Here is a 67582-nt window from a genome sequence, read left to right on the forward strand (position 1 = left end):
AATATGGGGAATAAGCAACTTTCTAAAATTAGCTGACGATGACCATCAGCTTAAGCAGAGAATATATAGTATCTCTTGTAGAAACAAAGTATTTTCTAATTTCTATTCCAGTGTTTTCATTTACAAGGCTGTTCCTGAGCAAGTGACCAAGGCATAATACTCAAAATATAGGGAGAAGCATCAGTCATATAGAACAAAAGATTTTCTTTAAAACAGTATAGACAACTTCAGAGTTTAAAAAAAACCCTGCAACATACTTTGCTTGAGTAACAAAGGTAGGTTTTGAATCTTGTTATTATTTTTGATGGTGTAAAAGTCATATTTGCATATTTGAATAACCAGATTTTGACATCTCCTCTAAAGCCTTTTCCTGACATAACTTGAAAGTAGAGAGTCTTTTCTCTTTTTTAACATAGGCACATACTAGTAAAAAGATGCTACCTGTGCATCAAGCATAAAGAATAATGTTGTCTTGTTCTAATGTGTCAAAATATTCTTTAATGAGGAAAGGTATGTAAAATGTACAAAGCAGGATAAACCAGCTACTAATACCTTCATTACTGTCTGTCAACAAATGACAGTCCTATCAGTAAATGAATGAGCTAGCAGGAATAAATGGACAGGTTATAGAAATAGCTTTCACAGTGATCTCTAAACACAGAAAATGCAGTTGAAAGCTTTCAAATTTTAATGCAGTCATTTTGGCAATAGGAACATACGAATGTGTCAGGTGTCAAAAAATGTTTTACTCTTTATATTCCATAATTAAGCTTTGTATATTTTTTCAATTTTAAATACCCCTTGTGAAATATCACTATCATTATTATGCACTGTAGAGTTCAGCCTACTAATTATACTTCTAAAAGGTTGATGGGGTTTTGGCCTTCCAGAATTAATGGACCTCTTTGTCTTACTTGAGGCATATCAGAGCTTAAAACTATGAACAAAATGCTGATCTGACCTTTGGTTCCAGGAGATAATGCTGGGACACAATATTTTTGAGGCTCATTCCAATAATAAAATTACAGTTTTAATGATGGCTCTGCAAACATATGGCAAATGGAAAACACTTCTAAAACAACATTGAACCTCTGGAATGACTAAATCCAGTAAATTGTTAAACACCAAAGTGTTTGTTTGTTGTACTTTGTTTAGTTATTTTAACACCTGCCTCCTTCCTCCTTTAAGGTATAATCAGCATTAGAAATACTATTGCTAATCAGGTTGTGAAATCTTAAAGCACAGCTACACTTCTTGCTGCTTTAAAACTGTTCTGCTGCTGCTTCTTTAAAGCTGCACCTGATGTTTACCTGAGAAGCAGTGAAAGGAGACTGTATTTCTCATAAATTAATTTATGAATATTTATACACCAGATGGTTTTTCAAGGGCTGGCCAAAACTGATGGTATTTAAACCAGAGTGACTGAGAAAGATTGAATAAACTCATGGAAATATCCATGATGGGGATATTTGTGTCGTACATTTGTGACTTCTAACAGCCAAATTATTTATGCATTTGGAAGTACATTCTTGAGCTTCACATTCCTGCTTGTGCATTTGATCCAGTGGTTAGCCTGTGCTTTAAAGAGCATTCTTACTGCTGTGTACAACACAAGATTAGCAAAGGCTGAAGGTGTAATGATGCCATTAATATGAATATCTGTCCATAGTGTCCCTCAGACCCTGACTATGCATGCTTTGAAAGACAAAGTCTTTGAGATGTAGGCAAAGAGGGAGCAGGGAGAAGCGATGATGTACTGTAAAAGGTGCATTCCATCTTCCCCTTAGTTGTGTCTATTTGATGCAGTTTAAGTTAGCTGCAGTACGTTTATTTTGATGTATTTGCCGAAGCACTTTGTCAATTCCCAAGTAGCATTTGCTAACAGACTGAATTTTGGTGCCATCATCTGTTGGCCATGTACAATTGCAGCATGGGCAGATGGGGATCCTGGGGAAATACTTCTTGTACTGCTTGTTTCGCATCCAGCTTCATTTCTTGTGCTCACACCTTATGTATTGTGCTTTAAAAAAAACAATCACGTACAGAAGTCTGTACAGTGGAGCAGCCATTGTCTGTTGGGCTGGATGTCATAGGTGAATATTGGCACAGACAAGCCAGGCTTTTTACAGGGAAATAAACTAGACAGTGTGAACTCTAGAACTACATCTATAAAGCTGGTTTTACATAGTCACTTTTTGTCAAAAACTATAGATGGTCCTGATATTTGGCAGCAACAGTATGTATTGAAGTTATTTTTGTGTTTGGAAACTTCTGCTTTGTTTCAGTAAAGAGTTTGACTTGCATGAGCAAAACTGCTTGAAAGTAGTTAATAGTGACTAGAAAGTAAAGCTCAAACTCCAGGTTTTTGGGGGTAAAGTATCTTGCCAGTAATGTGTGTTCTCTTCAAGACTAGCTTCTGCAGAAAGATGATTGGTTTCTTTGCTTTACCCAAGTGGTGTCTTTATATCCAGCAGATCATCTAGAGACAAGATTTAACATGATTCTTACTTGCTGGTAGTAGATATATACACTCCAATGGGGCTTTTCTAGCTGGGAGGTTGTTTAGTAGTAAGAGTCCTGTCCATATTTGAGGCTTATCGCTAGGTGAATAGCTCCTCTCCATTTGTAGCTTCAGCTTCCATTTATGAATTTCTATCCAAGTCCATCAAAAGAAATAAGTTTGAAGATGCTGGAGAGATGTCTGGCCTAAGAGTCACAGTTGTCACAATGAACAATGAGCCTTGGCTACACCTCAGGGCTACGTGCCTGATGTTTGTAGATGCAAATTATTGTCCAAAGATGTCTGTGTCTGAGTTGATCTTTTTCCATTAAGAGGCAGTGCAGAGAGCTGCTGACATGATCTCACCCTGAGGTAGATGTTTCTAACTGGCAGGCACACCTGCCTTCTATCCATGGGAGATGCTATGGTCTGAGTTTTGCTAAGATGGATCCCATACAATACAGCCATACTGTCACTGCATTTCTGTCACAGAGAAACAAACTCCATCATGAATATTTACAAAAGATTGTCAACTGAAAATTAATTACTTGGAAAATCCCTGAATAACTTACTGGAAACTGGCCCAGCTCTGAGCAAAGGGTCAGACCAGACAACTGCCAGAGTCCAGCCCACCCTCAGCTTGTATTTCTGGGTTTAAAGCAGGTACCCTTTCTCAAGGGTGAGAACCAAGGGGAGAGCTTTCTCTTGTAATGTGTGTGGGATTGCTGTGTTTGATCCTAGCAACCAAGCAGATACATAACATTTATAACTGTGACAGATCTGTGCTGCACAGTAAGCTGCCCAGGTGGACTCAAAACTTGTCACTGATTTTTGCACTCTCTTAATCTTCCTGTTTATTCTGTGCTTCATTAAAGTCAATCTCTGCTGGACAGACTGTCACTCAGGCTAGGCTAGCTCTGCTGTCTGCACTCTCTGGGGATCACCCTTCATCCTGATAAATGGTCTATTAGGAGAGCACGTGTCAGAGAGAAACCCTTCGTGAAGCTAAATAGATTAGAGGCTCTTCCTCTGCAGGGTCTCAGTGGAACGGGGTGGGCGTGATCATTAAAGCGGATTTCAAATGAGAAGATGCTCTTCCTTGGGAGAGAAATTACTCTGGGTTTACAAAGGTATGGATTAGTTCTAGGAAATATATAGGGTGGAAACCCCCAATGTTAGCATTTGCCACCAGAACCAATGCAGTGTGATGGTCTGGAAGTTGCTGAACTTTCTCATGGTGCCCCCTTGGGAGTTGAATAGATCCTGCCTTTCTTTGTGCCTTGTAATACCTTTTTATACCTACTGCAACTGCCAGCATGAAGGAGCTGTACAAATTCAATATTCTTACAGGGCAGCTTAGCAGCTGCAGGTACATTAGGACTGGTAAAATGACCAGTGAAGGGACAGGATTTCTGGTTCTTACAGACATCCTATCCCCCAGCTGTGGCATTGGGAGTCATTGCTGCTCTGTCCTTGACCCTCTAAAAACATCATGGTAACAGCAAGGCCAAAAAATTCTTTTGCAAAAGCAAAACCTGCCTTTAAAATCATGTTCACAAGCATGACTTAGTACATGGTATCACACACCCAAATGCCTCTGGTCCATCTTCCTGTGCTGCCTTTACCTGGTGCAGGTTTCCTCAGGTGGGACGTGGGGAGGGGAGAAAGAGGTTGCTCCTGTTTGTTTCTCTGTGGAGTTTGGGTAGTGGTAGGGATGGGAAGATGAGCTCAGTTGTTGCTCTGAGGTTAGCAGATATTTAGCAGAGGTTGCCTCTGTTTTACAGACCCTCAGAGGCAGCTTCAAACTCTCAAAGCTGTTTTTGTGCAATTACTTTTTTCATTATTTTTTTTCTCCTTCACTTTCATCTTCCCTTTCTCTGCATTACTGGGTGACAGTGAAGGGAAAATGGATGCCAAGCTTTTGCAGACAGCTCTGTGTCCCGAGCAGCCTTTTCCAAGTCTCCATGCCTCTGGTCTTGAGCTTGTTCACTGCTCTGTGGATGTTTGGTGTTGCAGGGATGCCTGTGTGAAAGGAAAATCCTGTGTAAAGAGTAGGCAGGTGAGGATGCTTCTTTTTTGTTGCTTGAAGGAATATGCAGAAGCTCTGATTTTCACTTTTGTTGGAGCCAGTCCAACAGAAGCATCTCTGTTCTCTTGGCACCAAAGAGAGTGGCAGGTCCTCATTGGTGGCATTTGCACCTAAACCGGGGAGGGAATGCTGCCAGAAAACTCTTGTGAGAAGAGTGGCTATCACCTAGGGAGAGGATAGAAAAGATTATGCTGAGGAAGTTAATTTTAAATGAATTAAAGGAAAATAAGTTCAGAATTTCCAGTAGAGCATCTTCCAGAAAAATCAAATAAAATAATAAAAAAGTTAGAAATGGCAAATTCACCATTAGTTTCAATGAAGGATTAAGCAAATATGTAGACTTTTTAATAATAGCAATAAAAACCTACAAGTATCATAACAATGTGCATGTTGTAAACTCATGTAATCGCTTGCAGTTATTGTTCCTAAACTACATCTTGCTTTTTGCAACAGTAATATATTCTCTGTCTGCATGGGAAGATTTGGTAGACAATGACTGCAATGATGGTACAAAAGTTGAAAGAGGTAATGTGGGGGAGTTCTGGAAGACTCTTTTCAGCTCTCTCTTTTGTTGTCGTTTATTTAAATGCAAATCTTTCAGGGGAAAAAAAAAGGAGTCCAAAATCTGATAAATATTCAATAGCCTTGGTGCATTCATGAATGTGAGGCTGAGGTTATGGAAATGGTGAGTCATACAGAAACTTGTCCAGGGAAACAAGGCACTTGTGTGAGAGGAAGAGCAGGGCACAGCAAACTCTTAAAATTTAGCCAAGGCCTAGAGCATATATTTTAGTGTCTTTTATTAGTGAATTTTAAAGATAAACAGTCACTTTGGTCCATTTCAGGCAGACCTAGGCAGCACTGCATTCAGCCGGCTGTAATCCAAGAAGGGCGCGTGCCTGTGATGTTACTGTGAGAAAAGTAGGTGACTGTCAAGCCTGAGACCAGGTCACAACACACACCTGGAGTCTGAATTGAGGATGCAGAGAGTGGTGTCCAGGAATGTGGTGCTGCTGTGCTATTTCAGGTTCTGGTTTGTGCTAGTAGAAAAGCTCTCCCCAGTCCAGGATCCTCTCCCAGGGCTGGACACAGTCTGATGTAAGCAGGTGCCAAAGCTCATTTTCCCTTTCTGTTCCTTGGTAAACCAGTGTTTGTACACTGTGACTTTGGCTCCCTGCCATGCCCCAAAGTGTGGCCTGGGGAGACCCTGCTTTTCCTCTGTCAGTCCTGAAGTGGGGTATGAGAGTCAGCTCTTCCATCTGAACAACAATATTGAATGCTATAAATATGTTCATTCTCTAATTTATTAAGGTTAAAACTTACTTGACCTATTTGAAAAATGTTTCTGTTTCCAGGGTATCAACAATTAAAAAGGTACCTGAAAGAGACCCACAGAATAGCTTGGGTGTATGTCATGAATGTCATGTTATTTCATGGCTTTACATTTAAGCATCTTAATTACCGCATCTCCTTACACTTAGAAGATTACCAACTAGAACGAGTTCAAAACTTGTGTAAAGGAAATCTGCAGAGCATAAAAAGAATTCACAGTAAACATTTTTGTTTGTAGGTAGAGATGCCACAAAAATGTGAGGTTTGGTATTTGTTGTGTACTGGTATTGTTATTGTTGTCTATTTGTTATGTTTCTGCCATACTTCATTTTGAGTTCATTACAGAGCCTTGCCTTACAGTATGACATGACTAAGCTTATGTTTAGCATTATTATTATATAATTTGCTTGTAAGCTTTGCCTATTTTATTGCTAAATTATACATTTTTAGCAATATTATATAGAAAATAAATGTCAGTCAATGTCTAGTTTTTTCAGGTTTTACTCAGATCAATTCATTAGATAAAATAAAATACAGCTTAGTAGAGCCTTAATATTTATCACTGACAAGGACTAGCCAGAAAATTACTGTTTAGGGAGGGTTTCCATACATTTTGGGATGAAAACAGTCTCTTTTTTTTCATGGCTTCTGGAGGAACAAGGGACAAATTCTCAGTCTGATGCAGTTGAGAGCATGGAAGGTGGATCTTATATCCAAAACTACTGGCTATTTGTATTATCTATTATTTAAAATATATCTCACTTTATAATCTACACTTTCACATGCCACTTTGAAGGCACATTTTGATTATTATTGGTTGGTTGTTTTCTTGCTTTCAGTTGAGAACAAACTGCTACAGGGACTCAGGTTTCTGTCCTCAAGCTCTGGGTGTCCAGAGAAGGATTTGCACAAGGGGACTCCCTTCTACACCTTAGGTCAGGCCTGGCTGGACACCTTTCCCATCCTAGGCTGTGTGCAGAGTAGCAGGATGCTTTGCTGAGCCAGGCAAGGTGGATATTTGCTGCCTGGAAGGCAAAGACTGCATAGCAAAATATTGAAATTCGGGAGAAGAAAGCCCCCCCCCGCCCCAAGAAATTAAATAAAAATGTATAGTCCTTCAGGAAACTATCATGCATTGCATAACAAGCAGATAAAAATGAATTGTTCCTTTCATTCAAGTCAGTTTTAAAAAGAGGAAAATATTTAGAAAGTGAATCTTGCAGTCTAGATAAGAGCAATTTAGTTTTATGCAGCTGCCTGTGAAGAGTCCTGCTGCAGCGGTAACTTAAAAGTCAATAAACGTAAATTATTTATATTAATTATTTAGAAGACCCAGGATAAAAATGAGTATTAAACCAGAATTAATCCAGTGTATAAGCACTAAGGAATGTGTCTATGTTCCTGGCAAATTGATAGTGACATCCATTTGGAATCGCAGTTTACATACATGAAGAAGGTGTAAGTGAATGTTTCATCATCTAATTGTAAATACATTTTAATTAAAATGCATGAACTAACTGTTAAGGATCAAGTAACTTAAATTAGGATATCTACAGTATATAAAAACCAGACATGTCTGGCCAGATGGTATGAGAATAAGAAATGACTGGATTTCAAATAAATAACAAGCAACTAGAAATCATGTACCATGGGATTCACCTGACCACCACACATTAAAACAACCTGTAAAGAAGAGATGAGGCAGTTCAAGAGAAAAGTTTCTACATTGGAGGGGCAATGAAAAATCTCATTTAACAGAGATACTGTGTTAGTCAAACTTTTCGCTTCTTCTGTCTGCAGAAATCAAGTCTGAACAGAGCTCTTGGATCCTGGAGAAATCTGATGAGAGATGTAATTCCAAACCCACTGACAGAGAAAGGAGTAATAGTACTCACATGTAAATGAAGTGAGGCAAGCCCTGGAAAATGCTTCACAACAAAAGGAAAAATTGAGGAATTAGGAGTACCCAAAAGACTGCTTTGTAGTACAGACACCTGTGGGATGGGAAGAATATATTAAACAGGTAATGAAGATCAGAGAGGATAGAGATAATTCCTCTGAAAATACTACAGTGAGTTTCTTGAACTCCAATTGTATCTCTAGTAAACCTCTGAATAAATATGGAGGAAATGGTTATTTATAAGCTAAAGCAAAAAGTCCATGGGTATTGCTTTCAAACATACATACTATCTAAAGGGCAAGCCTACGTAAAATGTTTTCCAAATGAACTTGGTTAAAATTTCAAAAGTATGGGTGGTTGGGAATGAGAATTTCCAGCATATCTGACAGTAGAGGAAAAGTAGAAACTGCTCATCTTAACATATCTTTTAAAATTCTATAGGTCACCCAGTTTCAGGTTGTGTGCCCTTATTAAAGCACCAAGCATGTTTCTGGACTAATTACAGTAAAAGCACAGTTGTTCAACAGTACTGTTTATCTGTTAGTTCAGCATAGTGATCACAGATTCTTGCATGAGTGACAGAAAGGTTAAGTTAGAGTTCTGAAGGAGGACTCTGATAGCCACAGGGGGCAAAAGGAGGGGAAAAAAGGACTGACAAAGGTTCTATACAAAGCAACCTTTAATGAAGATTTGCCATAAGGCAAGATAATACTTCTTGAGTATTATGAACTGCAGAAACTGCATGAACACATTATATTTTAAACACTTAATCTGTTTTACAAACTATGTACATTCTTCTGCTAAATAAGATGAATTGGGATTCAAGAAGCAGCACATCCTGACAAATCTTCTCCTGAAGGCATCCATTAATATAAATCAACAGTAGCAATTTTGTTTGATCATTTATTTGCAAGAATCATTAAGGTTTATTAGCATAATTATTCCCTGTGGGACTTCATGTCACATAAATGAAAAATGGCATTATCAATATTTAAAAGATAAGTATGTAATGTTCAGAGTACTTAAACAGTACTCTGCAGGTGGTGTCCAGCTGTAGCAAATTAGATTAGGTTTGATTTCTAAATTCTAGAGATATAACTAGAGACAAAACTAGGTTCCCTATTGTGTAAGGCATAAGCATGCAGCCACACTGTAGTTCTTCATTACTGTACGTGTGTGTAACACTTTCTGATTTGAAGAAATCAACCTGTCTTAAGATACCAAGGGGGAAGCAAATGCTGCTCACTGGTAGAAATCCTTCTATAATCTTGTCTTTCCTAGTTTTAACAGTTCTATATGATGACCTCCAATTTTCTCAATGAAACAACATAACTTTCTCCCTCTTCTCAGTGGAGACATGGAAAAAGGCTCTGCTTTCCTGCAGGAGCTCTGAAACCAAAATCAGCTCGTGCCTCTGTACCAACTGTGATCACCTTGGTACTACCAATGAGCTTGTCTTACAGGAGCACTTTTTGAATGAGACATGAGGATTGATGCACAGCAAGGCCTGTGGGTAATGCTGTGGTGGGAACATTCCACAGACACAAACCCGTGGGCTTTTTCTGGCCCACAGCAATGCAGAGCCGATTCACCGCTTCACTGAAGGATTTTTGTTGAAGCACAAAATTGCTGTTTTAGCAGCAGCAAAATCAGTAACCACTGTGTTCTCTTCTCCTCTCTAAAAGCTCTTGAATAAAACATCAGTGATTTTACTAAACATGCCCCAGGACTCCTCCAGACACATCCCTGTGTGGGGCAGGGAAGCAGAGCCTCCACTAGCCTGGGGCTCATCACGACGCTCTGCCAAGGCTGCTGGGCAGGAGGAAATGCCAGCATAAGAGATGGATGCAGGCAGCAGAATGACTTTCACCTTGCTCTCAGCCTTTCTGGGACTGATGTTTGTTTTCTGTTATTGCCCTTCAGTTGCCCTTTCTGTTGGTTGGCTTGAGGTTATGGCTGCAGATTAATTTGTTTAATACTCTGTTGTTGGCAGCACACATCTTTTTTCTTCGTATTCTGCTCTTTGCTAAGCTCTCCTTTGGAGCTCCTCAGCTTTTTAACTATTCACAAAAGCTGAACTGAACTCTTTAAGATTAATTGTGTTTGGTAGCATGTTGCAGGAATGAAGGGGGTTCTGCTTACTTCTAAGTACATTTCCTGGTGCTTTCAAGTCTGCACTAAGTTAGAACACATGCCAACACCTGGCCTTGGTGCTTCCCAGGAGTGGGCAGTCCCCAGGAAGCATATGCTGTCTCACCCTTTTGCTCAGTGAATACTTTTTTATGGGTGCTGCTATGGGAAGAGTAGTAAAGCTTTGCACTTAATAGCTTATTTCTCAATATGTCATTCAGCCTTGGAAATCACAAATCTTCCTTCCAGAGGTGCACGTTCTGATGGCATTGCATGCAAAATACTGAAAAGGAAACCATGTTCAGAGCTTAATTTCAGCCCAAATCAGCTGGGGCGATGATCACTGGGTGGAGGCCATTACTGGTTTTAGTTTTCCCTCTGCCCATTCAGTTGGGCACTTTGGCAGACGAGCTTACAGGCTGATGTTTCAAATGCCTCCTCTACACCCCTCACAAAAAAGACAAGGATAGGCTAGAATATTAAAAAATCTAATCTTTCAAATGAAAAGCTACAAATGAAGCTTGTTATCTTGAAGGGCACTTTTTGACAAATACTTGTATAAGAGGTCCCATGTCAAAATCTCAGTAAATACATACTTTAAAAAAAAAGTTTACAAACAGAACTTTCATACTCATAAACCTTTAGATTCTGTTCTAAAAATCATTTCCAATCAGTTTCCTAAGTAAGGACTCAGTCCTTTTGCTTGAACTTAGGATACCTGGTCTCTTTCACTGGTTATGATAGGTAAGTGGATAAAGGTTTTGCTGCAAAAAACACAAGTGTCATTATAGCAGTGTTTTACAACATTCTTTGCAGAAGAACTGTATTTGCTGTCCCCAGACCAGGTATTTAAAAAAAAATTCTTCGAGGTGAAGCAGAAAGCCTGGTATTCTCAGCACTTGTGTGCTCCTCTCAGAAAACTGAGTCCTACAACTAAATATTTATTTGTCTCATCAGAAACAGATGTATTTTTGTTTGAACACATTTGAAGCACTGAGTATTTTTGTTCCTTGTAATATTTTAGTTTAGAGTCCATAATGTCATGAGTAAAAGATTGCTTCTGCCTACTGCTGCTATGGGGCATGTTTTCCCTACTACTGCAGGATAATTAAAAAAAGTGCTAAGGCTTTGTTGACAGTGATAGCCCCTTAGCTGCTAAATCTGCTGTCCCATCCATCACTAATCTCAAGCAAAGCAAGCATTAGTTTCTCTGTGACTTATCTAGGTCCTTAGTAGATCAATAACACAGCTCAGATGTTTCAGTCTCTTCCCTGTTAATTCACATTTATCTTTTCATCCAAAGAAGGTAAATTACCTCACAGAGAAGCTGTGTTATCCCCAATAGTGGTTTATAATGTTGCAAAGTCAGCATGACCCACATATCTTATCTCAGCTGGAATGCATTTGTCATTGTCTCATGTTATGATCATCTGGTAAAATGCCCTAGAAAAGAGGAAAACCTGCAAAATGGCTTCACCATTTTCATTTAATGACCTTTCTTGCTATGTGTTCCTGTATCACCTTCAACTGAAACTGCTACATAAAGGGAACTTACCTTTTCCCTTTAATGCTCTATTTCATCATTTTTACCATTAGCATTTCTCAGCAATCTTCACTTTGCTGTCAGGAGTTCATCAGCGGGTGCTGGTACTGAGTTTGAGAACTGACTCATTTATAAAGATGCTGTGTTAACCCTGAGAAAGGACTGCTGAGTTTAACTCTACATTTGTACAGTTGGCTGCTGATTACCTAAAAGCTTTTCAGGCTCTAGAAGGGTTTAATGCTCTTAGGAAAAAGAAATGAGAATCAGGTCACTGACCTGTAGCTGTAAGCAGGCTGCTGCAAGAAGAAAGGCTCTATGCAATAAGAGTTTGATAGCAGTTATGCAGCTGGGATTCATTCCTTTCCATACTACAGGAAGGTAGATATTTCATTATCTGTTACTCTAAAAATGCCATAATGGAAAGAAAACTTAAATATAAACACACTGGATTTCTAAGAAGTCTGACATAGCTGGTTGCTAAAACAGTGCATTTTTATTCTCCTCCTTTAGAAGAGCAGAGCAACTCTGCCTGGACTGAACTCTGCTCTGCAAGTGTGCAATTTTTAGGTCTTTAACTGAGAAATTAATCAGTGTCATCAAGGAGCTCTGCTTTTTGACATGAGGAGGAGGTAGGTCTGTTTTCAGCACAGGGCTCGATTCCTTCCCAAATAAGAAGGGAGGGAGGCCCCTCCAGGGAGCAGTGACCTGCTGTGACTGCACAGCCGGGAGGAGCAGCAGCAAAGCCAGGTGCTTCCCTCTCAGGGGGAGGAGGAGCACCCGGCTGAGGTGACCTTGAGCGGGAGGAGAACAGGATGTGCCAAGGGGGCCTGGCACAGAAATGCTTGGCCAGGTGCAGGTGAACAGAGAAGCAACAGGGAGGTGCAGTCAGAGCCGTGGTTACAGACTGAGAAAGGGGAGCTTCTGGCTGGGTGCAAAGGGAGGGAACGAAATAATTGAGATGCTCCAGCTTTAGGATAGCAGCCTGCAGTTCCTGGGGGTGCTCTCAAGAGATGAAACCAGCAGTTGTGTCTAAGCTGAGGGAAACGATTGTATTCCATCTCTTAGGTATTCCGTTCAATGGAAGAACAAGGCAAGGGCAATATTAGGTGTTTCTGTGGAATTTCTGGGTTATTTTCCCCTCCTTGTTCTCTGTGTGGATTGTCTATGTGCTGGAAGGTTACTTACCTTCCTTTGGAAATCAGCAGGCAGAGTTTACTGAGCTGTCCCTGTGCTTAATTGATGTTGGGGAAAAAAAATCAGGACATTAAAGGTAAAAGATTCTGAGCACAAACTGCTATAGGGTAATGAGGACAAAAGAATTCTCTGGTTGCATTTTTTTCCTTCTTTGTATTTTAAGCACACTTCAGCAAATGTGAAATGTATGGGAAATAAAAGAACAGTAAAGGCTCCAAGGACTGGAAACTTCAAAATATTTTTTCCATTGGGAATCTTTCAGGGTATTAGTCCTGTGTTCTGTCTCTTCTGTGAAAGATACACTGCTAACAAATACTTTACATGCAGATGGAAGCCATCACTAGGTAACAATCATTAGGTAGCAATCACACTTGTTACCTAATTCTCAGAAGTGTTCTCTTAAGCTTTATTTAAATGTATTTTATAAAGCAGGTGACACTAATGAATTTGAAATACTGCTTTAAATAAGCCTAAATGTCTTTAATTTTACTCAACTATGTGGAAAAGAACGTTTAAGGTGATGATAGTGGGTGGGGAGAGTTTGGGGAATTGGGTGCCACAAGATTTATTTCCTTCCTCGAGCAGTCAGTCCGGGAAAACTGCAGGGAGCAGCTGTGCTCTGTGTAAGGTCTCTCTGGAATATTGAGGGCTGCGTTTTCCTAAATAAAGCGTACAGTGTACCAAGAAGCCTTACCAGAATCATTGTTTTGGTGATCATGGTTCATCTTCTGGCTGTTGTGTTCTGCCCTGTGCCTCTATCTCCCATAGCCGCTGAATAACCCTCGTCATAGCTGTGAAGGAGATAATTCTTAATTAAACGCTGCCACCTGGGGTTTGTGTTTAGAGGTGAACCAAGTGCATTAATTGGGAGTCACGGTTCAAGAAATGCCTTTAAATATCAACTTTCAAAGTCCCCCTCGCGGTGACGTCATGCTCCCTGGCCCCGCCCAGTTAGCGGCGACGCGTCAGGGTCGGGTCGCCATCTTGGCCAATCAGCGAGGGCGATTCCCCGGAAGTGAAACCGCGTCCTGGAGGCCGGCGGCGCCGCGCGTTGCCACGGCAACGGCCAGCAGGATGGTAAAAGGGGGGGGCAGTGAGGGAAGCGAGCTTGGGGGCGGCATGGGGAGTGGGATATTGAGGGGAATGACATTGGGGGTGGCCTGGGGAGTGGGACCGTGAGGGGAGCGAGTTTGGGGGCGGCAGGGCGAGTGGGAGCGTGAGGGGAGCGAGTTTGGGGCGGCATGGGGAGTGGGCCCGTGAGGGGAGCGACATTGGGGGCGGCATGTGGAGTGGGACCGTGAGGGGAGCGAGGCTGAGGGGGGGACTGGGACCGTGAGGGGAGCGGTATTGGGCGCGGCATGGAGAGCGGGACCGTGACAGGAGAGAGACCGGGGGAGAAGCGGGGCCGAGGGCAGCATGGGGAACGGGACCATGAGGGGGCTGGCATGGGGAGCGGGTCCCCGCGGCTGTCCTGCGCCACCGCCTCTCCCTTGTCACCCGCAGGCGTCCGAGGAGCGGGAGTGGGGCAGGCGGGCGGCCCGGCTGCGGGCCGAGCTGGAGCGGGAGCAGCGGCTGGATGAGGCGCTGCGGGCGGTAAGAGCTGCGGGGGTGGCCGCCCTCAGGGGGGCCTGAGGAAAAGAGTTCGCCTGGCTTTACCTTTGCCTGTCAAAAGCTTTCCCCATTAACAATCATTTACTGACTCGTAAAGTCTTGCTGGACTGCGCAGTCTCCTTGCCTTCTCCCAAATGTGCCTGTGCGAGAGCTGGTACGGAAATTGTTTGTTCTCATCAGGCAGAAGAGAACAGAAAACAGAGAGCGCTGCAGCTAGAGCGAGAGCAAAAACTGGCGGCTGAGCTGGCGAGGCGGGACCTCGAGAAAATGAGAGATGAGAAAATCAGGCAACAAGTCAGAGCAAACAGGTAATTCAGAGATTTCCCAGCTGTACCAAGTTGGCCGCTCCTGTTATCAGGTAGCAGGAGTAGCAGGAGTGCAGACGACTCAGACCTGGAAGGAAAAGTTACTTTGAGATCAAAGTATAATAATAAGTTAATTTTAAGCAAATTTTGTCAATAAAAACGTTGATCCACAAGATTTTCATTTTGAATATATGTATATGTACACTTGGGCATATCTGTGAGCATATATGTGTGTATGTACATGTATCTGTGCTTATGTAGTTAGAAGTGAAGTATGCAAATGTTGATAGCACATGTAGAGATATAGGTAACTCTTGTTTTTAAATGGATTTTTTTTCTTTTTCTGCCCTTTAACTAGAGCAATATTTTTCATCAGGGTTGCCCCAATGAAAAATACTGTGTTTAAATAGTGATGGAAATGTAATTTCTTCCGCTAGATACCTACCCCCTTGTAATAGCATAATTTGTTTTTTTCCCCTCCAGTCTTGAACTTCGAGAGTTAGAAAGAAAGCTGAAATCTGCTTATATGAATAAAGAACGAGCTGCACAGATTGCTGAAAAAAAAGCTATATACAATGAGAAAATGGTAATTAGTGTATTCCAGCACCTGAGTCACATAACTCTTTGTATGGATTGTGTAGATTTTTCCTTTGACCTTTTTTATCTAAAATATTGTTCAAGCATTCAGTGTTATTGAAAATATATTTTGTGTTTTGATGGATTAATTAACCAGTAATAAGTAGCTATAAGAAAAAGGTTTACTTTGCCATTGCAATTGAAGGAGTAGTGATTGAATTAGCTGTATGATATTTGTTATTTTACTGGTTTTGTAGTATTTACCCAAGTCAAAACTATGATACCCTTTGTACAGTAAGTGTTTACAGTGGTGAATCCTTACCTCAGAGTCTGGTTGTTGAAAACAATGTTACTCTTTCCAAACAGTGATCCGGGTAACTTCAGAAAGACCTGCAAACTTGTATTTATCTATACAAAGATATTGGTGATCAGGCAGGTGATGCTGATGGTGTTAATGCTTTATACATGGTTCAGTGCAGGCAATTACTGCATAGCAATGTGCTCATTGAGGGTGTTCTCTGTAGCCCAGCCACATTCCAGCCATTGTGCTCATGTGAGTGATGTGTTCACTCACATCAGCACAATGTCCTGATGCTCATATGAGCACAATGTGCTGTGCTCAAATGCTCAATACCCTGTTTTTAAGTATTTTTAGTGCTCCTCAAGTTGGTCAGATCTTGAGGGTGCCCTTCAAGGGTTCTACTGACTGGATTAAGCTATTAAGCGTGTTAAGGCTCTGTATTTATAGATTGAGGTGAAAGACTTTCATTTCTGGTAATGCTACATAATTCCTTTCCATACTATGTATTTTTTCATTACAAGCTGTAGTGTGGGTGTGAAAAGGAATCTTGCATTGCCTTTTTCCCCCTAGAAATGGGAGGATGAAGTAGCCCAAGAGATGAAGGAAGAGTATGACAGGTATCTAAAAGAAGAAATATCTACAGAACTGAAGCGAAACCAGGAGAAGAAAACGTACCATCAAGAACTGGACAAACAGGTTGAGGAACAGGAGAAGAAAAAGCAAGAGGCTTATGAACAGTTTCTAAGAGAGAAACACATGATTGATGAAATTGTAAAAAAGATCTATGAAGAAGACCAAATGTTAGTTGCTTTGCATTTTTATTATTTATTAATTTAAAACAAGGCAACTCATATAATTCTGCACAGAAAGCTAATTTGTATGCACCTATTCCATATATATATACTAAGGCCCATTTTAGTTTCCCTTGGTCACATTTTAGTGATAAGAGACTGACTTGCATGGATTTTCCTGTTGAAACCTCAGAACGTCCCAGTCACTCTCATGTCCTTGTTCCCCAAATATGAAATCCAGCTTATTTGCAGGAGGGCTTCCACTGGGGCCATCATGTTGGACACAACAGCAAATTACACATTTGTGCCTCTCCTCGTGTCCCTGCCTTGCCACCAGATGCTTTGTTTGCATGTCTTAGGAACAGGAAAGGAGGTTTCTGAGGGCAATACTCTGAGGGCAGAGTATTGTGTGTGTGGGGGGAAAGTTCAGTGTAAATAAAAAGTTTAGGGGTTTTGGTGCTATTGGGATTTCTTTCTCTTTGATGGGGCATACATAAAATGCAGCAGCAGTATGTACTTTTGTGTACAGTCTGCCTTCCAAAAAAGGTGTTAGACATGAGATTCCCTTCTTGGGGCAGTTTATTACTAAGTATTTTCAATTTAGCTATCTAGTTTCTAGCTGAATGGTTAAGGAGAGTCACTTAAATCTTAGTCTCAAGAATATGTTGTTAATGGTGAGCATCTGGTTAAATACTTACTCTTCAGTCTGTTAAATAATTATTTGAACAGTTTTTTTTCCATCTTCTACAGGGAAAAACAACGGAAGTTAGAAAAAATAAGAGAAACTCAGACATATATTGAAGAGTTTATAAAAGAACAAGCTATCTGGAGGAAAAGGAAACAGGAAGAGATGGAAGAAGAAAACAGGAAAATTATGGAGTTTGCCAACATGCAACGACAAAGAGAAGATGGTTGGATGGCTAAAGTTCGAGACAGTGAAGAGAAAAAACAGAGAGTTCAAAACATGGTATCAAAAATTGAAATTGTAGAAAAAATTGTGTAATGTTTTTGTCTTTCATTTAGAAACCTTTCCTTCTTCTAATAGCTTGCCAAGACCATGGAGAGAGAAGAACAGAGGCGTAAAGAACAGGAACAAATCCTCCAAGATCTGTATCTGGAAGAACAAGAAGCGATGGAAAGGAAGAAGGAGATGGTAAGTGCTGCCAGGTACATGAAGGATTTTTTTTCCATGTGTTGGATTTCTAAGCCTGCAGTGTTGTTTCTGACTTTGGGGTTTCCAGTTATGTTCTAGCACAAAGTATTTCTTTTCAACTCTATTTTCTAAATGTTCTCAGTCAGATGGGCAGTTTATAGATTAGCTTAGGTTTTGGAGGGAAAATTTTGTACTTTGAGTTTGATTGCTTTTCTGTTCCTAATGAATTTAATTTCAACCAGGAAGGCAAGTGAAGGTTTTGAATACCCTTGTAGCCCCATTTATACATTTATTTATCTTGTGAAGGAGGATACCAGTAACTTTCAAGTTTAGATTTAAGCTAAGCAGTTTAATTAACTGCTTTTTTTCTGCATGTCTATTTCCTATGGGCCTGGATATACTCGTCTTGCCTTGCTGTGTGTGACAAACAAAATGTAACAGTGTTGAGATACCAACACTGCTATTTTTAGAGTGTTGTTCAGGATGACTGTTTGTTGATTCCCTTCATCCTAGTGGGAAAAAAAAATACCCTTTGGTTTTGGACTTAATTTTGAGAATCCTGTGACATTTGCCAAGCTGATTAATACGGGAGAGCGCTGTCAGATATGGAATGTTTGCTCCAGTTAGTTATGCTAGAAGTTAAGAGCTACAGTAAATTTATTCCAAGATAAATGAAGTATATTGGCTGTTGCTGCTGAGAATTTTTCAAAGTATTGTCAGTAATACTGCATTTTACTAAATTTCCTTTATAGGCAGAAATTGAAAAGAGAATAAGGCAGCGCCTAGACTTACGGCAAGCATATGAAAAGCAATTTGCTCTAAAGGCAGCAGAACAGCAAGCTAAGAGAGAAGAGGACAAAGCTCTCCGGCAGCGGATTTTGGCCAAGCTGGCCGAGGACGATCGCATTGAGCAGCAGAACGCGCAGAAACGGAGAATGAAACAGCTCGAACACAAGATGGCTGTGGAAAAAATTCTTGAGGATCGTCGCAAACAGTGTATTGCAGAAAAAGTAAGAGTTTCACATGCACCTTTGGTTTGAGCACAGTGTTTAAGATGGGAATACTTGTGCTATCCTAAGGAACAATGCTGGTGTCGGTAGGGAAAGGTGGATGGGAATTGCGGGGGGGACAAGGATTTTGTTTTGGTTTATAACAATAAGAAAGTGTTTTTAGAGCTGACTTTTTTTGTAGCTCAGGAGGTCAACAACATTCCTGCCCCCCCTGTGTGGCTGTGTACTGCAAATACCTCTTTGGGAACCATGAGATCAGCAACACAACTGCTGTCCAGTTTCACATACCTGGTCAGCTGCACTGATGTGTGAGGAGGGGAAGGCCTAGTCTTGCTTTGAGGTTAGGTCTTTTTTATTGAGATTTGAAGAAGAAAAGGTGTAAGCTGAAAGCAAGACATGGAATCCCATACTGCTGTTTTCAGACCTGTGCAATGTGAATTGCAATTTCTAGTCATTGGTGTGAGAATTCATAGCTATTGCTCCTTTTCCTGGATTAGAGCAGTAGGGCTAGAACAGACTAACTCATCTGAGAGCCAAAAAGGCATCAGAACTGAACATTCCCTGCCTTCAAAAGGGCTTCTGACATCAAACACTTGGATAGCAGACTCACCCCACAACTTGCCATTCAGTTTTCTCTTTTGTCTGAGATTGTTTTCCAGTTGCCAGACAGATATTATTTAAACAATGCTTTGTGGGATTTTCCATACACTTTTCCATCCTTTTCAAGAGCATTTCCTGTGACCAGGAATTAGGAAGTGGAAGTTCAAAATTTACTCTCCTAAAATTTTTTTCTCTTTATGCTGTTGTGGAGAGTGGTGGAAACAAATGCTCACAAAGCTGAAATAGAACTTAGGAAAACTTGTTTATTGTAGGAGCGTGAACTTGAAGAAAGAGAGTTAGAGAAGAAAAGACAAGAAAGGATCCGTGCAATTATTGAAGAGGAGAGACAGAAACTCTTGAAAGAGCACGCATGGAAATTGCTGGGTTATCTTCCTCGAGTAAGTGAATTGTATTTTAAATACTTATAATGTCTGTCCTGTAAATTGGTTTTCTTCTGGATAGTTCAAGGTGGAGTTGCAGAACTGTGGCAGTTCCTGGAGTCAGTGGATGTCTTTGCTGTGTCAGCTCACCTGCTCTCACCTCTTCCTTTTGCTTTTGAGCTGGGACCCATTTGCAGCACTGCTCTTTCTGCTGAAGGGCTTTGGGCTCTCTGGCACTATTGATGCCTTGTGCAGAACTCTCTGAAAGCTTCCACAGTGCTTTGCATGCCCAGTGTTTGAAATATGGAACATGAGTTCTGCAGCAGGGCTTCTCTAGCTAGAAAGGGGTCCACCACATCTTAAAATCCATTTACAACAAATTTCTCATTTGGGGTTTTGGCAGCAATTTCTTGCAGCTCTCTGGCTTGTCTGCCAAATATTCCATAACTGCGGACTCTGCAGCAGTGCAATGAATTGCAGCATTTACGGAAGCATTACAGAGCTTGCTCTGTTCATTCCTGTATTTGTAAAAGTTAAAAAGATGGAAGCAGTTATTGCAATAGGAATAAACTACAATTTATTTGTATTGTGCTTCATAATTGGAAAGATCTAATAGTAACAAATGAAATGAGAGCTGCCTTAGGGATGTAAAAATGCATTTACAGAAGAGAGGGAACTATCCAGCTGGTTAAAGAAATTCTGCAAAACTGGAAAACCTTAAGTAGAGCAGAGTTGAACTTTTACTCAAATATTAATATGATAATTGGTGCAGGAATTTGTAACACTTGGAGTGAGTTGTTCTCTAATGTAGATTTAATTAAAGGATAACTCATATTGACAAAATTTTAATAAACTTTTCTGGTTTGAATTTTCTGTTGTAGGAAGCCTTGGCAATTTCAGTGTCCAAGGCTCACATGTGTGCTATGTTTGATGTTCTACTTTTTTGCTCTCTGCTTCAACAATGTGTCTTGAGTTGGGTGTTCCTACATCACATTACATCACTCAAAATGGTTAAACAGCAAAGTGCTACCAAATAAGAAACTTTTCAATATAAATGCAGTTTGTAACTTTTTTTCCTCTTTTTTAAATGCTGCAAGGTATGTTCTGTGGGTCATACATATTTTAAACAGTAAAATTAATTTAGAATTAGAAATTTAGATTTCTGTGTGAAGCTCCTCTTCTCAAAAACATAGTTTTTGATTAAGTTGTCCAGCATTACTTGGTTTCCCAAGTTATTTCTTTGTATGAGTTAATTCCAACACAGGTAAAAGGGGAGACAGAGCCCCAGCCCAGCCAGGGCCTCTTTTCACTGCAGTTGCCTGATTTTACCAAACCTGCCCCTGTGCTGTACTGACTCTAATCACTCCTGTGAGCAAGAGAATGCAGCTAAATGTTGTCTTTTGTCAGAAAAAAAGGGGGCACCCATTTGTAACTCACCTGTTTGGGTTTTGTGACTGTTTTCAGGCTTGCCTTAAAGGTACCATAGTATTATGGACACCATTATGGATACCATATTTTCTTCCATAGAAAATGTCAGAGATCCATAGTAATGTCTCTGCTTGGTTTTACCTTCTGATGTTTCTTTCCTGTTAATGCAGGGAATACTCAAAGATGAAAACGACATTAACATGCTTGGAGAAGATTTCAGGTTGGCTTACCAGCAGAGAAGAGGTAATGAACTTTCAGAAGAGAGCTGAACCTTCTCCCAGCTCAGCTCCTGTTTTGCCACTAGGTGTCATCGGATTCCCAGTGAAAACATCCATTTGCTTTTAACAGTGAGGAATTCCTTTTTAATAGCATTAACAGCCTTCATTTTAAAACCGAAGTTCTAAATGGATGAGCAGTTAGTTTTTTAGAAGTGCATTTGCATTTTTTAGAAGTCCATTTGCATTTTCTAGAAGTCCACTTTCATTTTTCATCAATAAACTGTTCTGGAGTTCTCAATTCTTCTCACTTAGTTATGTAGTAATGTTAGAAATGTTTTCTTCAGCAACGCAGCAGAAACCTAACCTCGCATGTGTATTCCAGTCTGGACTGAAGGATTCTCCTAATGCACTGGTTCTGGGAAGATGTGGCTGCACTGGCACTACACTACTACAGTCCTCATTCAAATGCAGTGTGTCTCATCTCCACGAGGTAGATCTGAGGTACTTCACTGGTAGGATCTAAGCAGATATGTTGTGTCATTCTGAGGTCAGAACTATTGTTTATACCTTTCTTTCACTGCATAAACTGTTTTTGTACCATGTTCTTATTCACTTACTTTGAGGGATGAATCCATTGAAATAGCTGAGGTGTGGCAGAGGTTCATGCAAGCAGCACAGGGTTGTATTGCTCCTGTTCATTAATGTACACACAGTAGGCTCAGCTCTTCTACCCTGAATCTGTTTTCTAGTTATTGATTACAATGATGAATAATGAAATTTTTATGGATGTGATGCTTGTAGAGCACCTCTGAATATGGAATCATTGCTCCTGCCTGTATCCCAAAGCAGCAGCTGATGGCCAGGGAAAGGTTTAATACTTCCACCTTGACTGAAGGAACAGTTTTACAGAGCACAGTTCCATGGGTCTGTGGAGTCTGTCTGGGTGCTGAGGGGCAAGTCTCATGTATGGTTATGCCAGCCAGGGGCGCTAAGATGTAATTGCTAAAACAAGTTATGGTCATTTCTATAAAAGAGCTGTTGGTGCTTAAATTAGATGCCAGACCAGCTAGCTTTGAGGGGAGATCTGTTACAGAGAACCGACAAGGCCAATTTTCCAACCACGTGTTTAAAAAGGACATGACATTTTCTTCTCAACTGGATCACTGGTTAGTTTATTTCTGTTGCAACAAGGAATTTTCTGAGACTAAACCCTGACTTTCCTGGACTGAATAAGACCATAGGTAAGGTACAGTTTTAAATGCTAGAACAGAGCAAACTGATAACAAAGTTCACTTGTTAGAATATTCCTTGCATGGTCTGTGCTTCTCTGCTCCTTACAGAATGGGCAGTTTGGCCTGACAATGAAGTAGAAATTTGTGTTTCATACAACATTACAACACAAGCTATCAGGCTGACAAAAGTTTAACTATTTAAACATAAGAAAAATCAACAAAATCAATTCAGTGGGATATACAGTTATTAACTATTAACAAGGACTCATATACAGTCTCAAAATAATGTACCATCTGACTTATCTTTCAAAAAGAAGTTATTTAATGGGATCAATAACTTCCCCACTCAAGAGCTTTCATGAATTCCTCTTCAGTAAAAGAAAGCATCTTGGCAGCTTCAATGTGCATCTAAAAAAAAAAGTGAGCAGAATTTAAAATAGTGTGAATGAGCAATACAAAATTCTGGCTAACTGGGATATTTTTATGGGTTTTAATAAAGCAATTAATAATTAATAATTAATTCATTAATAAAGAAATTCCTGAAAATCTGACAACTCTTGTGACTCTGAAGAACACATATAAGAAAACTTGGTCCACGTTCTTTCAAGCTGATCAATATACAATTTAACATTAAAGCTATTACAAAGCAAATCTCATCCTGCTCCTGATATTTAATGTCTTTGGGGAATATTTTCCCTCTATCATTCTTCAGGCTCTGTCTGCTCTGTGCATCTGAAGCTGCCACACAAATATTACACAAATAGCCTAAATCAGGTTTTTCTAATTCATTCAACAAAAGGCCTGTTTGAAGCAGACTTGAATCCTGCCACTGATTGTGAATAGTGAGCACATGTGAGCTTCAGCTGCCCTTCCCCAGTGCCTTCTGCCAGAAGCTGCAAGGGGCAGGGTTAGTCCCAGTCTCTTCCATGTTCCTCCAGTCACAGTCTCTTCAGAAAGGACAACTCACAGCATCCTTCTTCTGTAACACTTTGTAAGAAAAGGTAAATGGCTTTCTCTCCTATCCGGAGTTCTGATACAGCATTTGTAATTGCCTAAAAATATATTTAATGCAGTGTCTGAGACCACTGGTTTGGTTCCCAGTCAAACAGAAATGCTGCTCTGTGACACCCATTTCAGTGAATTCATGTTCCAGAGGACAATGAGCTACCTCATCTGGAAGAACATATTTTGAATGAATGCTGTGTAGTTTTCATTCTCAAAATAAAATTGCAGAGCTGGAAGGGCCAGCCAAAGGCTAAGTTAGCACTATTGCTGTTAGGTGAATCCCCAGGATCTCCTCTGCATGCTGTTACTGCCAGAAAAATTGTCTTGCACTGGAAATACATAAGCAGCCCCACTTCCTCTTATTCTACTTACCTGCCCTCCTTTGCCCTGTGTTGGGGAGGTATTCCAGATTCAAGAGTACAATTCCCAGTTCTTAGGATCAGGGTGAAAAATACACACACTTAAGTTGCCACTTCATACAGAACTATTCTTCCTCTTGGGGCTCAACAGCTTCAAAAGTGTTTACTAAATGTCTGGTGATCACTGAGTTCTCAAAGGGTAAATAAAATGTTCTACTTTCTTATCTCTAAGGCTGGCCCTTCTTAAAGGGGGTTCTGCTCAACAAGCCACCATACATTGCTTGCTTTAACTGTCTTACAGCTTTGGTTTGAGAGTGCAAGAAGTGCACTGACTCCATCCCAAAATGAATCACAGGAGATTCTGCAGAGTAAGCAATTGGAGGTGACCCACTCTGTGGTGTTAAGGTCCTGTCGAGCCCATAGCTCTACATGTCTCATGCAGCCTCAGAAGGAGAACTGATGGAAATGACTGCACACATCCCAAGTATTTTAAGTGAAAAGTGTGATGGAACTAGAAAGTGAAAAATAATTTGATTTGGGAAATATCTTTTAGTATACATTCTTCTCATTTTAATTTCCTTCCATGTAAACTCGCAGTTTTCAGGATTACTTTACTGAACAGTAGATGCATTTAGAGGTTGTTAACTGAAATACACCTATAGTCTGCTCCTTACCTTTTGTCTCTTCAAAATATCAATTAACTTTAACTGCTTTTTAAAACCTGTAATTAGCTCTCCTTTTTGTTTCTGCAGCTTCTTGTTTTCTGCTTTTAACTCTTCGATCATTTTGAGTTCTTGATTAGCTACATCCTACCAAGGGAAGAAAAGGAGAAATCATGAAAATGGTGCTTTAACCAACAAAACCTGGCATTACATAAGAAAATGACAAACAGTAGCCACACATGACACTTCTGAAAAGAAATGGGATTAATCAAAATACTCCCACATTAAAGCTTAAAAAAGAAAAGAAAATCTTGGCAATAAGAGCCGTGGTTTGCCTTTGTATGTGTTAGGTGTGTATGTGTACTTCTTCCTCTCTCTAAACATGTCTCATTTTCACAGAAATGAGAAAAATCAGAAAAGCTTTAACTTCATTCCGTACATTTCTTCTCCCTGCAGAGGTTGCAGAAGAATCCTCTAAGATAACTTATTGAGGCCTTTTGTGACTTGTTCCAAGTTAATTTTGGGGTGCCTGTAAGAGATTCCAAAGCCCATCATGCTTTTTGTCTCATTCTAGCATTACTGAGTGATTACAGACTGGAAATTGCTTTCCTAAGCCATAGTACCTTGTTGCTTTGCTTCAGTTTATTCAGCTCCACTTTATACTTCTCCACTTCTTCCAAGGCCCTGTTTAAACGAACCTCTGTTGCACTCTGAGTGGCTGCAGCCTGCTTTTGGGCACGCTTTAGACTCTCCAATTCCTGTTGAAGAAGCAAAGGACAAACCAATAAAAACATCATGAATAATGGTGTTCTAATTAACCCTGTATCAACAACACACAAAAAGGCTCACTCTTGAAAGCTGAAGAGTCTGTGAACTTCTTTGGCCTGTAATAGAATCTGTCTCAAAGACAATTGTACCATTAAAACAAACCCTTTTCCTTTGAAATCTTGAAAAAGGACCTTTATTTTTTTTAAGCTTCTCTTGGGGTAAATTGTGAAGCTGATCATCTAAGACTGAAAAACCTTGTATGATCAGTCAGAAAAAGAGAAAAAAATATCACTATGTCCACTCTGTGACAGATTTTGGAATGGTGGCTCATGTTTCCAGCTGCTTCTTCCCACCTGCTCCTTTCACCTCTTTGCCCCAGAGATTACTACATGCAATTACCACCAAGAAGTTAAAGCAGCCTGCTGCAGATGGCTGAGGGTAGTAACTATTTCATCTGGCAGAAAATAGTTCATCAAGTGTTATGGCACCAATCAAAGCAGTTGTCTCGACTCTGCTGACGGTATTTCATAGTGCTGGAAGTGGGGAATGAGAGAAAGAAACCAATGTAAGGAACAGAATAATGAGACTAAAGATCAGGGAATATAGATAACATACAAAGTAAAAAAAATAAACAACTCTGGTAGAAAGAGCACATCTTGTGTTTTATGAAAAAGAAATAGACTTTTTCTTTAAAGTGTCAAATTTTTAGTAATGGGCACAGGAAGTTTCTTTTAACCAAATCAAGGTAGAGAGGGGGCTTACTGATAATGAGGCAGCCCTCAGACTGCCTCATTTCTGAGCAACTGTTCTATTTTCTCAATTCTACACCTGTTCTGTGGTGGTTACTCAAGACTTCCACATCATTTATCCAAGAAATACATACTAATTGACCTCTTTGTCTTGTATCAAGATGATGGAGTTATGAATGAAGTCTTTTGTGCTATATATTTTATTCTGCATTAATATGAAAAGCTTTGGAATAGTCTTTCAAGCATTTAATGACCAGAAAAAAATAGTCTACATGCAATGCAAATTACTTATCAGCTAATCAGATCATTTAATGAAAGAATTCTAAGAATTCTTTTAGGGATTTTTGACATTTGCTGTCACACATAATACCTTATCAAGGACTTTTTTGCAAGTCATCTAGTGAGGGTATATTGTTAAATGTATTAGACTCCAAGTTTTTAATCTTAAAAATGCCTGAAATAAATGTTTTATTTTGTATGTAGGCAAGGCTTCTGCCATTTCTTCAATACTTTACGTCAAAGCTGGATTAGTTTTCTCATATAACATTTCTCTAAGAGTGGAGGATAAACTACTGCGTTTTAAAATTGCATCCCATTTCAGTTTCTGGATTTTCCCCTCTGTTTTGCCATGGCTGAGGCACTTGAGTATCAGCAGGGGCTGTGATGGCCCACGAGTAACCCTCACCAGGCCTTCTGTCCTCCCAGCAGCAGTGCAGGCAGCACTGCTATCTTTAGGAAGTTCTGAAACGCCTCCCCAGAAAACAGTTTTGAGAGAAGGTGTACTTAACATCAAGCCTTTCATCAAGGCAAGTGATAACCCCCTGCACAAAAGCTTAAAAAGAGTAAGAGTACAACTTTGGTGTTTCCCAGACCACTATGTAACATTAGAGCTTGGCTGAATAAGTGAGAGAACACAAAGAAAGGAATGTTCTTGTAGACCAGTGGTGAAAAAGAGATGAGAGAGGTGATAGCATTTATGAGATCAATAGATAGAAAAAAATTGGAATGCTGGAAAGAAAAGGATGGAAATTTCTGGGAGCATCAGAATTCAGTTACTGCCTTAGGTGGGTCCTGCAGCAGTTAATATTAACAGAGACTGAACACCAAAAGAAGAAAAACGTAAAAGTAATGAAATAGTTACCATGTTTCAGGTAAATTGTGAAATGCAGATGAGAATCTTTGCCTAGGCACATACAAAAAGTACCTGGGGGATTAATGAATAATAATCTAATGATAATCTAAAGAGTTTGGGGAAGCATGTATCACACCTTAAGTCTACCATCATCTACATTGCACCAACAGAAAAAGCAAAAAACAACCCAAAATCAGAGGTTACATTTGTGCTCTCAGCTATACAGAAAACTTCCTCTGGACTGAAAGAGTCATGAAAGTTCAGCAGCACAATTCAAGCCTGTGTTCACAGGAAATTGCTTTTAAACACATCTAGAATCAATCTACACTACATTAATTAAATTGGGCTGAATAATACTTCATATCTAAAAAATAGAGCAGTTTTTAGACTTCTAAATCCACTGGAGATTTTAGCAGTTACTGCAAAATTATTTTTACATGCATGGTTTTTGCAGTTAGATAATTTATTATAGCAGAGAAAATATGTAAAGTAACTTCTGAATTAGCAGAGAATCTTTCATTACACATACTTGCTTTTTTTGCTGTCTTGGTATTTTAAAGGATTACCACTGTTTTTCATGACCATGACTGATTTGCAACCTTAACAAATTTTAGAAAACACTATCTATGAGGAACAGCTGAAGCAACTGAGGATGGTAAGTCCAAAGCAAAGACCAGTGAGGGAAGAGACCATGTTCTGGCTATGGTACCTGTGCAGGGGAAGTGAATAAACCTTTCATCCCATTTCCTAAATACTTTCTAAATGGCTGTGTGCAAGGAAGTGGTGGAAATTGCCACTCCAGAAGGCTGTAAGTACAGGTTAAACAAACTTATGTCCCAGATGGTTTGAATATGATTTGTCCTGTCTTGCTTTAAGAGAAGGAACTAAATTACTGTAAATCTCTAGGCCCTATTGACTGCGAGCTGATGAGCAGCATAAACACTAGTACTGAATATTTTTCCTCACAGAATCACAACCAGTTTAAGGGAATTTAAAACCTCAGAGTATCTGCACAAAAACCCACAAAAATCATGTTAGTTTTAAAATGCCAGAACTATGAAACATTAAGATACAAGCATGCCCACATAAATCCATACTATGATTTAATGGAAGTATGAGCCTTTGATGGGCTGAACTGTGTTCTGTTTTCCCCAGTTTTTTAACTGAAACATTCTCCTGGTTGTATTACAAGTACTACCCAACACTGTATGTATTACATGGTTTTGAAATCAACCTCTCTAGCTCTGAGTAATTAAAGAAAAACACATGCTGCCCTTAAGATTAAGTTGCAAACAAAGCAAGCTGTGTCTGCAGCCATCTGCTGCGCCCGGCACGGCACCGCTGGGGGACAGCAGCCACGCTCACTTGGGCTCAGCCACACTGCAGGGCCTGCTTTTCCATTTGCAACAACAAGCACATCCCTTCTCTTACCTGCACAAGATACTATTATAAGCTGCAGGTGCTTTAAAAAAAAAGTTCACTAGGTTCTACAGCTACAATAGAATTTACAGAAGTAATTTTTTATAAATTATAATTAAAACCTGAAAAATGGAATTTCCTTGTACTTTGCAGGATTAGTTTTCAAATTTGACAGCAGTTTCTGAAAAGGTAGTTTTGTCTCCTGTGGGTCTTTTACATAGGAATTTAATTTTAAAACACAGAAATATATGACTGTAAAAGCAGAAGATAAAGCAAAATATATTATTTCTTCCTTAAAAAAAAAAATAGGCCATTTAAAAATACAATTTATAAATTAACAGATATTGAAACACTAATGAGATCTTTGGACATGGCTCTATCACCCCATCAGGGAACAGAGGGTAATTTGCTGTGGGTTTTTCCCTTTTTTGAGATAAGTAAGACTAATATCTGCAATACCTTTTCTAGTGCAGTGACCTCTTGTTGTAACCCTTCCGTTTTTTTGTTTGCTTCTTGTGACAACATTTTGTACTTCTCGATCTGAGACTGCTGCAGGCTGATTGTTCGTTGCAGTCTTGAGTTTTCTTCTTCAGTATCTTTAAGCCGAGTTCCTAAATTCTGACTTTCATCATCCTGTATGGCAGTAATGAGCAAAAAGCCCCAGCTAAATTATTGCAAGGAAGCAGGAGGGTAATGCAGTAATAAATGTCTTAAATAAAAGGTGGTAAGAATATATGTGCTGTAGATTTAGAAATAGCAACAAGTAAGACTAAGAAAACAAAACACCATTTTACCAAGATAATACTTTAAAAACCAGTAACACTTTTCTCATTTAATATTCTGCAGCCTTTTACTTGAAACTATCTTGTAGCAGTATGTAAAACATTTCTCATAGCTCAAAGGTTTTGAAAATAATCAAAACGTTATAGAATTATATGAATAACAGTGGTACATAGGTATTTTGTGACTTTTTTGTGAGAATAGCTAAATGAACACATCAGGAAAAATTATGAGAAAAAGAAGAGAATATAATTACTAATAAACCACTCCATTATGTTTCAGATTATCTGGTTTTGACTTAAAAGCAAGCTAATGATCCAGGATACATCAAGTATTCAAATTTAAGATTCTCTTAGCATGAAGTGAGTCCCGTCTTAGATTCATGACCTACTGGCAATTACATCCCACATTAAGCATTATAATTCAAGGCATTTTTCTTTTATAACCTTTCAAACATTGTAAGTGAATACTAATGTAGATTGTTTCAGAGACACATTATACCCTGCTTTTCTTTAAGCAAAAGAAACTGAGGCACATATAGAAATGGAGTTTCTGTGAAAAAAGTCTCTCTGCTGTTCTCTCAGTCCCTTGGAATACCAGCTTCACACCTGAGAAATCTGCATGCTTCTCATGCTAAGCGTCTCATGATTTCATGCACCTCAGAAACTCCCACCTCTTTAAATTTAAACAGATTTACTGCTTCCTTATAACAAGTGGCCTGGGAATTGGAACCAAACCCAGAATCTATCTCTAGGCTTTGCCAAAATGAAAATTTTGCGACCTTCTGAAGGTAACAGTTATTTTCCGACCAGAGAAACTAGAACCCAAAATGATAAATTTACATACAAAGTGCTAAGGGAGCAGGACTAGAGAAAGTACAAGGTTGTCTTCTGTCATCTGCTACAGTAACTGAATTCTGTTGCAATTTTGGCATGGAATGATGAAGTTCAATAGCTACTGACAAAATTATATTTGATTTGAAAATGACTTTAAAATCTAATGCACCAACTTTCTTCTGATCACAGCATAGAAGTATTGAAATGCAGAAGCACCTGTGTTGATAAAAATACAGATATAAAATATCAAAATCTAATTACTTTTAAAGATTTTTTTCACGTACTTATCTCAAAAAACCTGTTTACTATCATCCTGCTCCTTAACGCTAAATTAAAAGCTTGTAAGAAAACACATAGGTGTTTTGCCATGTGTTCTTAATGTCATCATCACTTTAGGGCCTGGGGAATAGGTGGAAAAAAGCATTCTGAAGTTAAGAGATCACAAATAAAAATAGTGCAGTTATGTAAAATAGAAAGTTAGTTCAAAAACCTTGCTTGATTACAAATACATGAATAAGAAGTGATCTTTCTGGCAGACAGATATGAACTACTTAAGTTTTTACAGTTCAAGAGCTGTTTGAGCATCACTTTAAAATATACTGCCAGACAGTGCAGATCATAAAACTCACTTGTACATTCTAACAGTGAAGTATCACTGTAGCTTCACAATGCCTTCAGTTCAGGCTGATCTGCCCAGGTATGTAATTCCAAATACTGTCCTCTGCATCAGTTGTACTCTTGAGAACAGAGAAAGCCTAATTTCTGTTTTGATTACAATATTCCACTTAAAATGGAAGCTCTTTCCACACTTTGATCCACTGATGACACCGAAAGCACCTGACTATTTCTCAAGCTGGTCTATTGCTCATTTTACACTAAACATCCATCTCATCCCAGCAGCCAGCTCTGGGCACCACTCCCCTTCTCTCTGTACTCCACCATCTGCATTTCCCCACCACTGTTTCTTCTCCTTTTTCTCAGGCTCTGCTCTCCTCAGGCTCTGCTCTCCTTCCCAGCAGGAAGGAGATTGTTTGAGACTTTGCAGAACCACAGTGGCCCTACAGCTGGGGCATGTCTTCGTTCCCAGTGGTTTTCTCCTGCCCCAAATTATTTTCCATTAAGTGCATTTTGAAAGCTTTTAGCCCAAGATCGCACTTAGACAGAAATCACCACCCCAATTCTAAATTCATACAGTATTTTTAAAAAATAGAACATTAATTCTTAATACTCGAAACAGAAAAGTTGAGAGAATTCTGTTTTGGGATTATTTGTTAAAGAGGAACCTATTCCATTTCTACATTAAAAAATTAATCCCTTACCTTTTTCCTGCATTCAAACACTATATTTGCCAGGTCTTCCTGCATCACACGTAACTTTGCCTTAAGAAATCTGATTTGAGCTTCTGTGAACATAAAAAGTTACATTTAATATACACAAGTCCTCATTTTTCAATGCAGACAAGTACCAAAACTGATGCAAGAACTCACTTTCATCTTGTATTTAAAACCACGTGACATAGTTTATAATTCTTGAAGAGAAATAGGCAAATAAAAACTCAAATTTCTAAAACAGTTTGCAGGTTTCTCATTCTTAGGCAAAGCTTTGTATAGATTTTTTTCGTTTTAATGACTGAACTTGACATCTTTAAATTGTAAAAGACTCATAATGCTCAATTTTGAAACTTATTGAAAACTTGCATCATACCATGCTGTACATGGCAGCACTTCTTGAGTCTGAAGTCAACAAAACTATATTGTAGGGCATGTCTACGTTGCAATCCAGCTGGAGCTACAACTTCTCTAGTTACAGCCAAAGTAATTTTAAACTGTGCACAACAAGGAATTTGATTTGTATTTCCTAACAGGTAAATATCCCTCCCACACATTACTCTACGCTTTTTAAATGTACACTGCTAACATTCTTCAACTAATAGTTTAAATTAAATCCATGTCATCAGATGTTTTTTCCAAATGAAATACCATCTTGCTCTTGGACAGCTAAGAAATGGACTGGCATGACAAAACAAGCTGTGTGGGAACAGTCTGTTCTCATACTTCCTATTCCCCAGATCATTCACAAGGAACTTCCTCTGGACTTCCACAAGCATCAAGCATGGAAACAGTCTGAGGATCAAGTTGACTAAGATAGGAATGACCATTATTCCCACTAGTTACAAGAGGAAAAGAATAAAGTGAAGGAGAAGGACCTAGAGCTAAGAGTGGAGAAATGGATAGGTACACGTGTTCATTTGCTGTAACAGAAATTTGTTTCACCCTCATAAATTGCAGCTTAAGCTCTCACTCTGCAGAGGCCAATAATAAGTACAGTTTAGGAAAACACCGTGAAAAAATAAGATACAGGCTGACTTTTATTCCCCCTTTTATATCCTTGCTAGCTTCTGGTAACTAGTGGCTATCAAGATGGAGACCATAATGAAACCTTCATGTTTAATCCCCTTTCAGGTACTTCTATATTATTAAGTTATTTGAGTTTCTTCATGAAACATATTGTAGTTTGGCATTTACCACATCCTGTGGCACTGAGCTGGCTAATTTAATTATACTTTATGTGAAAGAGAAGCACTTTGTGTAGCTTACTTTAAATCCAATTTAATGTGGCATTTACTAGTGTTTGCATTAGAGAAAGACAGCTTTCCCTTTACCATTACTGTTTTCATTAAAGAACTTTCATATTGCCTTGAATTGTTTTGTTTTCCAACTGAAGATTCAAATTCAAGCTCTTCTACACTTCTCATTGCACACTGAACAAGTGTTTTTGCTAGTTCTACATCCTAGATTTGAGATGGGGGGGACAGAACTGTGCCATTCTCAAGATGGGGTAGCATTAATTATATAATAGTGTAATGGTAACAGCACAATATTCTGTTTTCTGCTATCTTCTGAAGGATTTCTAGAAATTCATTGCCTTTCCCACTGTGAACAGGCAGTAAGTTTATGCTTTTGGAGACTATTTAGTTATCACTAATTAGGGTAAGTCCAGCTCAGTAGTAGGTGTGACTGGAGTTGTGTAGTAGGTGGGATTAGGAAAGCTGTGTTTTCTGTCAGTGTTACTCTGCACTCTTTAATGCAGAATATAAACTTGTGCTCCAGCACCTCACTCAGTACTATAAGATTCTTTTGCAATAGTTCAACAGTCTTAACTACCCTAAAATCATTGTTACATAGACAAATTTCTTTACCAGCTATCAATGCAAGCTCTGTGACAAATTCCTCTAGGGCTATACCACTGCCTGTAAAAACTGGTTCTTTTTACCATTTTTTTTCCTCTTTTACTCAGCTATTAGTCCACAGACAGCTTCTGTCTTATTCAGCTATGTGTCATTAAAAGCACTTAGCAGTAAAACCTGTGAAAATTCAAGTGCACAGCTAGAACTGGATCAGTCTTGGGAGGTGCCCATGATCCAAATAATCTGAATTCTGACGAGGGATAAAGATAATTAAACAATTAGCTTCCTAACTGGTCAATTTTAATCACCTGATGAGGCTGATAAGAGGGAGTATCACTTCATAGGATGGTCTTAGGTTACAAAGTAACCAATGATTTAGGGACTGGTAAACAAGAAAAGGACATCGGAGAGACTCCGATGCCCTACAAGAAAGAAGAGATTTCTTGAATTCTTGAGATAAGATGAAGATTAACACGAAGTGCAACAATATATAAAAGTATTTTATTCCTATGTGTAAGGGTATAGCAGATAAAAATAGAGCTTCATGTTCAGCCTTCTCTATGTCTGTGTGCTTCTATCATTGCTGGTTACTGCCAAGTTGAATTATAACCCCCCCAAAACAGTTCCAGACTAAAATAATGTCTAAGCTCCTGTGTTGGGAGCGCTGTGGCTGTGATCCTGAAATAAAGACAGGGAACCCAATTCCAGGAAGAGTGCTGCAAGAAGCTCAAGGAAAGGACAATACTATGGAACCTTATCAGCATATTGGCCTAAATAGCTGGGCACAGGCACACAGGCCTAAGGAATCCATTATGGAGATTCCCACTGAGCCCTCTCTGTAACAGGGCCTGCTTAATACCTGTGCCTGCTTCCTTGTGAACACCCTAACTGTCCTGAGAGTCTGACGCTGCTGGAATGCCCTGCAATAGCTTATTTACCACATTAAGGAGGCATTCAGAGTGTTCCAAACAGTCAATATCAAATTCAAAATGCAAAAATCAATCCTGAGGATTTTTATTTCATCATTAAAGTTACAGAAACAATACTCAAATACATGCCCTTGGTCCCTGATTACAATGCACCAGTAATAACTCTTCTTGAGTTGCCTTGAATTGATTTGGTAGAAGTTTCCAATGCAAGCTAAAGCAATTTCTTTTTGGTTCAGGAAGAAAACTAAAAAAGTTATCTGAGGATCTGTTATGGGAGACTTGGTAACAGAAGATGTGCATAGAATTACATGAGGTTAGAAACCAAGCTATTTCTGTGTTGGCATGCTAGTTGACATCAAGCTGTTAGATTAAAAGGAGAGGGCTCAGGCACTTCCAGCTACTGGGGTGAATGTCTGACTTCATGCTCACTTCAGCATTGTAAGGAACTACACAAACTCACTTTTATCACACCAAAGCCAAAAAGACAGATGTGTGTCATGCCTTTAGCCTTGCTGGCAAATGCTGCAATCCCTTCCCTGTTCTGTTTCTAGGACAGATATAAACACACCATTTGCAGTGGGAAAATATCTGGAGGATTCTAATTCAAGCACTGTAGCTGAAACATAACCTTGTTTCAGCCACTTGCTGAGATCCACAGCACTGGTCTGAGGAAACACTTTTGCCTCCAAAGGCAGAGTCTGTGCAAAGACTGAAGCTCATCTTTTTGGAAATACAAGCTTAGCATCCTGTACTTTTGTTTTCCCAGTGAAATGAATCAAATGTTATGCACTTATTCAACATATGTAACCATCCAAATACTTCCCTACAGAGGTGGAAAGGAAGATAAAAATGCACTTTTCCACATAATCAGTCATATGTGAACTGATCTTCCTCTAGGCCTATGTAGAGAGGAAAAACCTTTCCTTTTTCCTTTAGGTTAAGGACTATAGAATTTTCCCTGTAATCTTTACACAAACTCCTTTTTTCTCTCCCCAGGAAAACCCATTTCTAACAGTCATAAAGCAAGAATAAACATACTAACCATGGAAGGAAACTTACCTGCTCCCATTTCATTTCCAACCCTTGGAATAATATCATCATCTTGACAGTCTGGTAAGACTCCTTTCTTTAGTCTTTCTTCGACTTTACTAATTGTTTTTGTTAAAGAAAAACCTATGCAATCTTCCAGTACTGCAACACCATCAGCACTTTGTACTTCCACATTTCTTATTTTTGAACTAAAAAAAATGAAAACCCTAGATTTTAAATTTATAATACATCATATTTTTGTAAAATATTTTTAGTATTTGCTAATTTTAAGAGTGTACAGTTATTTACCTGCATTTAATGCAATTTATTTACCTGCATTCATATGAAAGATGCATCGATGGCAATTTCTCATTTGCCTTCTGTAAGATACCTTTACCATATTCCACATAAATAATTACAAGATTTTACATACTATAATGTAGAAGGCAGAGAAACCACTACCATTTTCAACTGAGAAGATTCTGCCACAGTCTTCTCATCCAACAAATCCATAGCTAAATCAGAGTAAAGCAAAGAAAGAGAGGAATGTTCAGTTGGCTTTGGCTACTGTCCTGGGGTGAACCTCTATCCTCTGTTGTCATTTCTACTCTTTCCACTCCCTGCCACATTATTCTGTAGAACTCTGTTGCCCCTGGCTGTACTCCTACCTTATGACAATTTCTGCATCATTATGCCCAGCCTAGGAAACTTCACTGATCCTAGAAGCTGCATATCAACATTTTCATGAAACCAAAATGCAGGGTAACACATCACCTCCACAGGGTATTCCTCAGCTTTCTCCTATAGAAAGGAGATCTCAGTTCTCACAGGATCTAAAGCTCCTAAGTTCTTATTCCAACATATCCTCATTCCAGCCTCCAAACTCCTCCCAGCTCCTAACTTTCTCCCACAACTTTTGGGTTGCCCTACAGGCTCTGTATCAGCACAATTCCACTTCCAAATCTTATGAGGAGGTGCCAGCATAACAACCTCCCCTGAACTGCCAAAAGAAGGTCTGAAGGGTCTCCCCAGGGATTTCCAACTCCTGTAAGACAGCCTCAGCTTGTCAGTTCCATGTCCTGCCACCTTGCAGACAATTTTCATCTATTTTGGTACTATGCCATAATTGCTGTTTTAATTTGCTCCCAGGCTCTTCTGGATTTTTTGACTCTTCTCTCTTTGTCCAGATCTCCATTTCTTGGTTTTACAACCTTGAATTTGTTACCTCCAGAGCTGAAGCTTCTCAGCTGGGAGCCCCTGGAAGCTGTGTTGTATTACTGAGCCTCTTGTCCTGTGAGCCCACCATTCACTACAACAGAGGAGGCCTTTCAGGGCCTCATGTTCCCCAGCACCAGTCTGATCACAAATCAGGCTGCAGCACCCAAGTGTGCTGGCCCAGGTTGCCTTATGGGCTTCATTCTTGCTCACTGGGCCTCCTTTCACTGAAGGAGTTTACAGAATTCAGCTGTCAGCCTTGAGAAGTGCTAAAGCAGAAAGCAAGTGCTTCATTGCTGCAATATAAATCACATGTGTTCACTGATAGTTTTTGGTGCAAGTAAACAGAGATAGCCACCTGGTGGAGCTGATTGAGGAAGTTTGATACATTTATTTGTATAAATATAAAAGCATACATCCATAAAATAACTTGATAGAGAAAAATAGCAACTACAAGATTTCATGACAAACCAAATGTATAATGTTTGATATACCTTGAAGTGGTTCTTTTTCCCTTACTTGCAGAGTATGGTCTGTTCTGAGCTGTGGGCACAGAAGGAAATTTCTTCTTGTTTTCTACCTAAAAGTTTTTTCAAAAATTAGTGGGGGTATTACAATTATTATTGAACTACTTTTTGTCTTTTTTTTTTCTCTTCTTCATATATCTATACTCAAGGAAGTTTTCAAATAATACTTTTCAAACTTTCCAAATGACTTCTCAATTTTATTTGCACTCATCTTTAGCGTGCAACTTTTATGTCTCTACACCCTAACTGTAATACAACCAATAGTCATTGGCTTGTGGGAGTTTTTCCACACATAATAAATCTATGCACAAGCAAGGCTCTGAGCTTTTATCAAGATATTAATTACTGGACTGTCATCATACCTTCAAAAATATGGTATTTTATGCATTATTTTAATCTTATAAAGTCCCCATTGAAGCAAGATTTAACAATATTTCTGTTGCTTTCACAAAATATTCTTAAAAATTAGAGGGTTTTCTACTGTATTCTGATAAATAACTGCAAATGGTATCTTAGAAGCTTCAGCTCACCTCGTAAAAGTTTCAATATAGTTGTAGTTAGAGACTACTGAGATTGTTCTAAATTTCCAAATTCAGTTTTCTAAATTCAGTTACTCTGACTACTTGTTTATTATCTAGACAGTTATTATTAGAAAACACTAGTACTGCCTTTAGAACTATACAGGTGAGGGAGGGAAGAAAGCAAGAAATTAATTATGTTCTAATATTTTTCACTTGGAATTCTTAATTTGATCTTCAAAACACTGAAAATTTCTCTCAATGCTGAAGAGAAAACAGAATACAAAAATTAAACATTGGGTAAGTCCATCTGACCACCAGTGGCACTGAGGAGCTCTGGTAACACTGTCCCTGTAGCACTGCTCTGGGCATCACTTCCTTTTGCCTTGGCACCCATGTAAGTCCCCAGTGTAGCCTCAAAACCACAAGCCATTATACTTTTGAAATTATGCTAGAAAAGAATTTAACCAGGATAGTTTTGGTACCTTTGCAAGTGAGTGTGTAAGAGATGAAACTTCAGGACAGAGTGGATCTCTGCAATTAAAAAAAATTAAAAATTCACTGATCTATAATACTGTAAACACTTTGCAGTTAAAATACAGCCCCCCTGTCAGAATCAGGAGAATAACATTTTATAGGTCTAGAATAAACAATATAGCTAAGGTGGGAACATATACTGAATTCAAACATAAATTCAGTCTCATCCATGGTCTGTCCAGTCTACCTCATCTGCAACCCAAATCACCTGGTGAGTCTATGGCATCTAATACAACAGTACTCATGTACCAGAATCCTTATCTTGTCTCTTGGAACTCAGGCTGCTGGCTTGTTAGATCAATGATTCCCTGTAGCAGGGAGTACTCAGCCAAGAAGCAGAGTTACAGCTTCCCCAGGACAATCCAGAACCAAAGACTGCCAGCAGCTCACTGGGTAACACCTACATGACATAAAACCCCCTAACTCATACAGACAAAGTGCAGATATAACCAGGGTCCTCTACACCCTCCACCTGTCCTAGCAGGCTCAGACTGACTGTTCTCAGGTCAATTGACAGGGACTGTCAGAGGAATATGAAGTGGAGCAATTTATAAATTAAGCCTCATAGAATTTTCTCTGAAATAAGTACTATAAATACAGTATCTATTTTACAAATAGAGAATAAAACCAAGGAAAAAAAAAAGCAGCTTTCTTATCTGCTTATTTGGCTGAAAACTGTGCTTCTTAGTAACTGAATTTCAGGTTAAGTGATTATTTTTCAAGTCTATTGAAATTAAGCAGAAAGTTTTAGCATGCTGTGTACTATTCAGGTCAAATTCCTTGTCAGATAGATAGACAGATATGTAGATACAATTTTGCTTTCAAAATGAGTTTTGAGTGGATGTATATTATTGCAATGAAAGGCTGTTTTTAAACTACCCTTTATAAATTTTTTACTTCAATTAAAACGCTGGCTTATAAAAAATTTTGAATAAAATTTAAATTTCTGGCTCATCAAGTCACTTAATTTTTTTTGTCAGGCTGATTTGAGCAAATGTTTAGATCTTGCCTTTAAAAATTTCATAGACGTTCATCAACAAGAATTATCTGCACAAAGCTCCGTATTTTATTAATCCAAAAAAACCCCAACAACAACAACAACAAAAAACCCAACACAAAAAAACAACCTGGAGAAATCATCTGTGTGTGGCTGGCAACAGACTTCAAGAATAGGATGATTAGTTTTTGTCTATTTACCCCAGTTTCCTCAAGCTTTCTCCCTATTGGCTAGCTCTAGGAGCATGCAGAAGGTGAGGATTTGCTGCCACAGAAATAGCAGTTATATGTTATTCTGAAAAATATGAAAATGCAACACGCTCTATACTCAAGAAAACAAATATATTCTTTCACTCAATAATCTGTTCCTGCTGTATCTGTTGTCTTAGTGTTGTCTTAAAAAAACCAAACCAACACAAAAAATCCAAACACGAACAAAGCAAACCAAAAACCCCAACCTCATTGTATCTCTCCAAATCTCCTAACGGCTCTTCCCTGCTGCCCGCCCCATTTTGGCAGCCCCTGCGCGGCCGCACGCTCGCTGGCGCAGCCCCGCTCCGCGCAGCCGGGCACGGGCACGGGCGCTGCAGCCCCCCGGGCTCCGGCGCTGCCCATGCGCGGCCCTGCCCAGCGCCGCCGGCCGGGCCCTGGCTGCAGAGGGAACGTGTAAACAACAGCTCATCGCGGTGTGCTCTCACCGGAGCTGCTTTGTTGCTAAGTAATTCAGATTTCACTGCAGACAATATGCTGCAAGTACTCCAGAACAAATTCATTTAAAATATACGTTGACTTGTAGAGTGACTTAAATATTTGTTGTCTTTTTTCTACTTTGCTTACTCATTTGTTTTTTCCTTTCAACTTATCATTTTTCCCCTTTCTTGGCTTCAGTTCCTCCCTTCTTTCCAGTTGCTTTTCATTCTTCTTAAAGGAATCAATAGAAATTTCAACGAGATAGTTCAAAAATATCTCAAGTGCTTCCTGGAGATTTAAGACCTATCTGTTTGCACAATTTAGAAAGAAAAGAATTTTTAATTAAATATTAAATACTTTGAACTAATCTAATTGAATGGCCTCAATGCTCACTCATGGATAATCAGTGTGCCTAATTCCTAGCACACATTTCTAATTTTTTTTTTTTTTCACTACAGCATGGGATTTCCAGTCTTCTTTCATGTAAATGCTAACCAGGACACTCTGTTTACCAGACTATGGTTGTTTTAAGGTGTTTTAATTTATGTTGGTAATTGGTAGGTCAGCTGATACTCTGACATGCTAATTGCCCTTTTTGTTTATTTATTTTTTTTAATTCTTCCAACACTTCAGTTTATTTCTAATGTGTACCATCAAAGCTAATAATTCCCTTTGTGAGGCTGAATCTTCCAATCACATTACTTAATAAAACAGCCCTAAAACCCAATTCCAGTTTGGAGTTCTTAAAAATTCTGTCTAATGTTAAAAATCCATCTAACAGAACATAAAACTAAAGTGAGATCCAGAATTTGTTTAAAAAGCATGATTATACTGATTAAGTTTCTTGCCCCTCACTCCCTCAGCTATGGCTTTAAAATAGGTCAGGAATCAGTTTAATTGTAGTAGCAAACTTCTGCTGGTAGTTAAGTCTCTATCATATAAGTTGACTTGCTGTCACACCTTTTTCTGTACTGAAAACCCCTTTTATTTTCAGAAAAACTTCATGTCTTTGTTTCTATTCTACACAAAAGTAACTATTTGATCATCTTTATCAGACCTTCATATACCCTATTTGAAAAGATTTCCAACTCCAGCTTAACATTTGAAGCATTTTGTTGTCCGTTCCTGTATCTTTCTTAGCCAGATTAGTGGCATCATAAATTTAGGAGCCTACAGATCAAATCCTTGATAAACTGTGTATTAGTCTCTCTTAAATTCACCCATTTCCCACACTACCAATACACAAACCCTCGAACAACTAAGGCAATAATAATGCCCCTGAATGACTGAGGGAATACAGCCCTGTCCCCGCTCGGGAGCTGTGGGGTTGGGACACTCGGGCTGTGTTCATCCAGGCCAAAGGCACGCAGGCCCCAGCACTGTAATGGTATCCACATTCCAGAGGGTGGCAGCTCAATGTTTGCCTGTCCTACGGCTTTGTGTTTGTTTTCATCAGGCATTTCCTGTCCCAGGAACATCTATTCCTTCACTTGGTCAGCTTAACTGTTAAAAACTATCCACTGTCAAGTACCTACTGTTTGGTATTGCAAAGAAACCTGTGACCTTACTTTGCTCTTTTAAAGGTCAGCACTTCTTAATATCTTAGATAGAACATTCCAGCAAAATTAAGCCTTCCTTGAAATAACAAGGAATAACACTTGCTTAGTGTTATATCACTTTTTTTTTTTTTAATAATAGGAAAAAAATTAAGACTCCACCAATGCAGTATGCAGCAAAGATAAAACAGGAGCATGGTTAGGACACAAGGCATGCAGGAGCAGTGTGAGGTTCCCCACGAATTATACACAGCAGTTGTAAAGCACATACCTCTGTCTGTCATCTTCAGGTGACTTACTCTGTGCTGAAACTGGCTGAGATAGTATCTTCTGTTGGCCTTTCTTCATTAAAAAAAGAAAAAAAAGAGTTGATTTTGGGAGACTATAATGCATTAAAGATGAATTATCTATTTGTAAATCACAGATCACAGTAGCTACAGTCTACTATGGAAAAGAATGGAAACTATAGTCTACTGTGGAAAAGAACTTTTGAAACACAGGAAAAGATGTCTAAAAATGAAAATGCCGTTGCTGTTTTGTTGTTAAATGTATATCTGTGCAATCTGGCAGTGCCATGTGGTATATTAAGTACCCTAAGAATATTTCATCTTCTGCTATATTTAGAGAAGAAAAGAACAGTGGTTTTGTTGTTGCTATTTTCTAAAAGAAAGAGACTAGATGCTATTTTGGCTGTTTCATCTGCTCCTGTTCAAATGCCAAGCATTTAGCCTCAGCTTGTCACTGCTCAAGAGAAGAATATGTTTTCACAGCCCATAAAATTGAAGTTTCAACAGTAGGAAAAGTGCATACAAGTACAGCTTTCCAGAATACTTAGTAATTTGTAATTTTAGTAATTTTTAAGCCTTATTTGAGTGAGTGTACTTATAATGAATATTTCTAATATGCAGAACACCTTCTCCAAACTGTTTTGGGTATAAACCATACCTGCCCCATTCCCTTTTTATTCATTTGTCCAACTTTCATATAAAATGTTGACTCTATCTGGTTAAACAATAACACTGATAACAAACAGCAAATTTTTCTGTTTTGAGAAAGCTTACTTCTTACAAAGTTCATGTTTTCTATTTGTGTTGCTTCTTCTTTGTATCTCTTTCAGCTTGAACAATGTATTTTTCACTAGGAGGTTGCTGTAACAGTATCTGGTTTTCAAATACTAATTTTTAGTCTTTAAGGCATAAAACCACCTACAGATACTTTTCTTAAACAACTAAACAAGTTTTTAAATGTGGTTTTAGGTATATATATGCACAAATGCTGTAGGCAGGTATGTGATATCTACCTGATGAAATTCCATAGAAACTATTTTTTAATGTATTTTTAATACAAGTTTACAACTTCAAAAAGAAATAAATTAAAGCTTACCGTGCATTTGAAAGCAACATGCTTTTAGTAGTCAAGGTCTAAATTTCTTTTGAAGAAATAAATTCAACCCTGTGTGCATGTGAATCCAGACTAAATTACGTAACAGTCTGCATTACCTACTCACCATTAGTTCTTCAGCCTGACGCACCAGTTTTTCTGTTTTGGCTTCTAATTCTGCATTCAGTCGCCTAAAAGAGTAAGAATTTTTTATCACTGAATTTTTGAAAAATTTAAAAGGAGTAAATGTCAGCGTGACAGTATTTTTGCCTGAACCAAGTGAAATTTTAATGATTCCTACAAAGGAATGCTGAAATACACTTCAAGGAATTTAAAAAGTTATGTTTCAACAATTTCCTGTGTTTCTGCCAAATGAATAGTAATAAAACACATATACCCATTAAAGAGTGTGGTTTAGACTATAACTGTGAGAGGTGAGGGATATATTTGTTTTTGGACGTGCCATTTCTTAATACACATTGCCTTTATTTCCTAAAGGTTTCCCATATTTAACACAGTCCTCCCGTTCAGTATACCCAGCAGCAGGGCTTGGGGAAGGACTCATGTAGGACTGCATTGCTTATCCCGTATCTGGAGATGTGCTGCTGTATGGATGTACAGGCCGGGGCAGCGAGGTGTTGCTGCCGTTCTCATACAGCCCCTGGTGCCGTGACTGCCGCAGTGGGAGATGTGGCTCTCCGTGCGCCCTCACCGTTCACCGGGGCTGGGCACTAACAGGTAACAGCGACAGGGCGTCCATTTAAAACCTTTACAGCTTTCAAGCTGTTTTTAACAGGCTTAACCTTCTATACAGTCATAATTTAAAACTCAAGTCAGTGTTCAAAGTGCTGAAGAACCTCATGTCGAGGCCTAGAGCCTGCCTGAGGCGGCGGTGTCAGGGGCGTGGGCGGTGTCCCGCGGCCCCGGGCAGTGCCATCCGCCCTCTGCGGGGACGGGGCCGCGGCACCCGGCTACAGGGGACGGGCTGAGCGCTGGTCCCAGCGGGGCAGGGCCTCCTTACTTGTACTGCTCTTCCTTGGCCAGCCATGCTCCGCTCAGCGGGCCGGGCCCCGCCAGGGCCTGGGGGCTGCCGGCCGCTCTCTGCACCTGCGGGGAGGATGCCATAGTCAGCAGGGCGGGCTCGGCGCGGCCCCGCTGCCCCGAGTCCGAGCCCAGCCCGAGCCGCCGCCTTACCCCCGGCAAGTCCCCACCCCGCCGAGCCGCGCCGACCGCCGACATTTTGTCCGCGCCGAGGCCGCTGTGGCGTCGCCTTCGCCCGGGCAACCGGCGGCCGCCCGCCCTCGCTCCCACCCTCCCTGCTTCCCTCTCTCCTCCCCTCCGCCCATGTCAGGGCCCCAGCGACAGCCGCCGGGACAGGGCCGTGCGCAGGGACCAGCTGGCACCTGGCAGGGCCCTGGGCTGCCACGGGTTCAGGTGAGGGGCAGGTGAAAGGGTCTGAGGGGCCGTTATCGTTGTTTGTGTAATGAATATTTATTACAGCCCTTTCTGACCTTGCTGCACTTTGTCCTGCCAGCGTCCCCTCATTTCAGCGCATTAAACTCCTGTTTGCGGCATGATGGCAACTGTGCCACGCTCTGTACAGCGCTTTGGTGCTGCCATCCCTCTGCGTTTCCTATACACACATTTCTGTGATTGTCGCCTGGTTTTAGCCTTGTTCTCTGCCACTTGTTTGAATCGCTCCATTATTTTTGTCCCTCACCCCCACACAGTTGATTTTGCTGCATTTCTCTTTCCGATCACCCATAAGCCTGTTGCCACTCTCATCTAAGTCTGAGAAACACAGAACGGGTCAGGTTGGAAGGATCACAGCAGGGTCATCTGGTCCACGCTCCCAGCTCATTCAGGGTCATCCCTGAGCACATGGCACAGGATTGCATCCAGATGGTTCTGGAATATCGCCAGGGAAGGAGACTCCACGCCCTCTCTGGGCAGCCTGTTGTAGTGCTCACAGTGGGTTCCAGTGCTCACAGCCTCTTCCAGTGCTCACAGTGGGTTCCAGTGCTCGCTCACTGCACAGTAAAGAAGTTCTTCCTCAGTTCAGCAGGAACTTTCTGTGCCTCAGTTTCTGCCCATTGCCTTGAGTCCCATTGCTCAGCACCACAGAGTAGGTTGCAGATTACTTGCCCACTCACCTGTTCATTCACTTCCATCTACTTTCCCGACTTCCTAGAGGATTGTGCCCCTGCGTGTGACAGCAGCCCAACTGTCCTGCACCAGGTATCTGTAGAGCAAGAATAATGTGGGTCTATACTGAGTTATGTGGGCTGTATATGATTTTAGTTTAGAGATTTGTACAAGGGAAATCAGAAGGGCTTTGCTGGCTGAAAGTAGAAGATCTATGCTGAAGAATTTCTGCAGAAGTATTACTTGCGAAGCAGAAGAAATAGTTGAAGGTTTTGAGCATTGAGACGGGCAATGTAATGGGATAAATAAGGTGAAATGAAAGACAGGACAAATGGGAAAGGCAAAAAATAGAAATATCAACATAGAAAATGATAGTGTTTAGCATTAATGTTGATTCAAGAGTATTGGCACACAGAGGGAAAGAGTGAGCCTATGAAAAATGTTATGGGGACTTTGAAAAAAAAATCCATCAAGAAGTCAATCCATTTCCATAATTTTTATGTTTTTACTAATAAGAATAGCAAGGGGTTAATGGTGGCATTAAAACAAACAAACAACAAAAAACCAAAACCAAACCAAAACAAACAAACAAAACCCAAACCCAAAAACAAACAAACAAAAAACCCACCAGAATTTAACTCCATCATTTGTGCTTTTGGTTTGGGAAAACTAAAAGGGTGAGGTCAATAGTAGAGATTTAACCTCCATAGGAAAAAGACTGATTTTGTTAAGAAATAAATTACAGATTCTACGAGATATTAACACATCATAACCAAAGTGATGTTTTAGAAATACCTCTAGTAACATGCTGGGGGATTTGAAGAGAAACAGGGTAACTAGAGGAGGAAACAAAGGTTGGTGGGATGAAGGCTAAGAGGAGAAATATGCTCTTTCCAAACAGGAACTTTTTTCCCCAAAAGTACTATTTCTTTTTGCAGAACTAAAATATCATCTTATTAATACTTTTACTTGTTTTAAAGTTCTTGTACAAAGTAGCTATGAGAGCATAACACCTTAAAATGCCAAAAGTATTAGCTAGGAGATCTCTGCTAGTTAGATACTGAGGCAACAAAATCACTGGTTGAGATTAGAGAGATTAGAGCAACTGGTTTTCTAGCCAGCTTTTAGCTAAGACTTAATAAACAAAAGAGGGGTAATTTATTATATCATAAATTATTAAATATGTTAACAAACACAGCAACACAAGGTTATTTTTGTTTAAAACCCCCTGGGATTAATAACATACATACATATGTACTAGGATTACAAATTTGCACAATATTTCTAAGATCCATAGCATGATTTATTTAATATAATTTATTTTTTGAAATATTATATCAATTGGATTTAAACTGCCGCTACCTATATTTGAAGTAATATGAAAAGATCAGTATATTTGGAAAGGTATTTATTAGTGAACTTTAAAGTATTTTTCCAGAGATGTCAAAAACAAAATTAGAAAAAATAAGAGATTTTCTTACATTCTTGATCCCTTACTCCATTAAGGTTTTATCACTTTAAAGTTGACCTGATGTGACCTTAACAGTTGTGGTTAATTCTCTAATACATAGTTGGTAACTGGGTAGAGAATAGGCTTATATTGGAGACCCCAACCAATAGCGAGATACATAAGGAGATAGATAGGAAAATTTATCTCAGTATTTATCTGGGGGGAAAAAAGGCATTTGAAAGCAAAACATTGGTATATGGTATTTAGATTTAGCCAACAATATTTGTTAGCAAATTCCCATTTTCCATTTAATCCTGTTTTAAGGGTTGACTCAAACATAATGTCTGTAAAATAAAAATGTTTTTGTCGTTTAGAGGTGGTGTGTACAGCAGGTTAGAAACAGGTTTTAACCAGAGTGATATTTGTGATCATAATGATCTGTACTTGGAGCTTCTTTCTAGGGACCTCTGTGATTAGAGTAGGATATGATCATTCTGGTTTTTTTGAGGGTTTCAACTTTTGTTTTCTGAGGATTATAAGATTGCAAAATTAAATTACTCCAACAGAAATGTTAAATTCGAAATGAAGTTGTTCGCTGTGTTGCCTTTGGTTTTCTTCTAGCAAAGGAGGACATAGGTCAGGGAACAGAAGAGCTCCATCAGTACAGCTGAGAGGAGTGGTTTGGGACAGAAGGGTGTGTGTAGCTGCTGGGATGTTAGAACAGTTTCCTGCAGAAGACTGCTGAGGATCAATATACAGTGTTTACTTTTGATTAAACCAAAGCACATGCATTATTTAGTTGTTACCCATGGCCCTCTTCCTTCTACAGGCACAAATTTTGTGATCGCTTTCCTCCTTCAATAAAAATATAAAAGCATGAGATTTTTATATGACCCTAATATCTTCATGCTTTTAGACACAATTTTTGTTCATAATATCTTCTTATTTGCTTAAAGATTCATTATACAGAATTTTCCTCTCTCTTCATAAAAGCTGTGATGTTTAGTAGAGACCTAGAAAATTATCAGCAGGAAAGGACAGGATTTCACTGTGTATCACATTACTTGTCAGAACCAGAGGAACAGCAGTGGTTTGGCACAGTGTTTTCTTCCATAAAAATTATTGCAAATGTATCAGGCCAAAGAGATAACAGCTGATACGCTGGTCAAGCTTTTTGGGTTTTTGAGATTTTTTTATTGCAAGGCCCTTTGTAAACAAATAAATAGCACATATAGATGCCATAAATGCTTACAACTTTTTGACCAAGAATCATGTTAAGGGCTGTATATTGTCTTTGGTACGTGGTAGAGCTAAATTTGATTAACCTGCTGTCACTATAGGCCTCTCTCATTTATCCATCTGTTGATTCCACCTTTAGAAGAAAAGGTCTTTCACAGGACTTGCAGCTGTCTGCTGGACCTCCATCCTAGGGAAGAGGGATGCTTCACCAAGGCAGTATGACTCAAAATGTTCATGCTTCCATGTCAACAAGTTTGTTTGCTCAGGACCATTTTTAGTGCTTCCATTGCCCTGCTGCGGGTCCGGCAGCCCCAGAGGCGCTGTTCCCCGCAGCACATTTCCTCTCTCAGCCCGGCCATGGTGCTGCCCTCAGAGCAGCCCTTTGCAGGCACGGGGCTCCAGAGCAGAGCGCTGCAGCCTCGCAGGGATGTGTGCTGCCCAGGGGCTGCTCCAGTGCATCGCTGCCACGTCTCTGCTCGGCGTGATCTGCTCTTCACTGCGTCCTCCGAGCAGGGCATGCACGGGGAGCCTCCCGCTGCACAAACCCTGGGCAGGCTCAGCCAGCCGCAAGGAAGGGAACCAGAGACAGGCTGCACTCACTCACGAAGGCAAATAATGTCAAGCTAGCAGGCAGTTGTTTGTTTACTTATTTATTCTGAATGTGCCAGAGAGGATGTCAAACTTAAATCCAAGGCGTATCACTGTAACCTAAGCAACTGTAACCATTACAGCCACTTCAGACTTGAATAGTTTCCCTACCTTAAATTTCTCCTTCATTTTCTAGTTTCAATTCCTGGAGGGGAGAGAGGGAAGAGCAAAATTTTGGAATGAATTTTAAGTGGAATTTAAAACTTAGCAGATTTCTGGAAACCTGTTTGAGTTGGTATTTTTTGTTTTGTTTTGGTTGGGTTTTTGAGGGGGGGTGTTTGTTTGCTTGTTTTTGTTAGCTTTTCTTCTTGTTTTTTACTTTAAAAGATATAAATTGCTATTTCATATTTCTGTTGTGTGGAGTGTATTATAGCTAATCTTGAATTCACCTAAAAATCAGACTAAAATACATTATTATTGTGCAATCATAGGGAAAAAAGCAAAACCAAACTTGTGTACAGCATTTTCAGACATTAGTGGAATGGTAGGATCTAGACAATATGTAGCTATTAAATCAATAATCCAGACATTGAGGGAATTCCCCAGACAGCTGTTGGATATTTTCCCCTAATCAGAAATAATAATCCAATGGTGTTTGAAATGGCATGACTGTATATTGGAATGTATTTTTGTGCTGATATTTTCTCATGCATCTCTAACAGCTCCCTAAAATATGAAGAGGGCCAAGCATTATTCATAGCCATGGATGTCCTGTGAAAAAGCTGCTGTTTGAATATATGAAGTGTGTGCAAGTCCTTTAGCCCTTTCTGACAGACATCCTAAGCTGGTTAGCACCACTATACCCTGGTATCTTTTGTTTCCTGGCAGGATAACCCTGATGGATGTCAGTGGTGTGTGCCAAGTTTTGTGTGGCAGAAGCTGGGGAGGTGTGTGAGAACCTGGTACACAGATTTTGAGGGACAACAGAGCTGGGGGATGTGCAGGCTGACCTATTGAGTCTCTTCCATCTCCAGTGTCTCCAGTTTTGTTTTCATATAGATTTCAGTGACATGGAAATATTGTTTTGCTGTTTCTAGTAATTGTGTAGACATCTACAATACCTAGTTTCTAGGCTGGTCTATGTTATTTTTTTATATAGCTGTAACCAGCATACTTGTGCTATCCAGATCCCTGTTTACAAATATAAACATTTTTTTCTTTGTTCTTCTCTGTTTCACTGCACTATTGGGGCTTACTTATTTCAGTGTCATCCTTCCTAACCTAATCCAAACAATAACCTTGGCTCAACAATTTAAACATATTGAATCCCCAACCAGAGTAGTTTTCCCTAGTAATACTCTGATTACAGCAGCTTTTATGTCTGAACAGGAAAGGACCTTAAACACTAAATCTCATCAGCACTGTAAAAAATAAGTGGTGAGCATCAGTCACATTTTCTTGAAATACCACAAGTCTTTCTTGAGGCCTAATCCTTTAATCTCTGGATTTTGGGCACTTCTGTTCTGATTACTAGGGATCAAAAGGTTTGGCAAATACTCTTTAGACCACTCTTCAAAGTGGCCACTGTAATATTACCAGGTTTTTATGACAATTGTATGATTTTTTTGTTGTAGTGGTAGCTGGTATTTTTGGGAAAAAAAAGTTAGTTTATCAATGCAATGTTCTGCCACACTGAAAATTTTTAAAAAGCATGTGGTCCTCCAGTATAGAGGTTCAGAGGATTTGAGAACATGGCAATGTCAAAGTAAAGGAGAAATATCTTTCACTGATGATGGAAATTCCTCCTACTGTGTAAGAGGCAACCTTTCTAATGGAGGGTACCCTCAGAGGGCTGCTGCAGCACACACAAAGGCTTTTCCAGCCTGTTACCAAAGCTACAGAATGACCTTTCATTTCACTGCAAATGGAAATCTTATGCCATTTCCTGCCTGAAGTACTGCCATGTGTGAAGTTACATAGAAAAAAGGAATGGACCAAAATCTACTTCTTAGGCCCTCCTACCAGATAGTTTTGTTACATGTTCATTGGTCTGCTCTGGAAGTAGACAGTTTTTCCCTAAATGAGATAATTTCCTTGGCCTGTTTTAAACAAAGGCTACAGAATGTGAAACAAAATGGTGACTCCTCCTCAGCAAATTTCATTTTACCTATTGCAAACTAGCAATAAAATTAAACTGAATATTTCCAACTATATTTGATCACTGGGATTCCAAAAGGCTGTTACTTCATGTGTTACATCTCTGTCTAAGGAAGACAGCCCCACCTGACTTAAAGAGAGCTACCAAGGTGCTTTTGAGAAATCACTCATTTTCAACAGAGATGCTTTCAATTAATGGGGCAGATTTGGAAAAAGAAACTATCTTGTCACCTAGATGGAGGGCCCTGCAGTTATAACAGGAGCAAGTTCAGATCTCTCCATGCTATCCCTCTTCATTCCAGCCTTCATTGCTGGGCTGCCTTTATTGTTCCTGTCCCTGCCATTGTCTGTAAGAAATCCAACTGGGTATTTAGAACCAAAACTCCAGAGCCTGAAAGAGCCAAATACTCTTGTGCTCCTCATGAATATTTACCTGCATAGGTGTGTCATCACTTGTATCCAGTTCCTCTTTACTTGGAAGATTATGTTCTGCTACACAGCATAAAATTCATTTGGAAAAAACATTTTATACTGTTGCTTTCATGGTATTTGCCACTTTGTATACTGGAGTGCATATATCAAGGGTGAATGCAGGTGAAGGCTTTCAAAGCTACTTTGCTGTGTTGACAACAGTACAACAGATCTGCCTTTACTATCAAATTGCATATTTTTATTAATTTTTCATTCAGTGAAATATTCTGAAATATTCAGTGACTATAGTGGACTATGGCCAAACAAATTAATATTGCGTATCGAGTATAAACAAGTTCTAACATTTTCACTGTGCTAATGTTAGCATTCAATGTTGCCCTTAAACTAGAATAACACATGCTTTTGTGTATAATGTGTTGCTTGATAAAAGAAATGCTCATGGAGTCTGTAGTGCCAGTTCAGCCCATGGCTTCCCTGATAATGCCTGCTCTCTGTGAGGAACTTGTGCCAGTGTAAGAAAAGGAATTAAAAGTCAAGCTCTGTGGCCCTGTGCTCTGTGCCCCAATATGAGCACACATGACTTGTTTGTGTATTAAACTGCACTGAAAAGTTCTTTTGGCTTAGGGGAGGTAGGAGCTTTTTCACTAGCTAGAGAAGATGTGTACCTCCCTGTCAGCTGGGGGAGAACGCTGGTTTGTTATCTTTTGCCTGTTTTCATAAACAAATGCCGACAGCAATTGTTGTTTTTGCAGAGCCAGCAGAAATTCATAGGGGGTTTCTTTTTGTTGTACTGCCACACTAAAAAGAGATGTTATTTTAACAACAGAATGTTTGATAGCTTTTAAAAATACAAGGCCTAGTTTTTAGGCATGCTGAGCCCCATAATTTCTGTTGAAGTCAGCTCTTGCTGCAAGTGCCCCAGAGCACTCTAAGGAGTCCCTCAGATTCAGTTCTTATACCTTTTGCTGTCCTGAGTAAAAGAAGCACTCCAAAAGTCTTGAAATTCAGAGACTAGGTTGTGGATTCTTTTCTGTAAAACGTGATCAAAAGGAAAAGATCCATTAGAACAGCTATTTTGTTTACTTAGATTTGGACATTCTTCTTCAGTTTGGCAGCTCAGATTTTGCAAGATCATACCACTGCATAAGAAGCAGCAAGTGGGATGTAGAGATAAAAGTAACTGTTTGATATCAAAGAAAAGTTGAATTCTTACTGTAAAGAGATAACTTGAAGAGTGAAAATATTAATTGTAAAATGATTGCTTGTATCAATAAATTGAAAAATTGACCTTTAACATTTAGTGTTAAGTTTCATTTAATAATTTTTAATGCATGTTAAACAGCTCTGGTTATAAGCATAATTCAGTAATACTTCTTTTCATTGTAAATTGAGTCTTAAAAGGTACTTAAGTAGAGTTAAAGTAATAAATTCTGGACTGAGAGTGTCATAAACTGATACCTCCAGAACAGTGACTTCACTTCTGTGAAGATCACCTGCCTAGCATTTTTTAACCAGGCTGAACTAACAGCTGTATTGCAAAACATAGCCTTAGTGCAAAATTAGTCCAAAAGTGCACTGAAACCTCACACAGCCGATACATGAAAAGCTACTGTACTCACTGTAAAGGCACTGTTTGTAGAGGAAGTAATTATCTCTGACCTGAATTTTAATGTGTTCAGTGACAACAAACATCGAGACTTTTCCTAGAACTAGCTAGTTAAAATTATGTGTGATGCTGATCGTGGAAAGTTGATGAAGTTATTTATAGATCTTTCTCCTCTTTTTAAATATTAGAAGATTAGTTCAAGTAGAAGTAGTTTTAAACTAAAATCAGGTTAAGGAGATACTGAATACAATAAAATAATATTTTGTAACAACCCAGCTTAGCAGAGGAGTTTCTGAGACAGTATCTCAGACAGTTCTCTCAGGTGTTTGCTCACAGCATCCCTGGTTTCTGTTCTCTTGCTAACAATTCTGCAGTGGGCCTGAAGTGTTCTGCTCTGTTCACTGGCCTGGGGCACAGTACAATACTGTCTGTCCCATCTGCAGAGGAAATCAGAGAAGGAGCTTTGGCTCATTTGGGAGATGATGTTAGAGATCACATGAACTGAGCAAAAGGAAGACGGATCCCCAGAAAGGGTTGTCAGGGTTGTGTAAATCTGAAAACATATTTTTTCCAATTTGTATAATATTTTTGTAGATCTCATCAAACAAAGATTTGAGTTTTGTTGGAGATTCATTCTAATGTTGGAGCTCTGTTTCAGAAAAGTGGTTAAGCTCATATATAGTAATGAGCATGTGAGCTAACTAGGCTGCTGATCAGATTTGTTTCATCTCTTTTTGACTGGAAATTGATCCATCTTCTGCAATACTGCTCATGCTAATAAAAATAAATTTATTCTTCCAGAAAGCCATGGTAGTTGAGTTAGTGCTTGCCTTTAAAGTTTAGTTTCTCCTGGCAAAGGGGATAGTTTAAATTGTGTCTGGGCTACAGTAGAACAAATTTTTTAATGAGTATGTAAGAGATTTCAGAAGCATACCTAGTTCAGCAAGTAATATGAGGCACCCTGTTTTATTGTTTTAACTATGGCTGTGCTGTACTATTTGAAATTAAAAAACATTTCTCCTTTTGGTTAAATCTGTTCCCAATGTTTCAGTTTGTAAAATTATTCTTTGAGTTAGTAACATGGTATGAAACCGAACTGTCTCTTTCCATGTTCTTTTAGAATGTACTTTTTTACATGAGTTTAGCTCCATTTTTAAAAGTGTTTGTGTTAATTGTTTTCTACTTGCATTCCTTCACTTGCCTTATCTATTTCTCAAGTTTTTCTATTCTGTATATAATTCTTCTGGCGAAGATTAAGATGCAGAGACCCACTTTGGGACTGGTGCTGTGTGATCTGGAGTCTTTGCAATGCATATTGCAGTCATTGACACAGGGTAGACCTGAGCTCATTAACTCAGCTTTGCACTCATGCTATGATATTTGTGTCTAGGTGACTTTAAGCTTTTACTCTTAAAATATCTCATTGTTGCCACCGCCAGTTCAGCTTCATGAGAGCTTTAGTCCACAGACAGTTCATGTAACAACCAAACTTTTGTGTTGTAGGTCAGCTGGTGTTCAGACATTCATCACTAAAGCAGACAAAATAGTGGCAGAAATAGTGAGAAACTGCTCCTTTGGTAGAGGGAGAAAAACTGAAGAATGGAATGGGCATTTCATTATTCAAACACCAGAGAGTGCTGACACTGTGATGTGTTGGCACATGCGCACAGTCTGACAATAACAGCTATCGTGCCCAAATTTCCATGGCATTTATTCATAATAACCCCTCTTTCTCAGTAAAAAAGCCAGGTTTTGGTGACTTTTCAGAATTTGTTTTCTGCCAAAAACTATGTGTCTTAAAATGTGGATTCAGCTGAACTCTCTGGCTAAGACTGATCTGTTTGTTTGTTTGTACTTTGACCAAAGGATTACACTGATGGTTTCCCAGGATCCAAAATTGCATTTAATCTGTTCACAGAGCTACATATATTATTTGAATGAGAAAGAGGGAAATGAAAGTGCCCATATCTACATCAGCTGGTGGCTGTTCACAGGAAGCAGCAATTTCTGTCTAGCCTTCTTCCCCGGGAAAGCCCTCCCGACTGCTTCCTGTACCATGGAGCTGCGCCGTGCATGGCCACACGAAATAGCAAATAAAGCACCAGAGAGCAATAAAAACTACTTTGGGGGGGTAGATTAGTAAGAATGACAATAATTCCCACATGAACAGGACTGAAGCTAATTTCAGTTGCAGTTGTCAAACTGAGCTAAGCTGGCAAGGGAAGGAATGTGTGTTTGCAATCAGTAGCTGTGCACTTGCAGCAGAGCAGGGACTTGGGCATGGCACACTTGGACAGTCTGAGCTCTTCCAAATTTGCTCAGCCTGTACAGTATCCTGCATTTCCCCTCTTTGCTTTGTTTGGTCCCAGCTCACATATGTGTGAATCATCCCAAGGGGAAAGTTTGAGAGATTCTGTGTGTCAGGTCAGTCCAGGTTCATTCACTGTTTATCCTTAGAAAGCCAGAAACACTGGTGTGTAAACAAGGGGGGAGGGGAAAGGAAGGTTTAATAAGACAATCAGGGTTAATCTTTTCTTTCAATATTGCATGTAATTTGGTTTTCTGATTATACACTAAACAACAGTTGTATTTTCTTTAATTCAGTTATACAAACACAGCAGCCAATTAATATTCCTGCACTCTCTGTGTTGTGAAGGGCACACTGAGAAAACCTTTGTTATTTTCCTAGTGCTAAATCTGTTAATGTTAAACCATATTCCTCTACACAGCAACAGCAAAGTAAATGACACCATCAATTCAATCCAGAATGCGTGATAAATTGAGAGGGGTTGTTTACCTAGTGTATGAAAAAGTCCCTTGGGGATGGGTTTTATAGCAATCTGCATAGTCATCCATATTCCTATACTGTCTGTGCTCATGTTTGTGAGTTAAACATATACAGTAATTTAGCATTCAGATAATCCCACAGCTATAATCCAGACAGATTTAGCTCAAATTTCTCTGGGATTTCTATTATCTAGATTTAGCAATGTGGTGTTGACTGGATATTTTAAATTGCTGCAAATGCTTTTTTTTTTCCTGCAATAAACAACATATTTTGATGTTCTCGTAATTGAAGCTGTAGATTCTTTCTGGCATTAACCACATATTAAAATGTATCTTTGTGAGGACAGTGATTGCACAGCTGGAGCTGTGCATGCTTTTAATGGATTCCAGCTATTTGACTACATACCACATAAGATCATACAATGTTTATATGAAAACCAGGATAACATATGTGAAAGTACTAATAAGAATTATCTGAGGAATGTTCATCTCCACACATCATCTCTTTGAAAATGAACTCAACTGCTTGAATTTTAATCATGTTTTATTAGAATATATTCAACAGTATAATAATACAGAGCCTGGCTCTCTTACAGCCCTTTTCCTAAGTAGACCAGAGCTTTTATTGTTTTCAGTTTCCTCAGACGGATCTTCTAGTCTTTCTCACTCAGCAGTTTTCAGGAAAAGAGGGAATCTGGGGGGAAGAAAGAGCATCATTATCCGCATGAAATGAAGGGATATTAAGCCCAAGTGCACTGGGTACCTTTCACAGCAGACCACCCTTTGTCGTATGTTGCTCTGATTAAGTGCAAATGTATTCAAGGGAGCAGAGCAGACACTGTAAAGAGGGTCCAAATGTTCTTGTACCAAAAATGCCAGCCCTCCCACACGTGCTAGCATCAGTGGGACTGCAAGAGTAAGAATGCTTGTGTGGGAGACTTTTAGGAGGGAAGTGTACTGTGGGAAAAATTGTAAAGCTGCTTCTTCTACCAGAGTAGCTGGAGTGAGAGTGTCTGAATTGAGGCAAACAGGGAGCAGGGCAATGCATGCTCTGTGCTCTGCCTTGTAATTGTGTTGCAAATGCAGCAAGTACATTATTCACCCCCAGGCCAGATCTTCTGGGAAGAGGCTTGTGCACACTTGGCAATAATTTGATGCTAAGATTGTGTCATCCAGAAGCGTCCCAGAAATTCAAAATAAGCAAGCCACTTAGAAATATTTGGAAAACAAACTATTTGGAACCATTTATGGGATTTAGCAGCTGTGTGTCATATTTTTGTTCCCTAAACTGGAGGATTCAGACACCAGTTCAGTAAGTGAGTTCAGGTATGCTGCCCCTTAAAGCATCCCCATCATGCTGTATTCCAAGTGCCTTCTCTGACTGAGCATAACTGCCAGCCCCAGTAACTGTAAAAATCTCGAGAGATATCTTCAATGTGAAGAAAGAGGATGTTCATTTAATCAGTTGTGATAAAATTGTTCCACATATAAAATTTATTTGCTTAGTCCCCAAGCAGCAGGCTCACAAGAATGCTGGGAAAAAAAAAAAAAAAACAACATGAAAAAGCATGATGAGAAAGACTTTTATAGCTATCAACCATAATTCTGGGTAAAAACCCTTTGAAAGAAATATGCTGTGTCTGTGTGGCAGTACTTTTGGTTTCATGCTTGCTCTGAGTTACTCTTTGCAGTACTACAGCAGCTGGGTTTCAGCAGCAGCAGCAGCACTCACGTTCTTGCCATGAAAACGAACCTGAGCGTTCACTCTCCTGGCTTCAGTGGCCTGCTAAAGCAGCGGCCCTGCTCCTCTTGCACTACAAGCTGGTCTGAGAAGTTATATTTATGCCCAAAGAGCTATCAATATCTGTGTTTGATCCCTAATAAGTCAGAACTATGAAGCTGCAATGCCAGTGAGATGGAAAAGCCATCTGATAGCTCTTAAACTGTTCTTCTTCCAGACGGTGCCTCTGGCACCAGCTGTTGGGGCTGGGAGTTTTCAAGGCCCAATTCTTTTCTTTCTCAGAAGAATTTCTTTAGGCCCCTAAAGACTGATGTCAAAACCCCAGATGAGCAGAAGAGTTTTAAATGGTCCTGACATAACTATGTATTTGCTGCATCTTATTTGAAAAGAAGTATAAATCAATTTCAAGTTTTACAGTCAGTGTCTGAGGAAGTTGCCAGTGCACCCACAGGCCTTCTCATTGCTGCACACAGCAGCTCGACTCACCAGACTCACCAGTTGGGTTCTGGCCACCTGCTTTATTTTCCTTTGATTTTTTTTTTTCATCCTATTATAGCCTGACCTCTCATTCAGCAATTATTTTGAATCATGCTGAGGACACTTTTCCTCTCTCCCTTTGGATTTCCTCCAAATCTGAGATGCAAATGCATCTCAAAATACCATCTTCCAAAGTTATTACATCCAGAGCTTGGTGATGTGTACTGGGCTTAGCTGAAGTATCACACCAGCAAAGACAGACCAAGAAATGAAAGAGCACCATGTAAATATTGACAGATTGTTTTTATGAGTAAGCTATGATTATCCTTCATTAATTTGTCTATGCTTTCAGAAAGAGAGGAAATTGCTCAAAAGCAGAATAGTATTTTTTGCAACAGACAACGGTGTGCTCAGATTGTTAAAATTTCTATTCAAGAAATCCCTCAAAATGAAAGAAAACTAAGCAAAAAATCCACTCTCTTACATAGAGGCAGGTCTGCATGTTTAAAAGTAACACTAGTGTGTTCTATATCTGTGTCTGTAATTTGAGATTAAATACACTGTGGATAAGGTTAAAAACATAATCTTTTCTAACCACCTACCAGGCATTTATGCAGTATATTGTTTCCTTTCTGACAGTTAAATTACTAGTAATAAAGCTCTATAACTGAGTCATGACGATGTTTGTCCTCTAACATGGCTGTGCAACTGCTTCACCTGCTCTGAGCTGCACCAGCACAGTGAGGGCAGAATCCGGGCCTGTAACCTTTCTGTTTGATTACATTTCTGTAATCAAACTGTGTTCCAGTAGCAGAGCTGATACCTTTCTATCCCCTCCCTTACCTTGGTGTTGGAGGAATAAAGCAACTCAAACTAGTCAATTGCTGCAATTCTGAAAACAGATTTTCTGTGCACAAACTTACCATCTGCACAATCATCCTTTTCCTCCTCAAGCAGCAAACAGCCAGAAGGTACTGAGCCTCCTCTCTGTTTTGCAGAGGGAAGAATCCCAGACATGGCTTTGGTAGCTGAGACCTGCTGGTTTTTTTAACCCATTGAAGTATTTTCTAAAGATGCTCTTCTTTCCATGTGCTTGGCTGGTGTTATGGTGACCATGAGTGAATATATCAAGTTACTGGTATGGGAGTAGCCCTGCCAGGAAGCCAGAGGGCACGGTCAGTGCTAACTGTTTTTAGATGCCTGAACAGGCACAGCTCTAAGTTGGGTGCCTGCTAAGTTAATAAAAGGACTAAACTTTATTTCTCCTACCTCCTGTGTGTGGACAGCCTGTATCTGAGACAAGCCTTACTCCTGGGCTAATTGGCTCTTACAAGATTGTGTAAATAGCCACATTTTAAAACTGTGGTTGGAATTTTTGAGTTTGGGTTCTGCTAGAATTTGAGGAGAGGACTTTTGAAAAACTGAAAGGGGAGAAACTAAGAAACAAACAGAGAAATGCCCCAACATGAAAAATTTTTATGAACCAAATGTGATCAATTCATTCTCAAAGTTAAAGCAAATGAGCAGAGAGAAGCTGCCCCTACTTCCTTTCTTCTTAATGCTGAAAGAGATCTGTTCCTTGCTTCATGAAGGAAAGAATATTATTTGAGTCAGGAAAATCAAGTTAGGTAGGTGATCTGCCAATTTATTTATTTTACTTTTTGCATGGTGGTAAAAAAGATCCAGCTGCAAAGTGTACTGGTTTGTAACCTGAGCCACTCTACTAGAAATTGTGTGTAGATGAAAAATGCTGAAAACGCCTGAGCACCATCCCAAATAGTAAAGTCCAGCATTTTATTAATTATAAGCCCCATGCTTTCCTCCTATTCCCAGATCATATAAGTCATAAAGTGGCAGCTTTTAGGTAAATTTCCATAATTTCACACATAATATTTATTTAATAGCTATTTAAATACATGAGTCATCTCTTACGTTCACTTAAGAAACAGCAGAGGACATGAAGTACTCTCTTGTCTTAAAATTTATACATTTTTTTCTTTTTTCTTTTGAATTGTTAGAGCAATCTTAGAAACCTGATAGTATGGTAACAGCTGTTTTTTGGCTCTATGTGGTATTGATTTGTAAAAGTAGTGATACAGAACTGTTCAGTTAATTAAGACATTGATAAAGTCTCTTGATAAAGGATCCCATTCTTCTCTTATCTAAACTGATTTGATACTGGGTTTCTTGCTGAGCACAGCTAAGAGCATGGATACTGAGACCATCAGCACCACTGCTGCCTCATTCTGTGCCATGCTAACTGACACAGGAGCTGCTCCCCAGCCCTTTCCTCCCACCCTGTTCACAGGCTGGTGCCCAGGGACCAGGTTCTCTCACCAGCTCTCTCACAGTGCCCAGGGACCAGGTTCTCTCACCAGCTCTCTGCCTTCATCCCCATATCACTGGTACCTCTCTCAATAGCCAAATTTTGGCCCTGAGCTGCATCTAGCGCTTAGATAGGGTAAGATTTCAGCCAGATGGATGATGAACAACCTTTTCTTTTCAATGTTCTTGGCTCCTACCCCACAGAAGGTTGCTTTGGCCCAACAGCATAAAGTCCTGTCCTTCAGACAGCTGAGCCAGTTGCCTTACCTTAGCACACAGTGTAGCTGTTGTACATGTTCCACAGAAGGCATTCCACTCACAGCTTCTGTTTTGCACCTGGAATCAGAATGTCCTGCTGACATCAGGACCCCACAGTGCCTTATAAAGGCAGAGGAAAGCATTAAGAATCTGGACCTTTGTACAGCATCCTAAATAAACCATCTTTAATTTCTTGTATTTCACCCTGATATGAGAATATAATGTCTGTGCTCCACTGAGCACAGACACCACTCTATGCTGGTGAATAAAACTCTGTGTGAAGCTTACAAATTCATGCAAGTAGATAATATGACTTTTTCCCACCTTGATTCAGTTTATAAATCAATGACATTTAGTCCACCACTCCTTATGAGTAATTCTGCAGTCTCATATTCATACTGAGGAAAACTTTTCAGTGAGATTTTTTTCAAGACAAGTCTTTGCCAGCTATTGGAAGTGTGATCATTGCAGAGTCACTAATATTTTCCTATATCAAATGCATCTCAAATCTGCCCAGCATCTATGTGAATCATTTAGAGTGTAGCAGACAAAAATAATATTTTTAGAATTATTATTGGAAAAATATATGGTCACTTATGAAGTGAAAGTGATTTCGATATATGAACAGCATTGGGAGGAACTGCCAGTTTGAAAACTCACACCAGACCTGTGTGTATAATATTCTTGTCTCGCAGGAAGTAGTGGGAGTAATATGTGAAAAAGAGTTCTTCACAAGTCAGAATCCTTAGGAGCTCTCTAGATGACTCTTCCTGCATTTTGTGATATTCTGCTAAAAGAAAGTTCCTCCTTCCCCTTCTTGAGCCTTTTTATGTCACAAACTGTGTGCACAAAGGCATGTGTGTAACAGCTCACACTGATTGCTCAGCAAAGGATGTAGAGTAGGATCAGGTACAAAACAAAGGTTCCACTCATAATGGTGGTTACAACTACAAATCTCAGTATAAAATAATGACAATTATTAAAAGAAAGGTAGTCTTAAAACTGTCTCTGTTGTTAAAGGCTGATTTATCTTTCCACACTATAATGACATGAATACCAGACAGGGCTTTGCATTGCCTTCGTTCACAGCTTAACTGGAATCACAAACAGTTCTCATAATGAAGTATACAGCCTGCAAAAAATTTGTATTCCAAGTGTGTGCACAGGCCCTCTTGTTCCAGACTGTACTTCTTTCCCAAAGTGTGCACTGACAAGCTCTTCAGTGTGTTTATTACCGTACAACACTGTAAGCCAACTGATGTTTATTATTGGCTGTGCAATAGGTCAATGCAGAGTTTCACCACAACAAGGTACATTCTGGTACAGGCTGTGCATGAGGGGCCCTATCCCTTCTGGATCAGCTTGATGGGGAGAAGAACCTGCTTCTTAGTAGGGATGTGCTGAGCACCCACCTCAGCCTCAGGGGAGGGCAAGTCCTGTCCTCATAGTCTCCAAACACAACCACTCTTGATTTGCACCTGGCCTTTTTCCAGGCCTCTGTGGTGGAGGAAATCCTCCTCATGTCCTGCCTCACTCCATATAGCTGCACTAAGGCCAACTGCAATTACTGGTATGTGTATTATGCAGACTAATTACATCTATGTAACATAAGAAATACATGTGTATTATACCTGTTATGTTCTTAGAGCAAAGATGCAGCCATAAAAATACACACCAGACGCTCTGTAGAAAGAAGACAGATGGTATTTATTCCATATTAATTAATATTGCATGCAGAATTTCCTCCCTCTTTAAATATCTTGAACATCCGTTTTCAAAATTTAAATGTACACATACAGATTCTTTTTGTTTTGACAGCTGACTGTTGTATTTTTTTCTCCATTCAACATAGGTGGCCTTGGTTTGTTCTTACAAGCACTATCTTGTGTATCTTCAGTCTATCTGTCATTATTATAGCTCTCCTTTCTACTTAAATCAAGTTAATAAACTGATTTAATTAATTTAAATATGGAAATCAAACAACAGTGCAAACCCTCCTGAAATTTGGAGAATTAATAAATTAGGTTTGACAGGTTTGTGTCTGCAGGTTTTGTCTTCATTGGCCATGACCTCATGTAATAGTTTGCTTTTTCTCAGTCACGTTTCAGAATAACATTACACACAAGGATGAAATGCAGCCACTGCTAAATTTTTTGTTCAGTATAACTTGTTCACAAATGCTCCTGGAGACACATGGTCTTTGTCTGCTGTTGTAGTTTTACACTGAAATATTTCTGCCTTACAACTAGAGCCACAACAGACATGGCTAAAAACAAAAAAGCAATGGCACTATCATGGAAATTCCCTTAAACCCCATTGCTTTAAGGGATACTTTAAAGGAAAGTAGGCCAAAAACTTGACCTATTTTAAAAGACATGGCAATCTGTTCTTTTAAAAAATCTTTCACACTTCATTGAGTCCTTCTCTGTCTCCTATAACATGAAAAATACTGTACAGTAGCAAGATTCAGAATTCTTCTCTACTGTTACCCATATAAACAAATATTGCAAGCTGAAATCTGCAGTTATTTTTCTGCATCATTGATCTTGAAAAAGAAAGCATCTTCAAAATTACCAAATGCATACATTGAACTAATTAGGTGTAACTAACTAAAATTGCTACATCACTGCACTTTCTCCATAGTGTTAGTTGCAATAGATCCATTTGGCAACCAAGAAATCTTAAGATCCATAAAAGAGTTTTGCTTCTAGGAACTTCAGTGTTTTGAATTCAAAAACCAGAAGCAGTGAGCCATATTTCTCAGTTATTTTGCTGTTTGAAATCTGGCTGTGAAACTCTGTTTACTTTGTGTTGGACTCCCGCCAGAGGAGGCCTGGTTTTAGCAGATGGTCGTGGAGCGGAGGCCAGACGCTTCCTGCTGCGTCCTGACGAGGCACTGATAGCAGCGCTCCCAGGCGAGGCACTGCTGCCTTCAGCAGCCACCGAGGCTGGAGAGCAGGCGCTGCTGACACAAAGGTTGGGAAGAGCCCATGAAGCAGCCCCTCGGGCAAAAGACTTTGTGGAAAAGAAGGTCCTGAAATGGTGCTCAGGAGTGGTGGAGCTGTCACACAGAAGATGAGCCGGGGAAGAGCTGGAGTTTTGACCAAGAGGAACTGAAGTGTTAAGACCAGATGGGCATAAAGCAGTACTAAGAAGATGTGATTGCTTTGATCTTTGACACGACACTCCTCTGCCTTGTCAAGAAGAGACTTGAAAGAAGAAGGTCCAAATGGAGGCTTTTCTGTGGTGTGGGTTTACCTGTCTGCTCTACAGTCACCGTGTGCAGGGAGCATTTTCCTTTCCCCCAATTTCTGGAGGAGGGCAACTTCTCTCAGAACAAATATCCTTAGTATGTCCTCAGGCTGGGTTTGATCTTTCAAGATGCTGCCTGCTCTCAAGATGAGGAATCAAAGGGCAATGCCATAATCATAAGCACTTGAGTATCACTGGATTGCTGCCTTGGCAATTTGCGTACAGGAGAAAATGCAAAAAAATTTCTCAGGAGGCTGTATGACTTGGAAATCTTCCAGAAATCCTTCAGGCATCAGTACGATTAAGAACACCCATAGTTTATCTGGGGATTCGGATCTTGAACCAATGTAGCTAAAATTCACAATATTCACAATTCCCATGCCATATGGCTCTGTGTTTGGGGATTTGGTGCTCTCCCATTCCCTGCTATCAGATACCTGGAACCACTGCATTAGTGTGTCAGGCTAATTTGGCGATGATTTTGTGCAGGTTGCAAGGCCCCTGTGAACTGCAGCTGATTCTTTCCTTTCCCATCAGCCAATCTGCAGGTAGGCAGTGTTGGATTTGGAATGCTTGTGCCTTTCCAGTTTACTACTGGATCTCAAAAGGAAAGAAATCCCAGGAAGACTGACATGTTGATTGCTTTCTTACATGTCACTTGTGTATATTTCTCCCTCCTTGGCCATTATTCACTCAGAATCTCCCCAAAACTGAGTCTCAGTATAAGAGACAACTGACAAGATCAGGCATCTGCATAGGGGTCTGACAAAAAAAATTTTTCTCCGAGCTTCTACCTGCAGAGCATCAACATTCAACAACCCCAAAAATGGGGGAAAAATGGTTTAAAACCTCATTCAGCCAAGTAGCAATACCAAACTTTGATATTTCTTTCAGTGAGAGCCTTTCCTTCCTACTTATCAGTCTTGTACAGAACAGTCTGAATCACCACTTTCATGATTCACTGTCCTCTTCTATGTAGTTTTCTTAGGCTATAGGAGTTGCTGCCTTTTTCTACCTTATTGACTTTTTCCAACTTGAAGTCAAGAATGCAGTATCTAGGAACACCACACGCCGTTTTTAACAGCTCAGCAGCTGAGCCCATTTGACATTACACTGAGACAAAGATTTATTGTACTGTACAGAGAACACAATCTACAGAAATGAAGTTTCAAAGTATCTGTATCATCAAAGAACATGGATAGACCTTGGGAATTTAATCTGGTTATCATCACTTATGGAATGCAAGTGATCTTTGTCTTATCCAAGATGCAGAATGCCACATCAGCCTCTGAGCAGCCCTGGCAAGCCATAGCCAGGCTGGGAGCCTGGGCCTTGCTGTCCTGCACCTCATGATTATCCACATTTGCACAGAGGAAGGGCTCATATCCTGTTCACTAGCACCCAAAGCTGCCATGCAGAGGTCTGAAGCTCGTTTCCATCACTAGGCAGAAGGGTGGTTAATGCTCTTCCTTTGCTAGAGAAGGACTCATGATCATGGGGCCTACCTCAGACTACCCCAGCACGTTTATAACATTTCCTGTTATTTGCCAAGTGGCCACACTGTGCACCACACAAAGCTTACTCCCACTCCAAACAGATGCTGCAAGACCCAGCAAAGCTTAGAAAATTTCTGGCCAAGCAGGCTTTCATTGTAATTACAGTAGCCTCCTTTTCATTGCCTGGTTTGAACACAGACCATTTTCTTCTGTCAGCTGGGATGATGTGAATTTGAAGCTGAAGTTTTCATTAAAATTTGTTAGGTGAATTACTAGTTATTGTACTCTGATTTTACAGATACTACACATGAATGGAGATAAGAAAATAAACAGAACCAGAGCAAAATGTCTTGGGCATAGCTCAGGATACAGAGAGACAGGCATCCCTGGGGAAGGAGAGTTGCAAAAAGCATCAAAATGGAGTTCACTGAACTGGTGTTTAAAGCTTTTGGGAAGTGTCTTTTTTTAGCAAACCTTTAAAGTCAATTACCCTCAGAGAATGTGCTTCATGTTTGTCTTGAGGATAAAGACAGTGAGATTTCATAATTTATCTGGCTGATACCTCTGAGCATGCAGGTCCCTGGCCCTGTGCTAGACAAGAGGCAGCAGATCCCTCTCTACGGACAGGAGAGCGGGAAAAGCGCCTTCCCTCGCTGCTGGCTGCAAGCTGGAGAAAGGGCAGCAAGGCATTCCTCCCTGAAAGTGAGAGACACTGTATTCCCCAACTGTCAGACACAATCCATTATGGAAAAAAACAAAACAAAACCACGCTGAACTACAGCAGAAAAAATCCAGAAAAATAGGTTGGACAGTACTTAAGCACAACTTTTCCCCGCAGAGAGGGAATGTGTTAGATCTGAAGCTCCAGAAATGGAGGGAAAATAAACAGAGCTTTTGGAATTAACCTGACAAAATGGAGTTGGCTCCCACCTGGGTCAGGACAGCATGGTGGAGGTTGTCCTCCTGCAGACAGCCAGCTCTTTGTCCAGAACAGCTCTTTCCTTCTCTGTTGAAGATCATCCTCAGATGAATATGTCCAGCACAAGAGACTTGCAGTCTTGAATTTTAGCACTAGTACAGCAATATCATTTTTCTAGACAAGTAAAATCTGCCTGCAGAAGGAGAGAGGAAGCCCCCACCTACTCACAGTTCAGCTGCTGTGTTCTTCCACAAGGGCAGATGTTTGGAAAATGGGGAAGAACAGGAAAGATCCTGGTCCTGCCAACACTAGTCTGGTTTCTGACATGCTTAAACTTTCACACATGTCTTTCTTTACAGTAAGAGGACTTAAAATTAACTAACTTGTATTACTTTTGGTGTGTTTCTTATACAGTGCTGATCAGGAGCTAAAGGTCTGCATCAAATTATGGCTCTCAGAACCATTAGGTACAAGAACTCCAGCAGATGGTTGTAGTGGTCCTTGGTGGATAATCCCTAGAGATGTCCAGTCAATCCACCTCATAGCTGTTCATCTCCTAGCAGTTAAATAATTCCTTCAGTATCTTCAAGTTAATTCTGTCAGCATGAGCTCTTTGTCAACCCAGTAATTCTGGATCTATTTGTTCTTTGCTGCAGTTACACATGGCCACATAAACTGTGTATGAGCTGCCACCATCTTTGGCCATTTTGCACAGGTGCTTGAGCCTGTAGGAAACACGAGGCAAATTCAGCTGGTTGTGTGGGAGGCAGCTGAAATGGCCCCCATTTATCAACCTGTGTAAAGGGCAGGACTCCCCCACTCAGTGTGGAAACAGGCACGTGCCAGACCCGTGCCAATGCCAGGAGAGCACTGAAGGGAATTACTCCGGACAGGAAAAGGCTTGTGGAGAGCAGAGAGTGAGCTTCTCTTCTGTACTTATACACAGCACAGCCCCATTGTGAAAAAATGGTAATTTTTTATTTACTGCTAGGCCTGAGAAGGAAGTCTCTTCTTTACACAAAACAGGGCCCTGGATCTCAGTTTGGGCTTTTGTGGAATCTTGTTTGGGGCCTGATGCTCAAACCCAGCAATAACAGGCTTATACTTGGAAGGCTTCACACCAAAGGCACAGGAAAAAAAAGAAAAATAAATATTTTTAAATTTTTTATAGAACAGTTGATTGATAGTGAGATATGGGAGTGCAAACATAGCTTTGGAAGCCCATGGACCATTTTGACCACCAAAATGCAATCTGGGAATCTGGCTCACTTGTTTAATCTCTGTGCCAGTTTAATCCCATTCTGCCCTAAAACACCTGGTGTGATTTCAGGGTGGCACTGGTGGCCTTTGGGTGCCAGCCTGGCATGGTATTGCAGATTTTGCAGAAGGGAAGTGACTTTTTTTTTTTAATCACATGATGCCCATACAGCTGTAAATAAACATGATTAAAAGGACATGTCTGGGGCCTAAATGAATGAGGAACTAAATAATAAACTTGTCTTCCAGCTGCTGGTTTAGACTGAAGCAACACTGAAATTATGTGTATTTTTTAGAATTTATTTTAATGGTCTGTGCTCCTGCAAACATGATGCACATCTGTTGAACCTTATTCTGAGGTGCAGGACCATCAATTTCAATCTGGGACAATATATAGGTGTTGGCCAGAATGATTTTATGGCTTGGATGCCTGTGGGTTAAATTCTGATCAGGCAGATGTGACTGAGTCCAACAAAAGATCTCAACAGAAGCAACGCTGGCTGCATTGATACAGTTGCTATTAAGTGGAAATTGCCACAAAACTAAAAAATATCACCAAGGACATTCACCTTTGTTTTCCTGTGCCAGTTTACCTGCATACTGATGTAGTTTTCTTGTAAAAAGCATAGCAGTTAAATTGTTTACTTCTGATTTAAAAAAATAAGGAAAAAAGGTAAACTTTTAATGACCTTCAGAAATTTTCAATTATCATTAACAAACATTTTTAATAAGAGGCAGGAACAAGAAAGCTTATGTTTTTTGATTCTGATGAGAGGTTTTGTAAGGGGAAGATCACCATCATTGTCATAGCCATTAATGTTCTGATTTTGGAGCAGTGGAGACGTAAGCAAGTATTTATTTTTGAAAGGCCTTTGCTTCAGTTGAT

The 67582-nt window shown here is 39.7% G+C and overlaps 2 protein-coding genes across 3 annotated transcripts; one reads left to right on the forward strand and one right to left on the reverse strand.

Moving 5' to 3' along the window:
- Nucleotides 1–13648: 13648 nt before the first annotated feature.
- Nucleotides 13649–21156, forward strand: MNS1 (meiosis specific nuclear structural 1). Of its 2 annotated transcripts, XM_084213703.1 has the most exons (10): nt 13649–13765; nt 14192–14281; nt 14480–14607; nt 15088–15190; nt 16052–16281; nt 17023–17239; nt 17318–17425; nt 18178–18435; nt 19308–19433; nt 21014–21156. In XM_084213703.1, the coding sequence occupies exons 1-10, from the start codon at nt 13763–13765 to the stop codon at nt 21110–21112; spliced, it is 1362 nt and encodes a 453-aa protein (XP_084069829.1). In that variant the 5' UTR covers nt 13649–13762; the 3' UTR covers nt 21113–21156. The 2 variants fall into 2 exon arrangements, with proteins under 2 accessions (XP_084069829.1, XP_084069830.1); XM_084213704.1 differs by lacking the exon at nt 13649–13765 and having other exon boundaries at nt 14222–14281; nt 14484–14607.
- Nucleotides 21157–22573: 1417 nt separating this feature from the next.
- On the reverse strand, nt 22574–43846 carry TEX9 (testis expressed 9). Its single transcript, XM_084213705.1, has 12 exons — nt 43762–43846; nt 43589–43674; nt 42695–42758; nt 41459–41529; nt 37894–37942; nt 36858–36943; nt 35179–35357; nt 31323–31405; nt 28847–29020; nt 24943–25077; nt 24332–24466; nt 22574–22701 (listed from the first exon to the last, which is right to left on the reverse strand). The coding sequence occupies exons 1-12, from the start codon at nt 43804–43806 to the stop codon at nt 22624–22626; spliced, it is 1185 nt and encodes a 394-aa protein (XP_084069831.1). The 5' UTR covers nt 43807–43846; the 3' UTR covers nt 22574–22623.
- Nucleotides 43847–67582: the final 23736 nt, after the last annotated feature.

Source organism: Fringilla coelebs, assembly GCF_963513975.1.
Source record: "Fringilla coelebs genome assembly, chromosome: 12".
Taxonomy (NCBI): domain Eukaryota; kingdom Metazoa; phylum Chordata; class Aves; order Passeriformes; family Fringillidae; genus Fringilla; species Fringilla coelebs.

Excerpts from the sequence above, each read along its gene's own strand:
- MNS1 (XM_084213703.1), top strand. Across the intron at positions 16,282-17,022 it reads ATCTATGAAGAAGACCAAAT|GGAAAAACAACGGAAGTTAG; the intron begins GTTAGTTGCTTT and ends CATCTTCTACAG. Across the intron at positions 17,426-18,177 it reads TGGAAAGGAAGAAGGAGATG|GCAGAAATTGAAAAGAGAAT; the intron begins GTAAGTGCTGCC and ends TTTCCTTTATAG.
- TEX9 (XM_084213705.1), bottom strand. The coding sequence starts at position 43,806 with ATGTCGGCGGTCGGCGCGGCTCGGCGGGGTGGGGACTTGCCGGGG. Across the intron at positions 36,944-37,893 it reads TTACACACTCACTTGCAAAG|GTAGAAAACAAGAAGAAATT; the intron begins GTACCAAAACTA and ends AAAAACTTTTAG. Across the intron at positions 31,406-35,178 it reads TGGAAATGAAATGGGAGCAG|AAGCTCAAATCAGATTTCTT; the intron begins GTAAGTTTCCTT and ends TTATGTTCACAG.